At 41.8% G+C, this 72,089-nt stretch overlaps 1 protein-coding gene across 2 annotated transcripts; it reads left to right on the forward strand.

Annotated features, from left to right (window-relative positions):
- The first annotated feature begins 12,744 nt into the window (after positions 1 to 12,744).
- Positions 12,745 to 50,972, forward strand: LOC149455647 (cytochrome P450 2K1-like). Of its 2 annotated transcripts, XM_089686039.1 has the most exons (10): positions 12,745 to 12,869; positions 18,215 to 18,407; positions 19,461 to 19,623; positions 23,564 to 23,713; positions 27,615 to 27,775; positions 31,137 to 31,313; positions 32,638 to 32,779; positions 41,409 to 41,593; positions 45,205 to 45,346; positions 50,041 to 50,972. In XM_089686039.1, exons 2-10 carry the CDS (start codon positions 18,234 to 18,236, stop codon positions 50,217 to 50,219), a joined length of 1,473 nt encoding a protein of 490 aa, XP_089542165.1. In that variant the 5' UTR covers positions 12,745 to 12,869; positions 18,215 to 18,233; the 3' UTR covers positions 50,220 to 50,972. The 2 variants fall into 2 exon arrangements, with proteins under 2 accessions (XP_089542165.1, XP_089542164.1); XM_089686038.1 differs by lacking the exon at positions 12,745 to 12,869 and having other exon boundaries at positions 18,203 to 18,407.
- The last annotated feature ends 21,117 nt before the right edge of the window (positions 50,973 to 72,089 follow it).

Consider the following 72,089-nt stretch of genomic DNA (forward strand, 5'->3'; position numbering starts at 1 on the left):
CCGAGCTACACTATGGAATACCGCAGGGAGGTTAATACATTTTAAAACTTTCTTTCTTATTAATAAGAGAAATCTTGCCAAAACGTACACCCAGTCTACTATCAATTATTACAAAATGTACCATTTCAGTAACATATTATAGCCCAGTTCAGATTAATTCTTTAAATATGAAATATTGCATATACATATTTTTTATTTTCATAAACGGCCAACTTTTAACTGCTTTTCACATTTTATCATTGCTCAATAGTTCAAGCTGAAATTAAAGGGTATGTAGAGCCCAAACCATTCTTTTTAGTTTTGTATAGAGTAGCCCAGTCAGTTAACCCTAGTCAGGTTGTTTTTCGCTGTCTGTTTCCCATTGAGGAGATTTGTCTTCACTTCCTGACTTGGAAATACAACCGACAGTAAGAGGAACTCTCTACAATGTGAGGGGAATTCCTGTAGACATTTGTCACCACTTGGAAGATTTCTCTAAACTCCAGTTCTGGTGACTGTATAATTTTGTGTAACGATGACTCCATAAAGGAGCCTCTGGAAATAATTGGGTTGCCCTACCCATCCCATAGTTACCTGTCTTATATATAGGTCCAACAATGGTGTAACAATTGCCATAGTAGCCCACACACCCGCTATGTGGCCTGGGGATGGAGTTAGGACCCTTGGGGGGGGGGGGGGCTGTTAAAGCAATTTGTTTGTAGAAAATCTGTTTGCAAGTAAAGATAACTCATAGCTGTTGATACTGACCATGTACCCCCTATTACATTTCCAGTCAAGAAGAATGGACTTCAGACTTACAGGAGGAAACTACAGAATCATTGCTAATAGTCAAAAATCCTCTTTTCAGACTGTGCAGAAAATTTTTTTAGCTGTCTTAATAGTGTAGATTTATGGCTCTCAGAGCTTTTGGTCACCCTGGCCAGTCCTGAAAGTAACTCAGTTTTTCTTAGATGGTAAAAATCCCAGCATTTCTCTTTAGCTATGAACTGACAGCTGTCTGTAGTTCTGAAAAAAACTCCACAATTTAAAGAACTTTATATAAGGGTTATAGGGTAATTGTGTGTCATATTATGAAATATTGTGATGGTCTACTACCTTTTTTTTACTGACTGCTACACTACCTCCTTCAGCACTTGCTTACAGAGTTGAGATGACTTAAAATGCATACTGAGGCTCTGAGATCTGAGATGCTTAAAAAAACAGGCTTGGCAGAGAACAGCAACTCCCCATCGGCAGGCTTGGCAGAGAACAGCAGGTCCAAATTGGCAGCCTTGGCAGAGAACAACAGCTCCTCAGTGGAAGGCTTGGCAGAGAACAGCAGCACCCCAGCGGAAGGCTTGGCAGAGAACAACAGCTCTCCAGCGGCAGGCTTGGCTGAGAACAGCAGCTCCCCAGTGGCAGGCTTGGCAGAGAACAGCAGCTCCCCAGTGGCAGGCTTGGCAGAGAACAGCAGCTCCCCGGTGTCAGGCTTGGCAGAGAACAGCAGCTCCCCAGTGTCAGGCTTGGCAGAGAACAGCAGCTTCCCAGTGGCAGGCTTGGCAGAGAACAGCAGCTCCCCAGCGGCAGGCTTAGCAGAGAACAGCAGCTCCCCAGAGGCAGATTTGGCAGAGAACAGCAACTCCCCAGCGGCAGACTTGGCAGAGAACAGCAGCTCCCCAGCGGCAGATGTGGCAGAGAACAGCAGCTCCCCAGTGGCAGGCTTGGCAGAGAACAGCAACTCCCCAATAGCAGGCTTGGAAGAGAACAGCAACTCCCCAGCAGCAGGCTGGACCCCATCAGTAGGCATAGAGGCAGGCTGGACCCCATCAGCAGGCAACTTGGAGAAGGAATGGACCCCATCGGCAGGCAACTTGGAGAAGGAATGGACCCCATCTGCAAGCAACTTGAAGGAATGGAATTCATCAGCAGGCAACATGGAATCTGGAACTGACTGGATAACAGTTGAGGCAGCAGTGGATAGTGGCAGGATTTAATGAGCAGGAGAAAACCTCTTTTTGGTTTGGATACTGGAGTCCTGCAAGCAGTTGCATGGTGCTGACCAGCGTGTATTGTTGATAGAAAAATAGGATTACATGCAGGGAAAGTGTGGTTACTGATAGCAAAGTACTGATCTACAGGAGATAAAGAACACTCACCAGCAGCTGTGGTTGCCAAGGGTAACAAAGAAAGTGATTCTTGATGATTAGCAGACCTGATTTTGTGTGAATCATATGAGAGAAGGAGAAGAAGCGCCTCTAAGTGCAGCATGACACTTTATTGTAGTTTAAAAGTAGGAACACTCACATTTAAGTGGTTAAATACAGGCATGTAATAGTAGTAGTAAGGTGTAACATCGGAAAGGAATGGCTGTCATTGGTTGCCACTGCGTCCGCGTCCTGCTGGAGCAGCGTGGTGGCTGGAGGGAGACAGCTATGGAGCCGCCGGCGTGCACGTACTCCTCAATGCCAGTTGGAATGCACGCTGGATGTCCAGTTTCCAATGGGAACCCTGCCCAAGGACCCCAACAACCACTCGCCCAGGTTTTGAGGAAGAGGCCCTCGAGTGCTTTGCCATGGAGGCACCTCCCCATGTTGCAGGAATGTGCCTTAGTATGCACCCTTCCCTTTCCTAACCAGCCAGATTGAATGCTTGCACTAAGGGTCTGGTATGAATTTTTAGGGGGACCTCATACCTAAAGACTCCAGACCCGAATCACCCCTTCAAGGAAAGAATCAGGGCATGTTCTTTAAAGGAATTGGGCATTTTTAATGTGTCACTACAAGCAAAATCACCACCCCTAGCCTAGTGGAATTTATTTTTTTTATATATTTTTTTTTTGCATTGGTACACATTGCCCAGGGCAGTGAGCACCCCCTCCCCCACTCACCATGCTACTTTTTACACCCCTTTTCCTGTTAGCCCAGAAAATTGACATTTTTAATTTGGAAGATTCAGCTCCCATTAATTTCAAGGGGTTCAGCATCTAAACTTCTTTGAACCCAGTGCAGTTTGGCTCAACTATATTCAGACATAAGTTAAACAAAAAAATAACAATATAAATAAATAGAAACAATGGGACAGACATGATGGACCATTCAATCTTTTTTCTAATTTTAGATGAAATTAATTGTCTAACCATAGGAGACCACTAATTTATTACCTGAGATGGCTCTAATCCTTTCCCACTCTATTCAGAATTAAATTTTAAAAAAATGTTCAAGGTGGAAATACACCTTAACCCGCATGATTACAGATCATAGATGCCTAGATGTCCAGGCCTAATTTAGCAGCGTCCATGTACATTGAATAACTTGAGATCATAGGAATATGGGAACTGGGAAAGAAATAGTCCTTTACTAGCAAAAAATTGTATGAATAGTAGTAAAACAAAAAAAGAGCAGCATACAGGTTTTGGAAATGTGATAGTTTGTCAGAATTGTTTTCTTAACTGTATGTATACCTTTTCAGAACAGAATAGGTCACTGGATCTGTGCTGCAACCAAGTTGCAGGCTGGAGCCAAACACTTGGCTCACAGTTTCGGCACATTAGTTCCATTTTAAATCGCCATTCAGCAACAAAATAAAGCAAAAATAAAAAGGCAACTGCTGTGAATGAATTCTGGAATTACATTTTCCTGGCATTTGCCATCTAACCGAGGGTTGTAAGATGCACAGGGCATGTGCAGCAGGTAGGGTAAAGCAGGTCATACACTCAATTTTTATTTACATTTTTTTCATTTTAGGAATGTTTGTTCATTTTCTAATCATAATAGGGTCAAACTAATGTTTGTTTGAGACCACAGTATGGAGAAAATTTGAAGGCGGATGAAAACATTTTCATTCAGTAAAATTACACTCACTCCAAAATTGAATGTTAAAAGCAAACATAATTTTGAAGTACTTTTCCAAAGACATTTGTAAAGTAATCAAATGTACCATGAATTTTCATACAAATGTTCACATGAATATTTGTATGAACATTTGTTCAAAAATCTATTTGTGTTTGGTCAGCTTTAGCTTAAAAACGATAGATATACAGGTAAAGCAGGGTTTTTTAAGGTGGGGAGATTCAGTTCTGCCTTAGGATTGCCAGCCTAATTAATCCACACATTGTGTGTTGGGTCAGGTTGGTCCTTGCACAATATAACTGTTTTGACTAGATTTGACTAGAAGGTTGAGCTTATCACACGTGCACCTGAGTTCAGAGATCCTTGTGACACGCAGAAAGTGTTGACCTGCTTTCCCGTTTGAGGAAAAAATTGGCAAATAAAACCCATTGCAAAATTCAGTTTTTGAACCAGTTCAGACCCTTACAGAAGAAAATAAGGGCTAGAAAGATCTGAAGATACGAGAGGATAGGTGAACAGCCCCATTGGGTAGGACTTTTAGGGATCGTTCATACCAGAAGGTGCATCTGAGCTGCACAGTTTTTTGCAACAACTTCAACAGGCTGCCGTATGTACGTGAAATGCACAAAAAGGTGCTGGCATGATTTTTAAAATCACGCTGCACCAAAATGCATAGTTCTAGAGGACCGTGTCTGTTTTGCTGGGTGCAAACACTTGTATTTGCTAGCTACATGAGGGTGCCCTTAGAAATGAATGGCACCTGCATAAGACAGCACCTTATTGTGGGGTATGGGAAAACTCACAACTAGTGTGTCCCCAGGGAGCATGTATATGTGAAGGGACAATCTCCAAGAGAATATGAAGAAACAGAAACCCAATTTAGACTTGAAAACTATTTAAGTGGTTATGCACCAATGTGAATGTTTGTTATCTTATAGGGAACACCTAGATATGTTATTTATGCCTAAGCAATATACTGAAAAGTGTACCTTTTTGTTCTGAAAAATAGCAGAGTAGTTCTTGGTATGTGAGCGTGCCTAGAGTCTCATAGCTGTATATCTATAGTGCGAGATTTAAGGCACTGCTGCATTCACAAAGCCGGGAACACAGCACTGTTCCTTCCATATTCCTCTTCACTACACCACAATAGTGTACAGCCAATATCCCTCTTCCTGGGATCAAAGTGAAAAGTGATACACGTGATGGCACACAGCTTTTCTTCCAATACCACTTCATTAAAGATCTGTCTTGAACAAAGTAACAACTGGATCATTAATAAAGGGATATTGGTTGAAGTGCTGTGTATTGGCATTTGTATTGTTTAAAGCCTTACTGCCTCTGACTGCTAACCTCTTAAGATCTGAATTGAGATTCGGTGCTGTCACAACTATTGCTGTTCACTGTTCTCCTTGCTGGAGAGGAAGCTGTACCTGAAGACCTACAGTGCAAGGATCTCCCTGCTTCTGTTTTTGATCTTTGCTTCATCCACCTCTCCTGCTTTTTCTTGATCATTACTTCAGTCATGATATTACCAGTCCTCAGGGTAGTTGCTCTGACATGAGGAAGCTCTGTAATCATTAATACAAAATTATATGTATTTTGTATGAAATACAGTCAGTCTAATTACCTAAATTTGCTTTGGCTTTAGCCTCTTGCAGTATAAAGCAGAGCTCAGAGAAGGAAAGGGAAATGCAGCATAAGGTGTGCTGTAATGCAAAGTGACTGCTGATAGGAGGAGAAATCAGAGTGATACCGACATGTGCTCCTCATTCTGCTGCTTCTCCTTTCACTATCCAGTCACAGGTTTGGAGAGGGGAAAGTATCTTTAAATAAAAGGGAAACTGTAGAAGAGAAAGATTAGATTCCCTTTCCTAAGAGGCTGGGCTATGCTGTATGGCAGAGATGTACACATATGTACAAACCAAACTAAGACTCTGATGAACAAAAATAAAACTCTACTATAAGGCTCCAAGTACAGTAGTGGTTTTTTAAAGCTCCTAGAAACTATTATCAGCATGTTATTTTTTTCTGCTCCTAGAAGTGTCTAGAAGCAGAAAAAAAAATGTTTTTGTAGAGTTTTTTGGAGTGTTTTTCAAGCAGAAAAAAATAAACGCTAAATGCTACTAAAATGCTCCTAACAGCTTTTTTCTAGCTTCTATCCTACCCACTACATGTAGTGTAAGAACACTAATAAAACACTAATGCTCCTAAACACTTCTAAAATGCTACGAAAACAGTATTATTATTACCAGTGTTTTTTGAGTTTAAAAAAAACGCTTGGAGCCAAAGGGAAACAATTCTTCATGAAATTCTTCAGGGAATGCCTATACAGTTGTTAGGCATGCTTCAGCTGAACTCCAGTGTTACTACCCCAACCACCCTCCCCAATGAGTTCCATTTATTGCTATAGTATTCTAAATCTCCCCCACCCCCACCCTTGGAACTGCTTGCTGTGCAGTCAGGTTTTTTTTTGTTGTTGTTTTGATTTTTTTTTTATAATTGGTTTACCAAAGCTGGAGGGTACAAAATTAGGTGCAGTTGTGCATAGAAACCAATCAGCGTCCAGGTTTTGTCAGGTCCTAATTGAACAAGCTGATTGGCTACCATGCACAGCTGCACCAGATTTTGCACTCTCCAGTTTTAGTAAATGAATCTCAATGTGTTATTAGCAAAGAACACACCTTTCCTCCAGGAAAGACACCCTCCCATTATTTTATTAGCTGCAATAATGGTTTCACCTTTCCTCTAGACAATGACATGGGCTTATCTTTTCCCTGATAGCTTACTCCAAGTCTCCACCTTCAAAACTCATTTCACCCATCCTCGCCCTATCTCTTGTATACAATGATACATTTCTGCTGAGCTGTGGATTCTTCTCACCACTTAACCAGTTAACTCCCCAGAAAGAGGTAGAGAGGAAATTAATAGAAAACTCATTTTAAAAGAGTCAGTATAGCTTATAATAGGTTTGCCAGTTTGTTTAAAAAGGTTGTGTTATCCCAGCATTTTATATTTCTAAAATCTGCATGTTGTACTATGTACTTGTGTTCAAAAGTATCCGGTACTCTTTGAATTTCTTCCTGTGTGCGAAAGAAATACCTGGTGTTCCTACTAGTCCCTCTGCTTACCTATTTCAAACTGACCAAGCTAGGCAAGAGAAGCACATCTTTCCCAGAGAGGTCAGTTTTCTGGCTGTGCTGGAAGAACAGTCTGCCTGTCCTCCAATGACTAGACTGTTGATATGTCCTCCTACACAGCAATTCATACCTCCCAACTTTTGAACTTCAGAATGAGGGACACTTGAGGGAGGAAGTGACCTACGGTATGTGTAGTGCGCCCTGACAAAAATGGGTGTGACCAGATGAATACCAAATGAGTGAAGCTGAGCAGGACCTGCAGCAGTGTGAACATCTAGCACAGTCAGGGATTGGCAAACAAGCCGGCAGGGGTACGGCTGCAATTAGAGAGAGTGCAGCTGTCAAGTCCAACCTGTGATGTAGGAGATGTGTGGGGCAGATATGCATTTCAGAGGCTCCTCCCCTTTTAAAAACAACCCTCTCATAGGGAAACACCTGGCACTCATACAGTGCCAATCGGGAAAAAGTTAGAAAGGGGCACGACCAATTGGAACTACTGCATGTGCACCCGCAGCGGTGTACAATTCAGGTTTATTATACACCACTGTGGGTGCACATGCAGTAGTTCCTATTGGTCCTACCCCTTGTCACTGTCTTCCCTGGCCAACACTGTATAAATTCTGGCTGTTTGTCTATACACTGCCTGCATTATAAAGGAGGCAGAGCCCCTGAAACGTATATTGACCCTACCCATCCCTTACATTATAGGTTGGAGTTGACAGCTGCATGCTCTCTCATTGCTGCTGCAAGCCCTGACTGGCTTGCCCACCAATCTCTGGCTGTGCTAGATGTTCACACTTGTCACACTGCTGCAGGTCCTGCTTGGCTGGAAGTTAGTATATAAAGCAGGCCTTGAAATTTCCACTCGCCAGCTCGCATTGGCGTGTGGAAATTATGGTGGGGGCGAGTGTGTCCCCCAGGGCCGTCTTGCTCAGCAGGCTCGGAACTCAGGGCCGGATCTGTCACTTTCACTGGGAGCCGTCAGACTGCTCAATAGTTGAGCAAAGTGAAAGCAAAGGAAGGAGTGTGTGCTGTACTCTCTACCTCCCCCTAGAGTGCAGTACCCGGCTCTGTGAGTGAACGTAACGAAGTACTGCAACTTTTTATAGGGCTCTGCGTGTGTGTGTGTATTTGTATGTGTCTGTGTGTACATGTGTGTGTGTGTGTGCATTTGTGGGTGTGTGTATTTGTATGTGTGTGTGTGTACATACAGTCATGGCCGAAATTGTTGGCACCCTTGATATTTTTCCTGAAAATCAAGTATTTCACACAAAAAAGGTATTGCATTAACACATGTTTTGCTATACACATGTTTATTCCCTTTGTATGTATTGGAACAAATATAAAACAGAGGCAGAAAAGCAAATATGACATAATGTCACACAAAACCCCAAAAATGGGCTGGACAAAAGTATTGGCACCCTTAACTTAATATTTGGTTGCACACCCTTTGGAAAACATAACTGAAATCAGTCGCTTCCTATAACCATCAATAAGCTTCTGACACCTCTCACCCGGAATTTTGGACCACTCTTCCTTTGCAAACAGCTCCAGGTCTCTCTTATTGGAAGGACACCTTTTCCCAACAGCAATTTTAAGATCTCTCCACAGGTGTTCAATGGGATTTAGATCTGGGCTCATTGCTGGCCACTTCAGAACTCTCCAGCGCTTCTTTGCCATCCATTTCTGAGTGCTTTTTGACGTATGTTTGGGGTCATTGTCCTGCTGGAAGACCCAGGATCTTGGACGCAAACCCAGCTTTCTGACACTGGGCCCTACAGTGCGACCCAAAATCCTTTGGTAATCCTCAGATTTCATGATGCCTTGCACACAGTCAAGGCACCCAGTGCCAGAGGCAGCAAAACAACCCCAAAACATCATTGAACCTCCACCATATTTTACCGTAGGTACTGTGTTTTGTTCTTTGTAGGCCTCATTCCGTTTTCGGTAAACAGTAGAATGATGTGCTTTACCGAAAAGCTCTATCTTGGTCTCATCTGTCCACAAGACGTTTTCCCAGAAGGCTTTTGGCTTACTCAAGTACATTTTGGCAAACTGTAGTCTTGCTTTTTTATGTCTCTGTGTCAGCAGTGGGGTCCTCCTGGGTCTCCTGCCATAGCGTTTCATTTCATTTAAATGTCGACGGATAGTTCGCGCTGACACTGATGCTCCCTGAGCCTGCAGGACAGCTTGAATGTCTTTGGAACATGTTTGGGGCTGCTTATCCACCATCCGGACTATTCTGCGTTGCAATCTTTCATCAATTTTCCTCATCCGTCCACGACCAGGGAGATTAGCTACAGTGCCATGGGTTGCAAACTTCTTGATAATGTTGCGCACTGTGGACAAAGGCAAATCTAGTTCTCTGGAGATGGACTTGTAACCTTGAGATTGTTGATATTTTGCCACAATTTTGGTTCTCAGGTCCTCAGACAGTTCTCGTCTCCTCTTTCTGTTGTCCATGCTTAGTGTGGCACAGACAGACACACAATGCAAAGGTTAAGTGAACGTCTCTCCTTTTTATCTGCTTTCAGGTGTGATTTCTATATTGCCCACACCTGTTACTTGCCCCAGGTGAGTTTACAGGAGCATCACATGCTTGTAACATTCTTATTTATCCGCAGTTGTGAAAGGGTGCCAATACTTTTGTCCAGCCCATTTTTGGAGGTTTGTGTGACATTATGTCGAATTTGCTTTCTTTCCTCCCTTTTTTTGTTTTGTCCCAATACACACAAAGGGAATAAACATGTGTATAGCAAAACATGTGTTAATGCAATACGTTTCGTGAGAAATACATGATTTCCTGGAGAAATATCAAGGGTGCCAACAATTTCGGCCATGACTGTATGTGTGTGTGTGTACATGTATCTGTGTGTCTGTGTATGCATGTACATGTGTCTGTGTGTATGTACATGTGTGTATCTGTACATGTGTTTGCGTGTATGTACATGTGTGTGTATGTAGCTACACACGGGCTTACCATGCGGCGCTGCATAGGGAGTCCATGCAGAGCTTACCTTGTCCTGCACTCCTGCGATGTGTCCCCTGCAGCGTCCCCGGCCATCTCCTCCGGCTGATGCCGGCATCCGGCTCCTGTGTTCCGGTCCCTGTGACGTCGGGACGTACGGGCGCCGGCGGCGGCGGGAAATTTGAAAATTTAAAAAAAATTTTCATTTTTTTCAAAACGATTTTACATAGTAAAACATTGCTGTTTCAACCCATTTCACATACATTTTGTCCCTAGTGCTCTGTCCTGTCCCCTGTCTGCATTTTGACTGTTCTTTCTGCCTGGAAACTTAGAAAAGTCCATGGAGTCCAAAAAGTGTCCCTTTAGGTCAAAATCGGGTTTAGACCAGCTAGAGAACAGCAATAGTAAATTAGAACCACTTGCAGAAATGAGTGATAATGATTCGTGGAGAAATTCGTCTTAAGACACTGAAAACAATTTTGCGACTTTGCTCAGCGATGTGCGAACTTGGCGCTATATTTCAAATTTCAGTGTTTTTGGTTTGATTATTTTATTGAATTAAATGTATTATTATTATATTATTGTTTTTTATGATTATTTATTAAATAATAATTTATGATTTTGTGTTTCAAATTTTATCCTACCCGGGATGGTTAATAGGCTCTTGTTCGGACAGATTTCAGTGAGTTATTCCAAAATATTACAGCCTACAATAAAAAAACTACATATTTCCATGCAAAATAATGGTACCGCTTTCAGCACCAAAAATCTGAAATAATCATACCGCCAGGGAGGTTAAGTAAGGATACATTTCCTTTTTAAGCAGAGGAGGACTTTGTTTTATATAAATGTGTAGCACTACCCTCTTGAAGACCACTGACTATTTGGGTCCCCCTAAGCTCTGCACAGCCAGGCAACACGCATTATCCACACTTACATCCAAAGTCAGTAATCAGTCCATGAGCTTGTTTTTGTTGTTGTTTTAATAAGGGGTTAGCAACCTGGATGGGGTCTAGGGGTACATGGGATACCCAATGGTACTGAAACAACTTGGATGACAACTTCCTATGTACAAAAAAGGTAAGAATTCAGAAAAAACACCTGGACTCTCTACTCCTTCAGGAGTGGCTCTTGTCTTTTGAAGAATCAGCACATAGTCTCTACTAGGACAACTTAGTCCCCTTAAATGAGTCTCTTCAGACCCCAGATGAAAATCTCCTCATCCACGCAGCTGTCATGAAGAATATACCAGGGCAAGGGATTCCTAAACACATGGGAATGATGTCCCAGGGAGAACTAGTTGGGTATTGTACCTGACTGTCCTCTCCCTTGTAGGCCCAGGGGGTGTAGAGGTACTCACACTGTCCTTTTCCTGTAGCTTTAAAAGGTGAAGCTGCTTTCAGGCCTTACGCTGGGCTGGCTTCTCCCCCTGCTGACAGGCTGTCCTTGGCAGTCCTGTGGACTGTAGTACAGTAGATGTCACTCTTTCCAGCACCCAGCCTGTAGGTAGACCCCCCTCCTCTGGCTCCTCCCAGACTCCACTTCGTCACTCCATCTCCCACCCGACTCCCTTGCTGACCAGGCTCTCTCATATTTAAGGGCTGGCCTAGCCACCATGCCAGGCCTCCTGCCTGTGGATTGGCCAGGCTCTCCTAAATATGCAGATCAGCCCCTCCTGGCTTCTAGAAAGGTCTTCAAGTCTCAAGGCAGGGGGAGGTATCAGAGAACTGACCTGTAGAGCCCTCCAACCCTAAGCTAAAGTAATCTTGCTGACTAGTACCCAGGCTGACTCGTACCCACACTTCTAACAAGCCTTTAACACAAAAAAAAACTATCTACACTGGAGGGTGTTAAATCTACATTACCTGCAGAGGCCATGCCACAGCACCTCAGTATATTGCAGTCTTAACTCAATACATTTTGAGACTCTCCACAGTTGGAGCACACATACTGTACATGCATATATGCCCACACCCTTTTCCTGCGGGAAAAGCGGGCACAGCAGCTATTCAAATGAATGGGCTGTTGTGCCCGAGCAAATGAGGGCCGCATGGTCCGCAATAGTGTGAACCAACGTGTGAACATTATGTGTCAACAAAAATCCCCTCCCTCCCCCCAAAAAAATTCTAGCACAATAGGGAAGCAATAGGATTGCAGTGTCAATGCCCTGCACTAGAGATGCCACTGGCTGTCAGATTGTCACTGTGCAGTGTTTGCTTACCCGCCCCCTATCCATATTCTTTGCTGGGAGGAGATGAGGGAGGATAAACAAACACTGGAGAGTGGAGATCCTGTAGTCAACTAGAACTGTAGTGGCAGGAGGAGAAGCTGGAAAGAGAGAACAACCTGTCCTTCCTCCCAGCTCTTTCCTCCATCTCATGATACCACCAAGGGTAGCCGGTCCTGGTGTCCTGGACCTGGTGTGAACCTAGGCTTATAGATTGGGGTGGTTGCCATTTGTTTATACACTAGAACTAGTGTCCCCACCGGAAAATGTCCCCTCTATTACTTTTCTTGGGACAACCTATTTTTTATTTTTTTTACATTCACTTACAATGATAATTGTAATCAGGAAAAATTGAGAGGGAGAATCTCCCTAATGGGGGCACAGATTGCACTAAAAACTTCACAGATCCATCGATATCGAAAACTAAAAAACGTTTTGCCTTTGGTTATACTTTAACATTTACAGTTTAAAATAATAGGCAAATATACAATAAAAGATAAATAGAACATTAACCAAAATTCTGCATGGTCATCACCCTGTGCAGCACGGTGTGTTTATTACAGAAGGGGAGGAGAGGAGGTGTAGCCTTGGACTTTGTGGAGTCAAATATCAACAGAATATAAACCTCCGCACATTGGCGTACAAAGCAAGATAACAGAGAGGAGCATATAAGGAGAGACCAACCTGTTTCCAGAACACCAACAGCGAAGGTTAGGATATCTAAAATTGTTGCTTTTATTCATGAATGCGTGTCTTTTCTATTCAACATGGACATGTAATATTGTCAGATGCATATGCATTACGACTATCTTCAACGAAAAGATAGCTGTAATCTGTAACTACTGTGTATTACAGATGAATGTTTGGCTAACGTGTTGTTTGCTGTAGTTTTTTAACTTCTATTTTACTATGTTATCTAGTACTGGAAATGTGTAATGTGGCAAACGAGGGGGAGATGGAAGGTAAAACCGGTCATGCAGGCACAGCCTGTAGCACTGAAGGCTTTACAGGACATACATTGTATAAGGAAAATACAAGCTGTAACTGGACATTGCAATAACTATTTAATAACAGTCTTTGCCAGTAGCCTCTGGACCAAAAGCACCTCCTATGGTCTGGATGTGAGATTCAAGAAATGTATTATCCTTCTATGATAAAAATCATAAAATGAAATACATATGTAGTCCCATCCAGCATCCTACATAAAAACATCCAATCATACATATAAAAACAAACATAACTATATAAAACATGCACAGAATAATTAGGATCCACAGCCTACTCAGTCTAAGTTTGTGCAGTTCATTCTGCATTCTTGTGACCAGGGGCGGACTGACAACTCATGGGGCCCCCGGGCAATAGGGGATCATGGGGCCCCTGTGTCCTTGCCCAAACTCAAAAAAGCCTATGAAAATGGTACCAGGGGCATCTTATGGGGCCCCCTACTGACCCCGGGCCCTCGGGCAGTGCCTGAGTTTCCAAATGGTCACTCCGCCCCTGCTTGTGACCCATTTTCAGCTGATAGCGGGCTGAAGCCTGCTGGCGGCTGATGTCACTCAGCTGGTCCAGGCTGTGGAAAGATCCCGACTTTAAAGACGTGATCCACCCCAGAGTCTGGAGCGGCACCTGACTCAGCTTGTCAGTGATCTGCTGAGCGCCTGAGCCAGCCGCTCTCTCCCCTTCCACAGCCCAGTGCTCCAGTGAGCCCAAGGGGGGGTGGCGAGCAGACTGACAATTACCGCTCTCTGCACAGAGCGGCTGTGAGAACTCAGCAATCAGTGGTCATGTGATCTCTGAGTTTTCACACTTACAGCCAGCGGGGGAAAGAAGCAGCATCACACCAATGCTGCATCCACCTAGGTAGGTATAATTGGGGGGAAAAACAAACCCCTACTTCTGTTTTAAATGCCCACCCCCTCGACCTAAAATTCAAAAGCCGTACAACCCTGGAATAAAAACTATTATGAAGCCTGGTGGTAATGAAAACACACATTATAGAATATGGGTCTCTCCAGATAAAGGATTTTAGCAAATATTTTGTAAATTCTTACCTCTATTCCAAATAAATTGCTAATTGATCTACCACAGCCTTTTAAAACCTTTTGAACCTGGAGAAACTTTTGAAATTGTTTTCCAGTCTCAGGGAACCCCTGCTATTAATTCATATATTTACAGGTCACTGTAGGACTTGTAATCCCATCCAGTTTTGGCTTGATAGGAGACATCTCTGTCTCTCATAGTTCCAAAGATCCTCCCAGTAGTCTTTTTCCTCTCCCAGGCTACAGAACAGAGAGCATCATGTATTGGGACTATATTAGTGTGATAATCAATAAGAAGGATGCTGTATGTGTTCAGTAAGAATGGTTACTTGGTGTCACCAGGAACGTATTTGAAAGGCATAAATTGTTCTTTGCTCAAGGAACCCCTAGCAACCTCTGGTGGAATCCTAGTGTTCTATAGAACCCTGGTTGAAAAAGTTGACCTACCATGTCCAATTTGTAAATGAGGACCTTCCTTCATCATATTATCTTGAGTAATCTCTGTGTTGTAATGATAAAATTGTCTCTAAATACTTTTTGTTAAAGACAAGCTTTATTACTTAAAAAAAGATAAAATGAATTGGACACTTGACATTTTACCAGCAAAAGCTGAGCATGATGGGTTTTGTTAGTGCATGTCATGTGAAACAGCTGTTGGCCATTAGCAAAGAGAGAATTTTTATGCAAGGGAGGACTGAGAGCCTTTGGCTTGAAGGTCAAATACATTCAATTGGCCAGTTCATGACAAGGAACAATTGCTGTGGGCTAAAGAACGTGCAACACACAAAATGTTCCATGGTGCCTCAGTGATTCATGGCTATGGTAAAAGGTAGGTGTTCCTAAAGGAGTATGGTGACATTTCATTTCATATCCTCTTGCATCAGCTTCAACTGTGACTTTGGGCATTTGGTCACATGACATGTGCTGAAAAGGAAGTCAATGCTGAAAGACATCCTCATGCCATATGTTGGAATACCATGTCTGAATGGGCAGGTATCTACTGTATATAATGCCCAGCTAGTGTAATTGACTGCAGGACCCCATCTGATCGATGTCTGAATTGTCTCCACTAAGGACCACCAGCCAAATATATCTTATTAGTACTGGCCTAGAAGGAAAATGCCTACTTTTCCCAGCCCATTCTTCATCTATACATTTGGATATACAGTTGCAACAATAGAAGAACACAGTCTGCTGAACATAATACTACACAAACATTAGATGTTGCCATGGTTTAATTGCACATAACATGTAAACATTCACAGTGCAGGGAGGAAAAAGTATGTGAACCTTTGGACTTAATAACTGATTTTCCTCCCCTTTGGCAGCAATAAGCTCAACCAAACATTTCCTGTAGTTGCAGATCAGACCTGCACAACGATCTGGAGTAATTTTGGACCACTCCTCTTCACAAAACTGTTTCAGTGTAGCAATATTCTTGGGATGTCTGGTGTAAATCGCTCTCTTAAGGTCATGCCACAGCATTTCAATCGGGTTGAGGTCAGGACTCTGACTGGGCCACTCCAGAAGGCATATTCTGTGCTGTTGCAGCCATTGTTTTGTTGAATTACTTGTATGCTTTGGGTCATTGTCCTGTTGCATCACCCATCCTCATGCGGAGCTTCAGTTGGAGGACAGATGGTTGTACGTTTTCCTGCAAAATGTCTTGATAAACTCTGGAATTCATTTTCCCATCAATGACAACAATCCGTCCAGGCCCAGAGGCAGCAAAGCAGCCATGATGCTCCCTCCGCCATGTTTTACAGTGGGGATGAGGTTTTGATGTTGGTGTGCTGTGCTTTTTTTTCTCCACACATAGTGTTGTGTGTTCTTCCCAAACAACTCAATCTTGGTTTCATCTGTCCACAGTATATTTTGCCAGAAGTGCTGTGGAACATCCAGGTTGGTGGAAAGCAATGGCTTCCTCCATGGTGTCCTCCCATGTACTCCATTCTTGTTTAATGTTTTCCTTATTGTAGATGTGTCAACAAAAATGTTAGCATGTGCCAGAGATTTCTGTAGGTCTTTAGCTGACACTCTGGGATTCTTCTTTACCTTATGCATCATTCTGCGCTGTGCTCTTGCAGTCATTTTTACAGGATGACCATGCCTAGGGAGAGTAGCAACAGTGCTAAACTTTCTCCATTTGTAGACAGTCTGTCTTACCATGGACACATGAACATCAAGGCTTTTGGAGATACTTTTGTAACCCTTTCCAGCTTCATGCAAGTCAACAATTCTTGATCGTAGGTCTTCTGAGAGCTCTTTTCTGCGAGGCATGGTTCACATCAGACAGTGCTTCTTGAAACCAGTAAACCCAAAACAGGTGTGTGTTTTTTAAGGGCAGGACAGCTGTCAGCAAAAACATCCAATATCATCACACTGATTGGAGTCAAGTTGGCTCACTCCTGGCTCCAATTAGCTCTGGGAGAAGTCATTAAGCTAGGGCCTCACATACTTTTTCCTCCCTGCACTGTGAATGTTTACATGTTATGTGCAATTAAACCATGGCAACATCTAATGTTTGTGTAGTATTATGTTCAGCAGACTGTGTTCTTCTATTGTTGTGACTTAGATGACGTTCAGAGCACATTTTATGCCCAATTCACGCAAAACTCCACGTAATCCCAAGGGGTTCACATACTTTTTCTAGCAACTGTATTGCTATAAAAGGCTAAGACTAAAGTTGAGCTTTGGTTTGATCCAAATGGGGCCATGTGGCCATACTAAGTCAATGATGTCCACCAGCACCCCTTCTTCTCTGCTCTGGCTGCAGCTGATTGGGTGACAGTGGGCGGGAGTCACAGTCTCCTTCAGGTTTGGTCTGTACCAAAGTTTGGACCTAACCTGAACTTATTCTTAGGTAAGAACCTTTCAGCTATTTATTTTTATCAGGCATGAAATGTTAGTTTCTACCCATAAAAATATTTATTCACGTATAATCGACTCCAAAAACATGTGTATGCTAACTACCACAGTTCAAGCAGATGGAACCAAAGAACTAACCCTTTTTTACCGCCCTATGCAACAACAGACACTTTAACCAGGAGTCAAATGTTAAAGCTTAAGATGGGAAAAACCTAAAGCCTCTGGAAAATTTTTATTGCCACCTTTTTCAGCACTTGGGAGATTTCTCCTCACTTCCTGTCTATTGGTTAGCTGTTGGAAAGAACAGGAAGTGATAGAAAACCCTCTAATATGGACACAGGTATTAATAAAATTTTTTAGCAGATTGCAGAAGGGTTAGAACCAGGGACAGACTGACCATTCGAGCACTCAGGTGCTGCCCGAGGGCCCGGGGTCAGTATAGGGCCCCATGAAATGCCCCTGGTCCTTTTTATAGTCTTTTTTGGGTGTGCTTTGAGTGTGGGCAAGGATACAGTGGTCCCATGATCCCCTACTGCCCGGGGGCCCCATGAGTTGTCAGTTTGCCCCTGGTTAGAACCCTTGTCTGTGTTCCCTTTAGGCAGATTTTACCTCACTTCTGTCCAGGTGACTGGTGTCAGACAGAAAATAAAATTAGGTGTATTAGGGTAAATTACCTCAATGTGGATACAGACAACTCCATTTAGGATTTTAGTGACACCTGTGCAAGAAATGGGGGTGCAGTTGTCATCTTGACAAGTCAGCACAGACATCAATAAAATGATTGTGAGAAGTTCTGACCCTTTCTCACTTTATGTTTTTTTTTATTTTTGTCTGTATTCCAATTGGATATTTTCTATCACTATCTCTCCTGACAGTAACAAAATCTGGATAAAGGCAGTAAATCTTCCCTGTGCTATCCAAAGCAAACATTTTAGCTGGAGTTTACCTTCGTATCTAGGCAGAAGAATCTCTTCAATAGGACACAGACAGCATTGAAAATATAAAAGGATTGTAAGTTTTCACTGTATCCTAACCAGAAAAAATGTTCTAGGTTAGAACGGGCCTAAACAAACATGCAAACTGTTTTGTCTATTACAATGTACAATGCTTACAATGTTAACTGTTTATGTTTTCCCCATTCCCTTTAGATTTGAAGACACATCTGCCATGGATCCTGTGACAATTCTTCTATCCATCGTAGTTATTTTGTTTTTAGTCAAAACCTATAGTGATCAAAAACAACAAAAATACAAAAACTACCCTCCAGGGCCAAGGCCTCTACCATTCATTGGGAATTTGTATATGATTGAATCACAAAAACCCCATTATGCCCTTATGAAGGTAATAAAGCACCTGTTCTGCTGTTTTTGTAAAAATTATGGAGCATGGTAGAAGCAAGTGACAATACAAGAACTTACTATCAAACTAGTTGAATTTTCATCCAGATCAGTGGTGTTGAACAGGTAGTACTATGGCCATTGTACAGAAAATGGCACAATAGATCAGTCACCAAAGTTCCATTAGAAGGACTATAGTACCATTATAAGGACTGTGGTATAAAAAGTAAACAACACAGGTAGACATTATCTAGTGGAAAGCTAAACATTGAAATGGCAAAATGGTGTCTAAACTGGATCATCCTACTGAACACCAACACTTGCAGTGGGAGAACCACGTGCAATCAAATCACTACTAAGTGGTTTGATTGCACCAGGTCTTCCAACTTGAAGAACCTCATGTCTAGCCTATTATTTTGGGTGCAAAGTCCAAATGAACTACAATTCTTTCCTAACCTTCACCACCTGCTACAAAAATAGGACATGGAAGAGGGTTGGGGATCAATGTTGTTCAGTATTAGGCAGGATGCACACAGAAACCTTGGTCCTTAGGCGTTGTTTTACTTGCAAGAATACTACATATAAATGGCCAAATGCTTTATGAAAGTCACTTAGAGAGTACCGATTGTTATATTAGGAGGTGCTTCTTAATGGTCAGAACAGACCAGTAAATAACCAATCTTTGTGCCCATGTGAATCCATTCATTGAGGACAGGCAGCATCAGTCTCTGCTGCTGTTGTCTTACTTTTGTTGCCAGTTCGGTATCCTTTCTTATCTTCTACTCTGTAAAGTAGAAGAAGTTGGGAGCAGGCATCAGCCACTGAGGAGCTGCATGGGGCATAAGAATGCTTTATAAAAATATACATTTTCTTTAGACAATAAGAGTTGACATGCAAATGACTTTAATATGGCCTAGAGCCAACTGTGTATACAAAGTCCACGGTGTAGAGTACAGATAAGCCAAAAATTATATTGACATCCATCCAACTTGCGCATGTCAACGTTTCCATTATATTTCTTAATGTATAATTAATTTTTGTTGCTTTGTTTTTGTAGCTGTCTGAGAAGTACGGCTCTGTGTTTAGCATCCAGCTGGCCATGGAGAAGATGGTTGTATTATGTGGTTATGACACTATTAAAGATGCACTTGTCAACCATGCCGAGGAATTTTATGAAAGACCACATAATGCATTCATTGCTAGAACATCAAATGGAAATGGTAAATCACAGAATGTTCTATAAAAAAGCCCTGCAGTTTTCAAATAGACAGATGAACTGTACATGTTAAATATCTCCATTCAGAATAGAAAATATCCAGAAAAGTTACATTATATTACATAGTTATTTAAAGTTCAGCTGATGAGAAAACTTTTCATTTCATTTTGGATAACATTGGGATAGGTTTGAGTTTGAGCCTTTGTTAGGTTTTTATTGCTGTATGGCACACACTCCACTGGGAAAATTGCCCTTAACAAATCCCTGCACAGTATCTCACAGGCTCCAGAATCCGTTAAGCCTGATTAGTTCTTCGAGGCCCATTGGATTTGGACTAAAACTTTATGACGTTTTAAGACAGGCCAGGCTGGCACTGTGAAGTAGCAGAAAATAAGTGAGCTGTGGGAAAAAAAATTGATAACATTGGTTTGCTTTCCAACATGTTTAAAAATTTTGTGAGAGTAAACATTTGAATTGATTTACTAAAGGCAAATGAACTGTTCTTTTTGCAGCGGAAGTTGCATTTTCAAGAGAATTTTCCCTAGAGCTTAGTGAATAAAATGACGTTCTGCTGATTTCCATCATCCAGTCATATGCAAGCAAAATTGGATAGATTGGATATTTTTTGCAGAGAACTGGAATGTCATAGGAAAAAAGCTCAATGGCGCAAACAGTGAAAAAATTCTTAGGGTCCCAAAGAGACGTCCAGAGTGTGAACAGTCACTAATACAGAGGCTGCAGCACTTTGACAGAGTATTGGATGGTCTCAGTGCACTAAATGAACAAAAAAAAAAAACAGAAGGTGCACCATCTAAGTGTATCAATTTAATTAACCATCAGATAAAACAAAAGGTTAAAAACACTCACAAAACCAGATGAATTACAGGCACGTCAAAGGTAGGCAGGCCCATTGTGGGTTCTAGTGGAAAGGACCACCAGGAGGCTAGAGGAGTGTCACTTGTGCGCAGCTGTACAGGATAAAACTGGAAAGAGGTGCAGAGCCTGGAGAAGCCAGATGGAGTGGACAGGGCTGATGCCGTAACCACGCTGGAACGCAAGTCTCTAAAGGATGTCCAAGGTCGTGACGTCAATGGAGAATGGGTGGTCACATGTTTGGAAATATAGTCTCCTCCTTTGTCAAACCATAAAGAGAGGAGAGCAAGAAGGATGTGCCTAGTTTATATTTGTGGCCTGGAAGGGGAGGGGGAAGTTGTTAAAGGGGACTGGATACTCACTAATACAAATCTAAAGGCAGTATAAACAAATTATTTTGTTATGAGTATATATATGAGTATTGATGGAGATTCTATCTTAAATTAGACCTATATATCCTTATATACACACATATATACATACAACCTTTTAAATATATATATATATATATATATATATATATATATATACACATACATATATGTATGACAAAGATATATTTTTTATATACAAGAATATAAACAAAGGGGGATTTTAAATGATATACTTTCAAAATTCTTAAAAGGGAGACTCTACACTTATAAGGAAGTGTATAGAAAATAATAATTAAAATAATAAAATATAATAATTAGAAATGATAATAAAAAATAATAAAAATATATAATATATCAGGTATATTGGAAAAAGGAAATCTGGACATTATACAGGTGTATACAATGAATATCAATATATTATAATGATTGTATATATTAGATGAAAGATAATGGTATGAAAATAGAATAATGTAAAGTGGCTGGAATCAAAGGTTGCAGGAAAGAAGTTCACTCTATGTCTATGGCCTGCCTTAGTTCTGCTTTAGGGTGGAGTACAGATGGAGGAAGAGCTTACAGTCTACTACGGTATATTGCGGTAATACATAAGAAGGGAGAGTTTACACTTTATTATGGTACAAGCAAGTAATACAGAAGGTGGAACAGCTCACAGCCTATTCTGGTAAAAGAGAGGATACAGAAGTTGGAAGAGATTACAATCTATTATGGTATAAGGGAGGATACAGAAGGAGAGATATATTGCAGTTCATTAGGATATAAGGGAATAATACAGCAGGTGGAACATTTTAGTCTATTAGGGTATAAGGCAGTCATCAAGAAGGTGATGGAGCTTACCATCTATTATAATACAAGGCAGTTATAAAGAATGTGGAACGCTCGCAATCTATTAGCATATAAGGGAGCAATACATGAGGTGGATTACCTGCAGTCTTTTAGGATATATGGCATTAAAAATTATTAACCTAAGAGCAATCATTTAATATATTGCACCTAACCAGTTCTTAGATGTGGTGGTTGCATCAGTTTTCTTTTCATAGGCTTAGTATATTTTCTTCAAATACAAAAAAATACCTGCTAGAAACTCAATGCCCTTGTAACTTGTGTACTTAATTGAAATCCCAAGCAGGGGCAGACTAACCATTTGGAAACTTGGGCACTGCCCGAGGGCCCGGGGTCAGTAGGGGGCCCCATGAGATGCCCCTGGTACCTTTTTCATAGGCTTTTTGGAGTTTAGGCAAGGACAAAGGGGCCCCATGATCCCCTATTGCCTGGGGGCCCCATGAATTGTCAGTCCGCCCCTGATCCCAAGCAATGTTATTACCCTTCCCAGGACTCTTTTGTAGGTGACAATGCCTCCCTGCCATAGATACCATACTGTGAGTGAGCATTTTCACCCCATTACAGGAAGCGTGTTACTGGCAGGTTCACCAATTGAACATAAAGGGAAAAAAAAAGAGCATGATAAAGAAAACTTATGCAGCCACCAAATCTAAGCACTGGTAAGCTGAAAAATATAACATTCTTGTTCTTAAGTTTAGATGTGCTTTTTATATAAAGTGGAATATCTATACAGTATACAAAAGGGGAAAAACATACAGTCCTAGAGCAAACAGTATATTAGGTTATTATCATGTACCTGTATGCAGAGCCTGTGATGATGAGGGTGGCCTCTTGCACAATTTGAGCACCCCTAGACATTGAGACACGGTCCACAAGGTCATTACCATTTCACATATCCTTGCATATATTGTGTTTATTAAGATGCCCATAAAAAAGTTTTTTTTTATTATTGACACTCCCCCACTGACACCACTAATTGTGGAAGGGAGTTCCACATCCTTACCACTCTAACAAGAAACAACCTCTTATGCATTTTTTTGTTTTCAATTCCTTCTTTTAAAGGGTTTGTATCACAACAAACAATGATGTGTTGACCAATTGTGGTCATATTACAAATATACATGCCTAGATCAATAGTTAACATAAAATAGGCACATAGGTGTTACATGAAGAGAAATAAAATTAGGCATTATGCAGTTTCATTAAATATGACCTTACGCAGTTTGAAATTAAACACATTTTCATACAACTTTATTGAGTGGCCAGGTTTCTCAAAACTGAAAAGTTTTCACTATTTAGCGATTTGTATGTCGCTATCATATCCCCTAAATTAGAGCCAGGAACAGGCAGAAGTCGGCAACAATTTGGCAGCGAGGTACAGATTCATTAGGCAAAAGTGTGGTCAGTAGTCCAAGCCATGGTCAGTAGCAGAGGCAGACATTGAACACAAGCAGACAAGGATAATACAAGAGCAAGGTCAAATGGGATGCTGGGTCAGTGACAGGATCAGTATGCTTACCAGGAACTGGATAATAGGAACAAGACAGAAGATCATTCAGCAAATGCTAGTGTAGAGTTCAGGTTTAAATAGCCCACTTGCCCGAAGTGGAAGTGCACGCATGTCCGTGTGCACATGCTCGTATGTATAAGCTATAATGAAGCTGCGGTCCATCTTCTTAGTTAGACAGCATGCATATTTATGTTCCCAAACATTAACCTGACAGGTATATGGAGTTGAAATAAAGATTAATTGAAAGTAATTGAGTAATGAGAAAAGTTGCTTAATAGTTAAAAGTTGCTTAACCTAGATAAATCACTAAAAATGTAAATTCTTTTCAGGTATAATAGGTGCCCATGGAGAAAACTGGAAGGTAATGAGAAGATTTACACTTTCAACATTACGGGATTTTGGAATGGGAAAGAAATCTATAGAAAACAAAATTCAAGAGGAAGCACAATGTTTATTGCAAGAGTTCAAATCCTTCAAAGGTGAGTTTGTACTAGTGTATGGGTTCCTTGTAATCATAATGAATCTCTTCTACTAATCTCCAATAAAGAAAGAGCATCCAAGAGGTGCAGGGAGATCATACAAAGCAGTAAGTGGACTAAAACAATTGAAGAGGTCACTGGCTTAGGTTAGACCTCTCAGAACAGACAAGGCTACCCTCCATTGGGTACCCCAGCACGTTACCAGAAAAGAACATGCACTAAAGGGAGGAGCAGCAGACCAAAGGATAAAAGAAACCAAATTAATTTATTTGTTTATACTAAAAAACATCCATTGCCTTTTGGGGGGACAGAGAAAACTCCTCTTTCATCAGGGCTTCAGTTAAAATAAGAACCTACACTGCTCAAAAAAAATAAAGGAACACTTTGAAAAATATCATGCTGGATACCTACAGTTGCAAGAAAAAGTATGTGAACCCCTTGGGATTACATGGAGTTTTGCATGAATTGGGCATAAAATGTGCTCTGAACGTCATCTAAGTCACAACAATAGAAGAACACAGTGTGCTGAACATAATACTACACAAACATTAGATGTTGCCATGGTTTAATTGCACATAACATGTAAACATTCACAGTGCAGGGAGGAAAAAGTATGTGAACCTTTGGACTTAATAACTGGTTTTCCTCCCCTTTGGCAGCAATAAGCTCAACCAAACGTTTCCTGTAGTTGCAGATCAGACCTGCACAACGATCTGGAGTAATTTTGGACCACTCCTCTTCACAAAACTGTTTCAGTGTAGCAATATTCTTGGGATGTCTGGTGTGAATCGCTCTCTTAAGGTCATGCCACAGCATTTCAATCGGGTTGAGGTCAGGACTCTGACTAGGTCACTCCAGAAGGCGTATTCTGTGCTGTTGCAGCCATTGTTTTGTTGAATTACTTGTATGCTTTGGGTCATTGTCCTGTTGCATCATCCATCCTCTGCAGAGCTTCAGTTGGCAGACAGATGGTCATACGTTTTCCTGCAAAATGTCTTGATAAACTCTGGAATTCATTTTCCCATCAATGACAACAATCCCTCCAGGCCCTGAGGCAGCAAAGCAGCCCCAAACCATGATGCTCCCTCCGCCATGTTTTACAGTGGGGATGAGGTTTTGATGTTGGTGTGCTGTGCCTTTTTTTCTCCACACATAGTGTTGTGTGTTCTTCCCAAACAACTCGATCTTGGTTCCATCTGTCCACAGTATATTTTGCCAGTAGTGCTGTGGAACATCCAGGTGCTCTTTTGCAAACTTCAAACGTGCTGCAATATTCTTTTTGGACAGCAATGGCTTCCTCCGTGGTGTCCTCCCATGTACTCCATTCTTGTTTAATGTTTTCCTTATTGTAGATGTGTCAACAAAAATGTTAGCATGTGCCAGAGATTTCTGTAGGTCTTTAGCTGACACTCTGGGATTCTTCTTTACCTCATGCAGCATTCTGCGCTGTGCTCTTGCAGTCATTTTTACAGGACGACCACACCTAGGGAGAGTAGCAACAGTGCTAATCTTTCTCCATTTGTAGACAGTCTGTCTTACTGGGGACACATGAACATCAAGGCTTTTGGAGATACTTTTGTAACCCTTTCCAGCTTCATGCAAGTCAACAATTCTTGATCGTAGGTCTTCTAAGAGCTCTTTTCTGCGAGGCATGGTTCACATCAGACAGTGCTTCTTGAAACCAGTAAACCCAAAACAGGTGTGTGTTTTTAAGGGCAGGACAGCTGTCAGCAATGCATCCAATATCATCACACTAATTGGAGTCAAGGTTGGCTCACTCCTGGCTCCAATTAGCTCTGGGAGAAGTCATTAAGTTAGGGCCTCACATACTTTTTCTTCCCTGCACTGTGAATGTTTACATGTTATGTGCAATTAAACCATGGCAACATCTAATGTTTGTGTAGTATTATGTTCAGCAGACTGTGTTCTTCTATTGCTGTGACTTAGATGACTTTCAGAGCACATTTTATGCCCAATTCATGCAAAACTCCACATAATCCCAAGGGTTTCACATACTTTTTCTTGCAACTGTATACTGATATGGACTGGGTAATATGTTAGGAACGTAAGGATGCCCCATTGTTTGTTGGAAATTAAAATTATCAACCTACAGAGGACTGAATTCATGGACACCCAGCAGCAGCAGGCTAGTCCATTTTGCTGACATTTCATTGCAGCAACTCAAAATGGTACTCCATTGCTCCTAATGAGACAATGGATGGTGTCCTGGGGTATTTCCTCCCAGATCTGGACCAGGGCATCACTGAGGACCTGGACAGTCTGAGGTGCAACCTCGTGGCATCAGATGGACCAAAACATGATACCCCAGAGGTGTTCTGTTGGATTTAGCTAAGGTGAGCGTGAGGGCCATTAATTGGTATCAATTCCTTCATCCTCCAGGAACTGCTTGCATACCCAGGACCCACTGCACCAGCGTAGGGCCTGACAATGGGTCCAAGGATTTCATCCAGTCAGAATGCCATTATCTATCCTGTAGAGGTCTGTGTATCCCTCCATGGATAAACCTCCCCAGACCATCACTGATCCACCACCAAAACGATCATGCTGAATGATGTTACAGGCAGCATAATGTTCTCCACAGCTTCTCCAGACCCTTTCACGTCTGTCACGTGTGCTCAGGGTGAACCTGCTCTCATCTGTGAAAAACACAAGGCACCAGTGGTGGATCTGCCAATTCTGGTGTTCAATGGCAAATGTTAATTGAGCTCTATGGTGCAAGACAGTGATTACAGGGCCCACTCGAGGACATCAGCCCCTCAGGCCACCCTTATGAAGTCTGTTTATGATTGTTTGGTCAGAGACATTCACACCAGTGACCTGCTGGAGGTCATTTTGCTGGACTCTGCCAGTGCTCATCTTGTTCCTCCTTGCACAAAGGAGCAGATACAAGTACTGCAGATGGGTTAAGGACCTTCTACAGTCCTGTCTAGCTCTCCTAGAGTAAATGCCTGTCTCCTGGAATCTCCTCACTCTTGACACTGTGCTGGGAGACACAGCAAACCTTCCGGAAATGGCACGTATTGAAGCGCCATTCTGGAGTTGGATTGCCTGTGCAACTTCTGTAGGGTCCAGGTATCGCCTCATGCTATCAGTGTTGACACTGACCCTAGCCAAATGCAAAACTAGTGAAAAACAACCAGAAAAGATCTGTAGGGAATAAATGTCAGTGGTCTCAACCTGTAAAACCATTCCTGTTGTTTGGGTCATCTCATTGTTGCCCATTAAGTGCACCTGTTGTTAATTTCATTAACACCAAAGCAGCTGAAACTGATTAACAACCCCCTCTGCTACTTAACTGACCAGATCAATATCCCAGGAGTTTCATTGACTTGATGCTATACTCTGAGTAAAAAGTGTTTCTTAAATTTTTTTGAGCAGTGTAGAATTGACTCAGAATAGATAGGTTTCCTGTTTGAAGCTATATAGGGAAATTAAGTGCTGGATGAGGAGAGTTACTGGCCAGCAGTATCTATATGAGCAAACCAGGTTCCCAACTTTGCTGCATTTATTTGTGTCTTTTATATCTGTCTGGATTTCAGCTTTAAGTCCCTAATTTGTTAAATGGCTACTATACAAAACCATTAGTATAGAAATCACCAGTAAACTGATAAAGTATCAGTTTGCTTTTACTTGTTTTCTACATACCTATAGCTCAGTAAAATTTTGTAAACCAAGAGAAAGAAATGGTTGAAAGGAACCTATGTTTGATGAAGCCACAGAAAATGGTTTTGTCAGTCAATTCCTTCCACAAGTGTGAAGGTCAATCAGTCAGGTTGTTTTTTTTTTTACCATTACTCCAATACAATGCTGTTGGTTTAAAAATTAGTTGTCTAGATTTGTCATGAATCTAGTTTTTTCAAATCTTTGGTTTTTTTTTAAGGGGAACCCTTTGAAACTATGACCATCATCAACGCTGCTGTAGCCAATATAATCGTGTCTATATTATTGGGTGAAAGATTTGAATATGGTGATTCAAGCATACTGAAGCTCATGCGCATAATTAATGAAAACATCAGAAGCATTGGAGGTATTATGATGAGAGTAAGTGCAACCATCAGTTGAAAGGTCTAAGCCTTACCTCTTCCGTTCAGATGTTCCTGTATTAAAGGCAGAGCTTTTTTTTTCATGACAAACCATGAAGCCATGTGAGACAGAATCTTGCAGGATAAGTTCACCTTTGGAACATGCTACATGTTCCACCCATTTTTAAGGCGGAACATGTATCATGCTCCCATAGCTGCAGCCACGCCCGCGCCCCCCTCCCCCCGACAGATAATACAGGGAGAAGTTTCCCTGTACTATCTGCCAGGTTTGAAAACAGCGTGGTCACCCACATGGCTGCATCGCTCATTCACAGTGTTCTGTGAATAAGTGCCTACAAGTCCCGAGAGCCTTAGCACTTGTGAGCTTGTAGCATCGTAGTAGTTCATTGAAGTTTCCTGTCAGTATTTCTGCTTACTCGTACATCCTGTACGGCAAGCAGTTATTCTGACCAGTCTGCAGGAGACCTGCATGGCACCACAATGCTTTACAGGCTCCTTTGGACAAAAATAATAAATGCACATTTTTTTACCTGCAAAAAAAATGTGCATTTATTATTTTTGTCCAAAAGGTGAACTTATCCTTTAAATGATTAGCATACCTACTGTATAAATACCAGAGTGCAGTCTGAAGTGTTGGGACCAGTATCTCAGTATCCTTTGGGGCACATAATATTAACGTTCAGCTTGTCTTTTCAGAGGCAGCAGTTGGTACAATTGGTACAGTTTGTTCCTGGGTAGGTAATTACTTCAGCTCCTAGCTATAATGGGGTTCAATTAATGAAAACTGTTGAATAGATAAACATAATGTTGTAAACTTTGACAAATCAACTTTTTTCAATAACATCAAAAGTAAAACCTTATTGGATGCTATTGGGAACAACTTTGGGAATATTATTGACACAGCCCCAAATGATCCACATAGGCTCAAAATGTAAATGGTTCTGAAGCATTTAGACAAAGTAAAGGTGAATAAAGCATTCTGGACCAGATGGCAGACACCCACACCCACAATGACCAATGTGGTGCCAATATTTAAAAACAGATCAAAGTATTTACCCTGTAATTACAGACTAGTTGGTTTAATTTATATAGTTGGGAATATGCTTGAGATAGTTTAATAAAAGATCACATAGTGGAGCTGTTGCTAGAAAACAATATTTTAGGCAATAGTGAGCATGGATTCACAAAAAAAACACAAACTTGTCAAGAAAATCGAATTTCTTTTTACGAGGAGGTAAGCAAAAATATAGACAAAGGAGTGGCTGTGGACAGAGTATACTTGGATTTTGCCAAAGTGTTTGACACACTATACCAAACACGGCTAATGTGTAAGTTAGTAAGTCTACAAGCCTAGAAAATTCAGCGTGCAGAAGGATGAAAACTGACTAAAAGCCCTGATGATCTGTGCCCTGCAGTGCCGCCCAGCAGAGCTACCCACCAGTGCCACCCACCAGTGCCCAGAAGTGCCTCCCACCACTAACCATCAGTGCCCAGCAGTGCCTCCCACCAGTTCCCATCAGTGCCCAACAGTGCCACTCATCTGTGCCCAACAGTGCCACCCATCAGTGCCCCCCAGCAGTGCCACCCATCATCCTGCCCAGCAATTGTGCTCATCAGTGCCACCCATCAGTGCCACTCATCAGTGCCATCAGTCAGTGCTGCCAGTCAGTGCTGTCAATCATTGCCATCAGTCAGCACTTCCCATCAATGTCTCCCATCAGTGCCGCCTATCAGTGCCCATCTTTGCTGCATCATCAGCTACATAGTTAGTCTGGCTGAAAAAAGACAAAGTCCATCCAGTTCAACCTTAAAAAAAAAAGTTATTATCCTAAAAAGTTAAGTTAAAATCCAGCAAAGAATGATCCCATTTGCTCCTGCAGGGAAACAAATTCCTTCCTGATCCCACAAGAGGCAATTGGATATTCCCTGGATCAACTTTACCTATAAATGTTAGTATCCAGTTATATTCTGTGTATCTAAGGAACAATCCAGGCCTTTTGTGAAGCAATCCACTGAGCTGGCCAGAACCAACTTTTGAGGGAGTCTATTCTACATTTTCACAGCTCTCACTGTGAAGAAACCTTTCTGTGTTTGGTGATTAAATTTTGTTTCCTCTAGACATATAGAGTGACCCCTTGTCCTGTTTGATGACCTCAGGGTGAATAACTCTACACCGAGTTCACTATATGAACCACTGATGTATTTATACATGTTGATCATATCCCCCCTTAATCTCCTCTTCTCAAGAGAGAATACATTCAGTTCCTCTAATCTTTCCTCATAGCTGATCTCCTCCATGCCTCTTATCAGTTTGGTTGCCCTTCTCTGTACTTAAAACCTCTAAACACGCAGTCAGCAATGTCACTCTGATAGATAGAATTTTAGAGCTTTAATCAAGATTGTATAGCTATTTGTGTACCCTGAAGTGATTCTTGCTCTAAAATTTGATTTTATGATGATTATCACTGGGAAAGAGAGTTTTAGGAAATTCAACATTTTTCAGTTGCCACCTTAAAAAGAGTAGAAAGGAAATATCCAAATGAGTCCATTTGTTAGAGTGACAACTGTTTAAGAGGGCTCTTTTGGATTATTTTTCCTCTGCTCTTGTTTTTTTTATATATAAATTCCTTCCTGATGCCCAGAGAGGCAGTCGGATATTCCCTGGATCAACATTACCTATAAATGTTAGTATCCAGTTATATTATGTGTATCCAAGAAAGAATCAGTACCTCCTCATCAATGCCCACCAGTGCCGCCTCACCAGTGCCACGTCATCATTGCAGCCTCATCAGTGCCCATCAGTGCTGCCTATCCTTGCCACCTCATCAGTGCCCATCAGTACTGCCTATCAGTGTCCATCGGTGCTGCCTATCAGTGCAGCCTCATCAACGTACATCAGTGAAGGAGAAAAATTACCTGTTTGCAAAAGTTTATAATAGAAACAAAGAAAAACTTTTTTTTCAAATTTTTTGCTCTCTTTTTGTTTATAGTGCAAAAAATCAAAAAAACCAGTGGCAATTAAATACCACAGAAAGAAAGTTTTCTTTGTGTGAAAAAAATTATAACAATTTCATATGGGTACAATGTTGCATGACCTCGCAATTGTCATTAAAAGTGCAACAGTGCTGAAAGCTGAAAATTGGCCAGGGCACAAAGTGGTATAAGTGGCCAGTAGGCAAGTGGTTAAATTACTTTGTTTATGCTTCTTATCAAAGGCTGCTGTGGCCCTTTGTAAACCCATGTAATGGAGTCATTGTAATTATTTAAAGGTGAAAAGAAAGAACTTGAACTGACCAATCCTTTAGTTATGTTCTTGTAATAGTATATATTTCATGAAAAAATGTGTTTTTTTTCTTAAGCTTTACAACATGTTTCCAAGACTAATAGGCCTACTCCCTGGCAGCCATCAGAAAATCTTTAAAAACTTTGGAGAAATGCAAGCTTTTATAAGGGAGGAATTTACAAAACAGAAGAAAACATTGGACGTAAATGACCAAAGGAACCTTATCGATGCATTTCTGGCAAAACAGCAAGAGGTACAAGTTCTGCTTAATCAATTACTGTTGATTGCCATGTAATTAACAAATAGATCCATCTAATATGTGGATTTGTTTATCCATTTGATGAATGGGGGGGGGGTCATTGATATTTAGATATCAGGCTAAATTTAGTATCCATATGTGTTGGTTAACTTGAATAAAACCATATGACTAGTTGTCCTAAAAAAATGTCACTGTATTTTAATGATATTTATGTCTTTGGTTTGCCAAGTTGTTTTAATAAACAAAATACTAATTTTTCTTATTATAAACTGACAATTTGGCATAAATGAAAAAAAATAATATTTGACTACAACACCTTGTTTTAATTATTTTACTTGTTATAATTTTCTTTTTTACTGTCCACCTTTAACTGTAGAAGCTAAAGTCTTTTACCAGAGTACCTATCTCTATGAGGCACAGTAGTCATCACATGACTGAGGACCATGGTGTTTGGCTCTCAATGGCTGTATCTGACTGCACATCACTGGAGCAGAACTAGCAGCCAGCACAGGTGCTGGCTACCAGTTCTCAGTGGAATGTAACCTTAGCATAGGTTTATTTATGGATGACAGTCAGAAGGGGGTTATATAAATCTCTGGTCTTGAAAGTTAATTTTTGATGGTCACCTAAAATAAAGCTTAATAAATGGGTTCATTTTGCCAGTGCTGTAAAAATCTGTAAAACATTATTGCTCTCATCATTCACTGCACCTCTTTTCCCTTCCCTTTTCTCTACCTGAACTAAATGACGAATGTTTAGAGGTGGACAAAAGATGGAACAAAAAGAGTCATCATAATTATGTAAGTTTTGGCTTTTTTGATGTGTCCCCTAACCCTACCACTCTAGGCACTGGTCAATGAGGACTTTATGATAACTATAGCCTTGACTATGGCAATGAGATGTGAAAAGATAGGATATTGATTTTCCATTTCTATTCCATCCCTGGCTCTGTTGTGCAGTGAAAGCCAGAATCTACTTTGCACTTCCACAATGATAGCATGACAGCGTTCTGGTGAGTCAGGATAGAGGACACATCTTCCAAAAGGGACACTTCAATGGTATCAAGCCAAAATATTTTCTTTTTAATGGAATGGTAAGGAGTTAGAACCTCAGTTAGGATTTTATGTCTGTCTCCACTAGGGAAATCTCCCTGTATTTTCTGCTAGGATATTTTATATGATGAACATTTTTCCTTCTCTTCAGCTCATTCTTCATATATCCTGCAATAGATATGTAGACATGGAACTGTTGTGGGAGAACTGCTACTCCATTGCATCTACAATAAATGTCCCAATACCATCTATCTCCATTTCTCTAGGGGAAGCCAGAATCTACTCTGTATTACCACGATAACAATTTATTAGTACTGGTCGGCAACTTGTTTGCTGCTGGAATGGAAACGACATCCACAACTTTGCGATGGGGCCTCCTTCTAATGATGAAATACCCAGAGATACAAAGTAAGATAAAAGAATTCAAGATGTGCCAAATTACAACCCATAAAATGGTTTGGATTGTATAAAGTTTTTGTCTCTAGTGACATTACCTTTACATGTTGCACTGATTTTACAATCCTGGGGGTTAAAGAAGATTATGTATTGGGAATATTATAGAGGCAACGATCCCTAGACGTTCTTTTTAAAATTACTTTGGGACGTTGATGCTTTTCTGACACTCATTTAAAACATGCATGCTTCAGACCTGTGAATCAAAAACTGATGCAAGGCACAGCCTGCAGTTTTGGGAAGATAGCCATTATTGGCAGCTTCAATCCTTCTCTCACTTTAACCCTTTCACTGCTGCCACTCTAACTATTGTGTCAGCTGTTACAGCCTGTAAATAAACTCATGGCCACTATAGCAGCAAAGAGTATGTGTACGTGTATGTTTTTACTTTGCTGACACTTTTCTTGTAGAAGTGATTCAGTAAGCTGTAAAGCTGCCTGTATACTTCCACATGTATGGAAATGTGCCATTGCCCCCAAGTCTCTATGCCAACTGTAAGAATAGAGAGCAGAGAGAAACCATCAAAGTTTTGTTTGCTAAACCTCCCTTTAAATTATGAATCAGGAAGCGCATTCAGTTGTAGATCATTTCCAGTTTCAGAGCTGTCAAACATCAGAGGTTGAAGCAGCAGATCAAGCACAGTCTGTGATCATTCAGCTTCAGCAAGGTGCAAGGGTGACATTAGGTGTCCAAAAGATGTCTCCTTAAATCTCAACTCTGGGAGACTTGAAAACTGCCCTCACTGCAAGGGTTATTGCTCGTTTAGGTCTAGGGGATTTGTTAATGTAGATTTACTTACCAGATTCTACACTCTTACACACTGCTAGATTGGTCCCTGCAGTGTCTTCTTCCCTTCACTTCAGCTATCTAAATTACTGATGTTGTCAAGGTCAATATAAGGTCCATAGTCCTGCATAGATCATGATGACACCAACAGACAGTCCACCAATAGCGCGTGGAGAAACTGTTGGAGTGGAGGATCAGGTAAGTTAACAAGCATTTACTTTCCCCTAGACTAGATGAGCAATTAAGCCTTTCTTTTCAAATCTTTTTTATTAGAATTTTGTGTAAAAAGTACAAGAATACAAGGTTCAAGTTAGAAATTGGGTACACACATTCCTTGCTCAACACAGTATACCAAATACAGCCTTAATGTTGCTATAGCAGATATAAGAAGGCCACGGCCATGAACAAAATATACATCAACTATAAATTGCAATAGATGGAGGTTACACTTCCAATCCAAATGGTTACACATATAACATACTGTACTTGCATAGAAGTTTACTTAACATTAATCATAGTAAATTCGGATGCACGAGCCCATCTGTACCAAACCTCTTGAGAATATTAGTATAGAAAACAAGAAGGAAAAGAGATGAACCAAACAAAGAAAGTACCAGGAGGTAAGAGAAAAAGGAAGAAAGTGAGAACCAAAGCAATCCTAAGGGAGAAAAGATAACAGAGCTTGCACCTTAATATCTAGGACCATCTCTCACTCAACTCTAAACAATACAGTTATTAGACGAGAATGTCAGGGATCCAACCGCGGTAGCCTCTAGCACTCCACAGACCGGATTACCCCAAGGCGCAGAATCTAAGCTCTGACCTGCTTGTTCACCAGGGCCCCGATGGTGGGAATGGACTTGGAGCAGGCCGAGACCAGGTCGCGGCCCCTGGGTTCACCCAGCTGTGGTAGAAGCACCGTTGGAGGTGTATAGCAGGTGAGAGTCTGATGTAAGGAGGTAAAAGGAGCAGCGTCGGGCAAGCCGGGTCGGTAACAGAGGTGGCGGCGTAGTACAAAATCAGCAGGCAGAGGGATAAACAGGTCACAAGCTGGGTTCGTTAACAGATCAGAACGTACAGGGTTAAGCAGGAGAATGGTTAGACAAGCCAGGGATCAGAGCAGGAGACAGAATGCAAATCAGGGTCAGGTAGGGTCGGCAACAAAACAATCTACAATCAGGAACTTCAGGAAAACAGGTAAGACCATACGGCACTTGAGCATTGCACGAGCCGGGTTTAAATAGCCCACCCGACTTCTGACAGGCGCTCCTGGGTCTTAGTGCTTTCCCGGCGCTGTCATTGGTGACAGGCACGCCTGGGTCCTAGTGCCCGCCTGCCTGTACGTTTTGTCAGGATTCTACGCATGTGCAGATTCGATCGCCGTGGCGATCTTCCCATTCCCTGACAGAGAATATCTTGTTCCATCGGGACCACTTTGTTTCAAATTTCCCCATAGATTGATGGGTAACTGCTAAGGCTCTCTCACATACATAATGTGTCTGTACTCTGTGAGTCACTTCTAAGATGGAAGGAATATTGGTTGATTTCCATTTAGTGGTGATAGCCAGTCTAGCGGATATGACCTATTATGGTTCTATAATTACCCATGAAAAGGTTCAAAGTGATATTAAGTAAGGCTAAGCCTGGTATTGGGATGAATGTTACGCCCGATACCCTGGAAATAATAGCAAAGACCTCTTGCCAAAACAGCTGTAGGCGAGGACACTTCCACATAATATGGAGAATGTTCCCTTCACCGCCACAATTCCTCCAACACAGTGGAGAAACGTTGGGGTACATTTTCGATAACTTATATGGAGTAAAGTAGCTGTAATGCAGAAATTTCAGGGAACATTCGCAGTGGTTGGTACAGTTTTTTTTTTTTTTTTTTAAAGTCCGCAAACGTGCAACTATATCGAAAAAACCCGTAAGTGTCCGCAAAAAAGTGCAAGTGCAAAACACCACACGAAAAACGTGCACTTAGGGGTGTGTTTGTCCTACCCCCGAAAGGGTTGGACCGTTCGCCTGATCCCCCGGGGCACGAAGCTCCTGACAGGGACAAGGTTCCCATTTGGTCCTCCTGGCCAAAAGGCCTGGTGGACCACCGTTCCTTATGCCCAGCCGAAGCCGGACATCCAGTACTAGGCGAGGGGGTTCTCCCGAAGAGAAAACCCCCTAGGGATCAGGGGAGGAAGGAACCGTATGGCCACACATCCTCCCCCTAGACTTCAGGTTAGGCCCGAGGACCCACACCCTCCATCCGTGAAAACACACACATAAGGCAAAGAAAAAGTGACAAACGTGGGAGTGATAATAAATAAATAAATAAGAAAAGTAAGAAAATAAAAAAAATGGTACCGTGCCGAAATGTGCACAGACCAGGCCCTGAGGTTGGTACAGTTAGTAATGCTCAAATTGCTACCCATGGCATTCTCCCATTCATCTCGTGTGAAGGATCTTTGAAGATCCCTTTCCCACTTTCCTATACAACTTAGTGTGGATAGGTCATTATCATAATGTAGAATTTTATAGAACCAGGAGATTCCTTTTTTCAGTCTAATAGGATTATTAATAGTATGCCATATCTTAGAGTCTATTTCTAGCCACGTCTTCAGACCAGTGCCAAGAAATCCTTTGATCTGCAAAAAAGGGTGTAGGCCTTTACTTGGGACCAAATTTCCTATATCGGCAAAAGTGTTGTAACCAAGATCTCTTAGGGGTTTAGTGTTAAGATTTGGAATTAAATATTCGTATGCAGAGAGGGGGATATGAATTTGAATTTTGGGGGATAAGTCCGATAATTTATTTATCCCTATTATCCAGGCTTCCAATGTTGCTGTGATAGACGGTAAGGAAATAGTTAAGATCTTGGAGGTAACTGATCTAGCCAAAAGAAGTGCCCGTAGGTCTTTATTAGGAATTACATTCCGTTCTATCTGTACCCATAATTTATCTGAAGGGGCAAACTATGCTGGAAGTTGGTCTAAAATAGTCCCATTCCACCCTTGGATTTATGTTTGGTCAGTGACCTATACGGAATACGTGGCTTCTTCCCTTTCTAAATGAATCTTTTTATGGCCACCTCTAGTTTATGGAAATAGTTCCAAGGGATGAGAATTGGGATAGTTCTAAAGTGATATAATATTTTGGGAAATATTAACATCTTGAATGCAGCTATTCTACCAACCCATGGGATTTCAAATTTATCGATTCTTTGCATATCCAACATAGTAGACTGGTACAATTTTTCAAAATTATTTTTAAAGGTATAAGCAGATGGAACAGATACCCAAATATTCCAATTTCTTGGTGGTCCAATGGTAGGGGAATTTGTCCTTAAGGGAACTCAAGGAACTCTTTCTTATAGCAATGGGAGAGCACAAGATTTCATGATATTAAGTTTGTAATAAGATACTTCGCTATAAGACTGCAGGGAAGATGAGATTGCTGTAAGGGAGTTCACTGGGTCAGTGATGGTTAAGATGACATCGTCAGCAAACAGACCAATTTTGTGAGATGTGGACGCTACCTGGATACCCGAGATCCGTGGGTTATTTCTAATCTTGGTTGCTAGGGGTTCCATCACCAATGAAAAAATGATAGGGGATAGAGGGCAACCCTGTCTTGTGCCATTAGTGATATTAAAGGGAGCGGACAAGGCATTTGATGTAATTACCTGAGCCGAGGGGACTGTATATAATGCCATAATAGCAGATTTTATGAAGCCATTGATACCAAATTTAGTTAGAGTAGCATCTAGGTATTGCCAATGGACTCTGTCAAACGCCTAGTCAGCATCTAGTGCCAAGAACACCGCCTGATGTCTCCTTGACTCAACCAAATGTGTCAAATTAAGAATCCTACGGGTCACATCCGCAGCCTGACGGCCTTTTACAAAACCTACTTGGTCAGCCTGAATAAGAAGAGGAGTAATATTTAATAAACGAGTTGCTAAGATTTTGACATAGATTTTAAGATCTGTATTTAGTAGGGAGATGGGTCTAAAATTTTGAGGACAGTCAGGCGCTTTTCCCAGTTTGGGTAGAGTAACTATAATAGCCCGCAGCATTTCAGGTGGAAATGTGGATGAAGACACCGCTTCATCATAAGTTCTTTTAAGGTGAGGAACTAAAATAGATTGGAATTCCTTGTAATATTCTGCGGTAAAGCCATCCACCCCCGGGGATTTCCCTTTAGGCAAGACGTTAATAGCCGCACTTATCTTGCTTTCTAAAATGGGTTGATTAAGCCCTTCCAATTTTTGCTGTGTTAATTTAGATAATGGAAGATTGTGTAGAAATTTATGGATCAGCTCTGGGGTAGGTTGCTGAGTAGTAGGATCCTCCTTTAAATTATATAATTGGGAGTAGTAGGATCTAAACGCAGCCGCTATTTTGTTGGTGTGATAAGTGGGTTTATTCGATCCAGGATTGATGCTAATTTGGATTTAAATTGTCTAATAGTGAGATATCTCGCAAACATTTTACCCGCTTTATTCCCTTGCGTATAAAAAGCTGTCTTGGCTTTTTTTAGATTTAAGGCATGTCGCCATGCCATAATGGTCCTAAGCTCAAGTCTAGCCATTTGGAGGTCCTGCATTACAGTGGGAGATAAGGATTGTTTATGGAGTCATTCTAATCTAGCTATCCTATTGACCATGTCTAAAAATTATTTGTTTCTGTCCCGCCTCGCTTGAGAAGCCATTTTTAAGAGTAAAACTCTACAAAATTCTTTATGAGCGCACCATGTACTAAATACATTTGTCGTAGGAGCTGAGCTAATATCAAAATATTCTTGTAAAGCTGTAGTAAGAGTGGAACGAAAATCAGGATTATAATACATAGCGATATCATTACGACATAAAAAAACTGGAGAAAATTTTAAGGACTCCTCAATGCTTAGTGAGATAGGTGCATGATCTCACCACGTCATAGGGTGGATTTCAGCACTGGAGACATTTTGTAATAACTGAATGTCCGTCAAGAAAAGATCTATTCTCGAATAAGATTTGTGGGGAGCAGAATAATGCTTAAGTCTCTTTCAGATGCATGTAGACATCTCCAAGGGTCGTACAAGTTGGCTTCAGATAGTACATTGGTTAGAGAGTGTCTCAGGCTGCGAGAGGGATGGGAAACATCTAAGGAATTATTTACAATAGCGTTGAAGTCTCCACAAAATAATAAGAAGCACTTCTGAATCTTATTTACTTTTTTCCGCAGAGAATTAAGAAAATGGATCTGGTGCATATTAGGAGCATAGAGGTTAACTATGGTGTAGGTAATATTAGTTAATTTCGCACAAAATAATTAGGTATCTACCATTGTTGTCAGACACTTGGGACAGCAATGAGAACGTAACGGAATTGCGAACTACTATAAGAACGCCACACTTTCCCAGGACCATTGGACATAAAAATATGTGGAAACATATGGTGTGAGCAATGTGGTGTTTTAGTGGATGCAAAATGAGTTTCCTGGACACAGACCATATCTCCAGCCAACCGTTGTGCTTCTCTCCACATAGAGTGGCATTTAAACAGGCTGTTAAGGCCATGGGCGTTCATAGATATTATTTTCAAGACCATGACGATTTTAGGAAAAAGTATGACAGGTTTCCCTCATGTGGTGAAGAAATGAAGTGCATGGTAGTATAAATGATCCAAATATTTAAGCTTACATGGTCCAAGGTATTCCAGCAGGGAGATAAAGATGACGACCAATTAGGGTGAGAGGAAGTCAAGGCATGTATATGCCATATCTTGCTGATCAGGGTGCTCTGTAAAAAAAAGGTTAGCAAAAAGGAGAGAAAAACTTGGAAAAAGGCAAACAGAACAGTTAACATGAAACTTTGTGTGAAATCAATCACTATAACAGGGGGGGGGGGGGGATATGCAGAGACACACAGCCCAAATCTGTACTGTCCAGAGCACAAAAAGGAGAGGGGAAAAAACCAGAACGCACGAAAGATTGAATTTGAAAATCCATCATCCGGCCGTTTGATCCCAGTCGGAGGAGACCTTCCTAGGGGAAGCTTTAGTAGTTGCAGAATCTTCTTCCTCAGGTATAAGACCCCATTTTCTGGCCAGCTGGAAGCCTTCTTCCTCAGAGGTAATCTTGATTGTATGATTATCTTTAGCAACAAGCAATTTAGTAGGGAAACCCCATTGGTATTTAATATTATGGTTGCGCAACAACTTCGTGAGGGAGATTAATTTTTTTTGTGCCAATATCGTATGCTGCGAGAGATCAGTAAACAGCGAGATCCCAGTATAGGGTGCAGGAAGCGGATTATTCTTTCGTGCAAATAACGTCAATTCTTCTTTAACATGATAGAAATGAATTTGTGCAATTATATCCCGCAGGATATGATCCTGAAGAAAGGAGGGCTTTGGCAGTCTATGTTCCCTATCCACCACCACCTCCCTATTGGGGGTATACAGCAGAAGGGTAGAAATCATTTGTTGGATGTACTTGCGAAGGTCCGCTACAGGGACCTTTTCGCTGACTCCTCTGAATTTTATATTATTTCTGCGGGAGCGATCCTCCAGATCTGCCATCTTTACTTTTAATGCTTTTAGGTCATCCTCTACGTCGTTGTGAACGTCAACTAATTCGTTATGAGCTGAAGCGAATTTGCCCATTTTAGTTTCCATATGTGACACCTGCTCACCTAGACTTTCAACTTCTTTATTAATTTGTGACACAAAGCTCATCATATCTTTATGTAGGGACCCCTTAAGCGTAACTAACATATCTTTCATAACTGCAGCTGTGAGCTGTATGGACTCAGCAGGATAGTCCTCCAGATGTTCTATAAATTATCTTGTGTTATTGTGTGAAAAAGAATCAGAGGAATGCTCACCCACTTGGAGTACTGTAGAAGAACAGCTCTGCTTGTGTTCTGTGGGCTGTTAGTTGGGGACTGCACTGTAGAGCCAGGTGTCACTGCTGGGCTGGAGGTGTGCAGGGGAGATCTGTGACCGTCTCCCTCCACGTGCCCCTGCAGGGCTGGAGAGAAGCAGGAATCAGCGCCATCTTGGGAGGAGGGAGCACCCGCCAGAGTGAAGAACTCTGTTAGATTTCGGGGCCCCTCCTTTATTTTACATTTCCCCATCTCCACTAATCGATGCCCCACATCACCCTGAGGCAAGTGTCAGTGGATATCCCCGCTGTCACCCGTCGCTGTCAGTCGCTCCAAGAGCTCTCCCTCTATGCGGCCATCTCCGTCCACGGCCGGCCTCGCCCCCCCTCAATTAAGCCTTTCAATGAGGGCGCTGCCCCACTTGAAGGGATCATGTTCAAGTTTTCCAAAGTTGGGTTACTAGGAGTTGGCAGTGTAAAAGCTGAAGGCTTTTCTTTTTGTCAATTAGGTCTCCAGTATGCATGTGATCACAATGTCACAGCTCACATAGTGGGCACAGGACCGGGAATAGGTCCCCATCTATCAGCAAAAGCTGGAATTAGGAGCCAGAATCTGCATTAAGTGTTGGCTGCTTGCCCTCAAATGGAGGAGGTATCCTTTTAATAGATTATGGTATCCTTGCCACTGGGAATTGTGCTGGGGAATTAACAGTTTGCAGACAAGCAGAGGTTAAATAGATCCTCTTGCTTTGCTCTGTGCAGTTTGCAAACAAGATGTGTTTTTAGTTTCCTGATTTGTATTCTTTATGTATCTTACTGATTTTTTTTTGGGGGGGGGGTCACAGTTACAGTATAAAATAATGGTGTCTCTGAACTTCATATTTTTTTTTTATTTAAATATATGCAGTTGCTTTCATTGCTAATTATTTTTCGGACAGAGAAAGTTCAAAATGAAATTGACAGAGTGATTGGATCAGCTGAACCCCAAACTGAGCACAGAAAACAGATGCCATACACTGATGCTGTCATTCATGAAATCCAAAGGTTTGGTGATATTGTACCTATGAATGTGCCACATGCAACTGCTACAGATGTCACATTTAGAGGGTACAACATTCCAAAGGTGAGTATATTACTGAAATTGTACCAAAAAGGCATGGGACTTAGTGTCCAGGAAAGTGAATTGTTGTCCCAATTTAGTACCCCACCAGAGATACAGCCAGTACACAAAAGCATTACAGGAAAGCATGTTAGTAGGATAAAGTGGAGCTTCAACCATAGATTGACCAAAATCCAGATGATTAACAGAAATCTCAAAAATGTCCCTTGTGAATACTTTGGTAATTGCAATGCCCAGTTCCTGGCAACACACCCGAAGAAAAAATCTGGCAACACAACCAATCTCAACTGTACCACTGCCTGCAAATGACAACTCTCCAGTCTTTCATCAGCTATATGAGGAAAGGGTGGGGATGGTGGTGACAACATTGCAATAGGGGGCAATGTGGCCATATTTATGCAATGATGTAACCCACTAATTTCTGCTCATTTGCTTATGTGGCCAGAGATTTTCATCCATGTAAGTGAATGACACCAATGATTGGGAAGGATGAGGTGGATGCAAGCACCCATAAATTACTTAGCAACCAGTGACAGCAGGAAGCTGTCACATATGTCTACACCAAAGCCTTAAGCATTCATATTTTGGACAAATGTCTAAACAACCAATGTTTGGTTCAAAATTAAGTTTGGACCAAACACTGAACTCATTTCTACTCCTAGATTTAAAAAATATGAAAGTGAGACTGCACACAATATTTTTAGGACTTAAAGGATAAGTTCACCTTCAGGAACATGTTGCATGTTCCTCCTGTTTTTAGGATGGAACAGGTAACATGTTCCCATCCCTGCAGCTCTCCACCCAATTCCCCCTCCTCCCTGTGTCAGCAGGCCGGGGATCTTCTCTCTGCACCCACTGTCACAATTTGAAAAAAGAGTGGCCTTACGGGGCTCCACCCACTTGGTTGCATCATTCATTCACTGTTCTGTGAATGAAAAGACTACAAGTGCCGACAGCCTTTGCATCTTACAGCTTGTAGTTCTTAATGAACTACGAGGGTGCCAGTGAGAAGTTCTTTAATTTTTCCTGGACTGAAGTAATTGTCTGCCCATATTGGAGATGTGAATAGACAGGTAAAATGAGTCTGCAGGAGCTTGACATTGCACCCTCAATCTGCTTATCGTGGGTGCAATGCTATACAGGTTCCTAAAAAAACAACAGTAAATGCACATTTTTTTTTTCTGCAAAAAAATGTATTATTTTTTTAAAGTTTAAACTATCCTTTATTTAAGCGGTAATTATTGCTTTTTGTTTTTATTAAAACAGATTTCATAGCACAGTAGTGGTGTAAAGGCAAAAAAGCCATTTAAATCATCAGACTAAGCCCCAAAATATTGCTGCTTGAAGAGTTGTTTATTAATTACATTACTAATATGCTGTGAACTTTGCTTTTTATACAGTATATTTTTGAATTATGAAGAGCAATAATTGTAGTCCTCTGTACAGATCTTTTGGTGAACTGTAAAAAGTAAGTACACACTGTGATGTCTAACTCCTAGGTTTTAAACCTGAATCCCAGGTGCTACTGACAGGTAAAGCTCTGGAAATTTCAGGTAGTACGCCTCTACCACCCCTCTCACCCCCTACACATTATTATTGACCCATTGCTATGATGGGCTGCTTCACTGGCCAACAGAATTGAACAGGAGACAGGAATTGTCTGAGCTTTTCCTGTCAGAGCAGCCCAGAATATCATTGTAGGAGCAATAATTTGGAGGCTCTTGCATGTGCCTCATATTAGGTACCCATATACAGGTGAAACTCGAAAAATTAGAATATTGTGCAAAAGTTCATTTATTTCAGTAATACAACTTAAAAGGTGAAACTAATATATGAGATAGACTCATTACATGCAAAGCAAGATAGTTCAAGCCGTGAGTTGTCATAAGTGTGATGATTATGGCTCTAAGTTGCATTACTGAAATAAATGAACTTTTGCACAATATTCTAATTTTTTGAGTTTCACCTGTATTAGGTGTTCATACTTTAAATGTGCAATAGTTTAAATTTGCATTCTTATCTTTGTAAGACCATCCTTTTGTATAGGTACTTTGTTCTTATCCATTGAAGTAAAAGAACATGAAAGCATATCCTAAACCAAACACACAAATGTAATCTAATGGAGCTTACCAAGCCTGGATGTGGTAGCTGTGTTAGTTTTCTGTTTAGGATTGTTTCCTTTATTTTCATCTGGTGACCCTGCCAGTAATGCACTCTCTGTCCCATGGTGGTCATACGGACAATCATTTCACTGCATTTGTGGAGAAGCAGCATTATCACCGTAGACTGCTTTCTTTTACTACAAACACCCCACTTTTCTTTCCTCGATAACAAGGGGAACAGGGGAGGGGGGTATCTGTAGTCCTTAGAGATACTGTAGCTAGATATAACAAGATATAACAAAACACTCTAAAAGGTAATTTTAACAGACAAAAATGGACCAAAAAAGAAATTTAATATCAGGGTTCAGATACCCTTGAAGCTTACATAGTTAATCTGGCTGAAAAAAAGACAAGCGTCCAACCAGTTCAACCATTAAATTAAAAAAAAAAAATTTAAACATCATAATTCTATACCCACAATTGATCCAGAGGAAGGCAACCCCCCCCCCCCCCCCAAAGCATGATTCAATTTGCTCCTGCAGGGAAAAAAATTCCTTCCTGATCCCCCGAGAGACAATCAGATATTCCCTGGATCAACTTTACCTATAAATGTTAGTATCCAGTTATATTCTGTGTATCTATGAAAGAATCCAGGACTTCTTTAAAGCAATCCACTGAGCTGGCCAGAACCAACTCTTGAGGGAGTCTATTCCACATTTTCCAAGCTCTCACTGTGAAGAAACCTTTCCATGTTTGGAAATTAAATCTCTTTTCCTCCAGACATAAAGAGTGCTCCCTTGTCCTCTGTGATGACCTCAGGGTGAATAGCTCTACACCGAGTTCACTATATGAACCACTGATGTATTTATACATGTTGATCATATCCCCCCTTAATCTCCTCTTCTCAAGCGAGAATAAATTCAGTTCCTCTAATCTTTCCTCATAGCTGAGCTCCTCCATGCCTCGTATAAGTTTGGTTCCCCCTCTCTGTACTTAAAGCCTCTAAACACTCAGTCAGCAATGTCCCTCTGATACATAGACGTTTAGAGCTTTAATCAAGATTGTATAGCTATTTATGTACACTGAAGTGATTCTTGCTCTAAATTTTGTTTTTATGATGATTATCACTGGAAAAGAGAGTTATAGGAAATTCAATATTTTTCAGCTGCCACCTTAGCAAGAGTAAAAAGGAAATATCCAAATAAGGCCACTTATTAGAGTGACAACTGTTTAAGAGGTCTCTTTTGGATTATTTTTCCTCTGCTCTTTTTGTTTATATATATATTTAGGTTTTTGTTTTTTTGCTGTTTGTGTCCTGCTGTGGATTTTAACCATTCCCTGCTGTACCCAAAACTGAAAAGAGTTTAGCTATATTTACACTTGAAAAATAATGTGCTATCAGTACAAAGTATGAGAAGCATGGAAAACAGTTTTCCATAATAAAATATTTAGCATCATACTTATACTCAAACAAAAACACTTAGCAATGATATTATTGTGTTTTTTCTACAGGGAACCACTGTCATTCCATTGCTGACCTCTGCCCTAAGAGATAAAGCTTACTTTGAAAAACCAGAGGAGTTTTATCCTGAACATTTCCTTGATTCAGATGGAAGTTTAAAGAAGAACGAAGCATTCATACCATTCTCACTAGGTAATGTTCTTTGGGAGCAGGTGTTTGTTGATGTTGTATCATTTCAGGAAACAATAAGTGTAATGGTATATCGTAATGGGCTCACCAATAGCTGTATGCGGCGGCCATGTTGTTCAGGTCTCCGTTCCCCATGCCATCTTTTTCGAATAAGAGACATAGCTGCAAAGACCTCCCTCCCCCCTCCAGTATATGAACTCAACAACTCTTAGTTGAAGACTAGAATATCCTTATCAGTTCCTTGAGGGAGCACAGGCAGACCCTCTCCAGTTTTAAAACTGTCAAATATGCAAGCTTGAGCAATCCAAAATGCATAAAACAAGAATTGCGCTAATTGGTAAAAATATACTGTAAATGTGCTAAACATAAAAAATGTGTATCAAACAATAAATGCCCAAATCTGCAAGTGCAAAACAAAATGTATTCTAAAGTCCCAAAGGCTGGAATAGTGATGGATAGTATTCCACTCCAAATGACAGCTGTAGGATGGGAGCATCTCCCAGGAAAGTTGAAGGGTCCTCCAGAAGGTAACGCCATGCAAGGCTTACCAGAAATGTATGATCTTCTGGTTAAAGATAGGTCAACATGTGTATTATTCACAGATCTTAGTAGTGGTAATCAAAGGGTGAAAAACACCATATTCATCTCAGAAGATGCTTGAGAAAGGATCCTTGATTCCGTGTCCATCCAAATATTGACATATCAAAGATAAAACAAGAAGCTCCACATAGTATGTTCTATTCAATTTACCCATTTATTTATAAATGAAAACCACTCACATTTAAATGAAGTAAAAGCACTTATAAAACATTGGCGGGTAACATCAAAATGGCTTCCCGCAGATTTCCGTTTGCGCAATGATGTCACAACAAGCTCCTCCTGATGCATTTCGTTACACCTGACATCCTGTGGGGCACGGTTGCCATGCTGGACTGCTGCGACTTATGTAGGAAGAGGGACGTCAAGCCTCACTTTGGATTCCATTGTGTTCTACACCTCATTTCCGTGTGACGCTGAAAAGGAACCAAGCCTTATTTCCCTATCAACATGACGTTGAAAGGGAGCCAAGCCTTGATGGTGATTAGACCCAGGAAAAAAATCACACCAGGAAGTAAATGGCCACAAAAATAATATAGATATTTTGGGCCTGGTTCACTCGGATTACTACATCATTGAAAAATTGGTTTAGAAAAAATCTCCTAGAACAAAAACTATAGCAAAAAAAAGTTTAATTAGTAAAGGTGATTAAGAAAATATATAGGTCACTAAAATGTATATAATATTGGATCAAAGGCTGCCCCTTCACCTGGCATCCTTTAATGGTCAAAAACAAATAAATAAAAATAATGAACTAATATGCAAAGAAAAACATTTTTTGAAGAAAAAAAAAGCTAGAAATAATTAAAAATTATATAGAAAAATTAAATGTGAAAAAATAATAATAGAAACCTCTACTATACTCACTAGACAAAAACCCAATAAAATACATATAATACAATTAAAAAAGAAACAAAAATATAATAAAAAAATATATCGAGGAATCCAAGGAACTCCAAATTGAGGTTCAAAATCTCTATAGTATAATTAAAATATAACAAATATATAAATAAATTAAAATTAAGCAGACTTGATTTCAATAAACCTAAATATAGTGTTTAAAGTCCCAAATAAAAGTCCCAAAAAGATAATCTTTGCCGGTGATTTCACAATTCTTCGTGTCTCCAAACAATAATAGTGGTATAGTCCAAAAAAAAAACCTCAAAGAAAAAATACTGAACATAGTGTGTTATCCCAAATATTATCATAAAGTGCCACACGTGTTACATGCAAGCAGACTAAAGTGCCACAGCAACTGTGAAATAACAAAAAACTTCTATGCCTTAATTATCAATCCACTGCACACAAATATCAGGAGTGCATAATTACCCTAAAGATAGTATCATAGGATTCATCATATAGATGAGATTATTTCCAGCCTTTTTCCATCAACCTTTCCAGCCACTTCCCACAGACCTCATAAACAAAACCAGGGATCAGTGTATATAATAGATAATAATTACACTTTATTGTAGCAACTTACATTAAAATATGATGAGATCAGCTTCCATACAGTGAAAATGGTTCCACAATAACACCCCTCCTCAGTGGCACCTAGGTATCATCACCATACCACTCTGGAGGAGAGACAAATCAACGGTGGAGGATTCCAACACAAACACAACCGCATGTAGAGGATTCCAGGACAAACACAACCGCGTGTTCCAGGATCTAAGATGGCTGCCACGGCACTTCCGGAAGAGCGTCACTACGTCACCACGTCACGTGCCCCGGACACGTTTCGTCACATCCGGACTTTTTCAACAGGGATACGGACGTGTCTCCTCACTCTCTTTAAATATCACTGGCTAGGGAGGCAAAGCCACAGCCGCGGCCATCTTACATTCTGGAAACCCGGGTATCCATACCAATGCAGTCAGGGTGCACCCGGGCCAGCAAAGAAAGGGATAACAATCCCATACTAGCCACCTTGTACACCCCGGACCCACAAACATATTTGCAGTTATAAACCCATCCACCAAAAACACATAACAAGCCAGTACCGGCCATTTATAACAAAGGAAGACTCCATACAAATATATTATAAAATTACACTAAAACGAACAGAAAAAATAGGGATCAGAGTTATCCTACATATTATTACTACACCCCCTCTATTGGAATACAGTATACCAATACTAAATACCCTATTCAAATCAGACCCCTATCAAAAACCTAAAATTATAAAAATTACCCAAATTCTATAACAATTAAATACATTAAAGACCACAGCTCTTAAATATCTTTTATGTGACCATAGAGGTGAAGGAATCAATCCTCCTATTGCTACATTTATTTGACAAATGGAACATTTCCTGCATGGATAATAACCAGACATCAAACCAAATTGCCCTCCCCCATTGTAAAACCTTAGCTATAGTCTTTAGCAATACACATTGATTGCTATCTTTCGTCCCTGGTAAAATTAAGAAATTTAGTGTATTTCATAACTCATGAGATGGTAACAGTACAGTCAGAAAAAGGCCAAACATCCATATGTTAGATGATATGGGGAGTCAACAGGATATATTAATCCTCCTAGGTGAAGTAGATATCCGATCTCCGCATATTAATATCCATTCAAAAGGTAATTCAATGCTGGACAATAATATGCAGGTTAGCTGACTGTAAGAGGTAGGTATTCAAAGATATTAATACCTATAAAAAACTGGATCTGTGGCATCATCGTAAACACAAGGACATCCCATGACCCCTCCTCAGCTGCTTAATTGGTCAGATCATTTCTGTGAACAACCCCTCTCAAGGACACCAAAAGAGTGGCTACCCTGTAGTTGACAGCTCTTGGTTTGCCATCAAAAAAGAAAATATTTGTGAAGACTTGAGAGCCACTTTTCCACCTTGCTCATTACTGGGACTCTGCTGAATGTACAGAACCAGGACGTTGTTAAGTATTTTCACCCTCAAATCTTTTTTATTTCTGTTGGCTTGTTGTCTATTTGCTTCTTTGTAATATGCTTTTTATGTCAATAAATTATTTGCACCATTTTTATCTTTTCATTATTAAACAATATTTTGAAAAGTGTTAAAATTGTCTCTAATGCACTAATGCAGGACTTATAGGACATATTCGTCTTTGATGACAGTGTGTGTACAGATGTTTATTTAGATTCATAATTGTCATCCTTGTTATTGTGAAGAGTTGATAGGCCCAAAGCTATGTGGTGGCAGTTTGGGGTTTAAAGGGTTAATTGCTTAGTTAACTACACCCAGGGACAATTTCTCACAGTCTGTTGGCACTTTGATAGTAGTTCTGCAAGCTGGGAAATCTTTGTGCAGGGTGAGGCTGAGAGTGTCATTGTTGCAAAACAGTGACAGCACAGTGTGAGGTTGACCAGCCAGTTGTCACAAGTTGGTGAAAATGTCAATGGTGACCCACGTTTGTCACAGTAAAGTACATTCACATAGATCAGAGAAGGCTCATAGTGTTTCAGGATATTCCCAGTGTGGTAGGAAGTGTTCCTGTAAGGAGTGTAATCACATTCAACCAAATTGTTCTGTGATGTTGAAGATTTTTCTAACTTATTCAAGCCACTTCTCAAGTTCCAATGAGTGTTAGGAACATAGCATAGAATTAGAGACATAGAAGACAATTGGTTTGAAAGAGGCCATTGGGGGTGGGGGCCTTCATTGCCATCTGTCTTCCACATATAATGCTGTTTTGACATCTTTGCCCTGACAATTCAACCCTTCAACCATGTATATGAAATGATTAGCATGTGTCCAGATTTCCCTACACATGGGATTATGTAACTAGACCAGGGTGGATCCACAAGTTTCACACCTTCCATCCTGTTTTTGAACAATCAGCATCTCTCTTGACAGACTGGATATTAAGTGCTCTGGTAGTCTTTTAACCCTTTTACCTTCACCATTGTAAAGGTTATGAGATGAGATCAGTAAGCTTCCATCATGGTTCTCATCTGTACTGCTCGAATCAGGAATGGCTCCATTTTGCAAACTTGGGGCCAGCATGACTTACATCATTTCAGATGGGTGTATAACACTGGTAGCTTGAATTTTAATAGCATTCAGAAATGTTATCATTGAGCTAAGTTTTACTGTTTTCTTTTTGTCACCAGGTAAGAGAAGCTGTGCTGGAGAAAACTTGGCAAAGATGGAGCTGTTCTTGTTTTTTACAACACTGCTGCAAAACTTCACCTTCCAGACCCCTCCAGGTGCTAAGTTGGACCTAACCCCTGCAATGGGTTTCACCAATGCCCCCTTACCACATAAGATCTGTGCTATTCCTCGCAGCTAGGACATAGCCAAGTCAATCTACAATCATGATTGACCCACATGAAAAAAAAAAACTTTAATTTTGTAAAAAAAAAGTTTTGTTAAAAAAGTTAATTACTTCCATTACATGGATGTTTGGAAAAGTAATTCTTTCCTGCTTGCTCTGATGTTGTGTGGACTATATTTTATTCAACTTCATCTGCAACAGATTCATATATTGGAAATCTGATTTAAAATACTTTTATACATGAGGCTGTCTGTGGTTTGTAGGTCCTTATTATTATGATTTGTGTGTCAATCTGCGTTTCTCAAGTGCCATTCAGTAAAGTTGGGATGTAACATTTTGTTGCCACCAACACCTGACACCTGCAAGACACTTAGCAGAAAAGTAAATTAAAGTACATTATTTATAAAGTGGCTCATCCAGTTTTTGGATTAACCTTCCAGTTACAATTTAAATATTTCACCTTTTTAAAAAGAGTAACATAAATATTTTTTAAAGAATTTATTTGCACTTTTACCAGTGTGTTCCAAGAATGAGCAGGATTGTACATTACAATACATAGAATATACCAGAAAATAAGCAGACCATTTAAAAAATATTTTTTTTTAAATAGATTACAGAACATAGTAAAAATGTATACATCTGGTCATTGTTTCTTATTATTACATGTAAAATATTTTAATTATTTCTAAATGTACAGGTTGATTGTAATTTCTGTAACAGATTATAAAACTGTGTCGTATAAATAAAGAGAAATATTTCCAAAAAGTACACCCAGCTTGATATCAATCCTTATGTTACATTTCATTGACATACTATGGACTGGAAAAACATAAATTTCTTTACAATTGTCAAGGTCCTACCTTTTCCCTGAGGTTATGTTACTCCATGTGCTGGCGTCCATCTTGGATTTCTGCTGTGCATGGTGGGAATCCTTTTATGCCTTCAGGTCTCTGAGGTCCATCCCCCAGAGGGGTGTGGCTGATGACATATAAGCCAGTGGTCCGCACATGCTCTTTGCACTTGTGTCTTGTGTCTTTGTGTTGCTATTACTCTGTTCCGACTCTCGTGACTCTCCTGGTATCTGATTCGGCTTGTGACTCGACTATTCTTTGTATTCTCCTTTGATCTGACCCTCTGTTGCTGAACCTGGCTCGTGACCTGTGATTCTCGTCTGCTGTCCTGTACTGTTTTGTCCTGTTGTTGTTGACCCGGCCTGTCTGACTACTCTTTTGTCTCTTGCACCAGCTACACGCCATTGGCGGCGGCCATTACCGCAGCTGAGGTGTTTCGGGGGCCGCGACCTGGTTCCTGGCTGCGTCAAGTCCATCCCCACCATCAGGGGCCCTGGTGAAGGACAGCCTGGGACTTAGACTCCGCGCCCTGAGGGACTTCGGTCTGTGGGTGGTGGTTGTCGTCAGCCAGTGCGTTACATTGTTAGGCCTGCCTGTCCGTTCCTCGGCTCCTGCCCTGACAACAATGTATTATTTCTGTTACAATTATTTGTAATAATAATAGAAATAATACATTTTTACATTATTATTACAATGTATTATTGTTGCCACAAGTTTTTAGAAAAAACAAGGTTTTTCAAAACCTTGTGACAAAAAAAATAAGATCTGCAATCTCACCATACTCACCATGCCTCTTATCAATTACCTTGGAGTGTCTACTTTTCAAAAAGGGGTAATTTGGGGGGTGTTTGTACTATCCTGGTATTTTAGAGCCTCTGAAACTTTAATAGGTAGTCAGAAAATCAAATGAGCAAGATACACCCTTTGAAAGTCTTAAGGTGCTCATTGGATCTTGGGCCCCTGTATGCAGCTAAACTCCATAAAAGTCTCACACGTGGTATTCCCATACTCAAATGCTTGTGGCAAATAATTAGATCTTCCAAAGACTCAATTTACCTCTCAGAAAATCCAAAAGCATCATGATCCAAAGCAGCATGGCTTTACTGAGCGCAGATCATGTCAGACTAATATGACTGGAGTTTTGGACTATATTACCAATATTTTGGACCAGGGTGGTGCTGTGGACATAGCATATCTTTATTTTAGCAAGGCATTTGATACAGTATTGATCTAATACAAAAGTTGTACAAGATAGGACTTAGCCCTTGGGTGGTTCAGCAGATATGCAGCTGGCTAAAGGATATATACGAGAATGTGGTTGTAAATGGGGTTCACTCGGAAAAGAACCCAGTCACTAGTGGTGTACCACAAGGCTCTGTACTAGGTCCTGTTCTATTTAATCTATATGTAAGTGATATAACTAAAGGTTTGTTGAGTAAGGTATGTCTGATGACATGAAAGGTGTGCAATAGGGTTGATATCCTGGAGGTGTATGTAATATGGAACATGATTTGGCGTTGCTGGAATTTTGGTAAAAAAAGTGGAAATTGTAGTTCAATATTTCTAAATGTAAAATAATGCACCTCTAGGTAAAAAGAATCCCTTGAAAGAGTACAACATTGGGGGTACATTGGGGCCAGCAACACAGAGGAAAAGGATTTGGGGGTACTCATTTAAGGCAATTGCAAAATGAGTAAACAGTATGTCCAGGCAGTGGGGACAGCAAATAGCATTCTTGGATGCATCACTAGAGGGGTAACCAGCAGGAGGAGGAAGGTCCTAATTCCCCTATATAGATCTTTATATCACGAAAGGGGTCACCAGCAGGAGGAGGGAGGTCCTAATTCCCCTATATAGATCTTAAGTTAGACCTCATTTAGAATACTGTGTTCAGTTATGGAGACCTCACGTACAAAAAGATATTGATAAGATAGAACGAGTCCAGCGATGGGTAACAAAAATGGTGAAAGGTCTGGGGGATAAAAGATATCAAGAGCGACTTCAGGAACGTAACACATACAGTCTAGAGGAAATAAGGAAAAGGGAGACATGTCTGAAATCTTTAAAAACATCAAGAGGGATGAATAAGGTTCAGGAGGGCAGTATTTTCAACACAAAACCAAAATCAAGGACACGGGCACATGACCTTAAACTAGCTGGAGGAAAGTTCAAAACTAAAGAAAGTACTATTTTACTGAAAGAGTAGTTGATGCTTGGAATAAACTTCCAGCAGAGGTAGTGAGCCAGTCAACAATAAATAGCTTCAAACATGATTGGGACAAGCATAGATCTATACAACCAGCCGTAAAACAAACCAAATTAACCTGTCTAACAGTATGCGTTAAAAACAGGGGTTTAGTTAGCACACATTTGCAAATACATGAGTAAGCTACAGAGCCTTGTCATGGCACCCCGATATTCTGTAGTTCCTAACTCTACAAATTTTGAGAGCCCCCATAGTAGAGATACATGTATTTAATGGATAGACCAAGGGCAGGTGGACCTGAGGGAGCCCACATGGTACCGGCAACGGGGCCGGTACTCAGATCTGTCATCGGCCGTGTCCGAAGTACACGGCCGGTGACAGATCGCGCCGCTGCATGGCTCTGCAGGCATTGTGATTGTGTGAATAAAAAGTGCAGCGCTATAAACGCATGAACATTATAAAAATATTGATGCTATAATCATAAAAATAAAGTATATAAATAAAGTGCAAAAAACATGCAGTTGTGCAACTGAGTGAATCAATGAATGTCCTTTATGACAATATAAATCAAACAGCGAGCAATAAACGCTAATAGTCCTCAAATCAATTGCAATGTATCCAAGTGAGGAAGTGCAAATGTGCAAATATCCGTGAAGGGAATCCACCACCTTGAACGGATGTACAGTCACCAGAAATCAAACATTAATGCGCATGTGTTTATAATCTGTCATATCTGGAGGTGCAGGGGTGTAGAGACAGCTCAGGGTTAATCTTACAGCTCCATCCGTACACAAGTGGGGCAGGTCTCCTTTGTCCTTAACAGCTGACCCATAGAAAATATAGGCCAACATGCGCTCAATATGAATCCCACTGGTTCTTCTGCTTCCACAGGTCTCTCTCCAGGCACTCTCAGGAACAATCCTTTACGTCCCCACTCCGATGGATAGATGCTCAAAAGATAAGGAACTCCTCATAGTGTAGTAAGGCTTTATTACCATAAAAATGTATAAAAAAATGCCACTCACATAGATACAAGGTTCACAGAACCTATTGCAAGCATTTAACGGAAAAACAGGGTGAACACAGATGGTGGCTCCTGCACACGCCAGAGAAGATATCACAAGCTTCCATCCTATGTGTTACGCCATGAGGCACGTGGCTTCTTGATCCCTGAAGAACTTAATTTATATACTTTATTTTTATGATTATAGCATCAATATTTTTATAATGTTCATACGTTTATAGCGGTGCACCTTTTATTCACACGTTTACAATGGGACCGTTACCTATACCCTGAGTGCCAGCAGCTACCTAAATAATTATTTACACCTTTATAATTATTTATAGTTATTTATGTCTATTTTTAATTAGCGCTCGCTTACATATTCTTTTGTATACACTTTTGTGATTAACACACCTGTGTCAGACAGTCCATCCAAATGTGTTGCACCACTTTCATTGTTGAGGAAATGGTTAAAGCGGTAGTAAAATCATCTAAGTAAAGTTTAAAAATGGTCCCCCAGCAGGTTTCAGAAAGTGAGAAGGAGAATGGATAAAATGAATTAATTTTCAGAAAGATAAGTTTCTCTCATGTCAGGTTTCCTTTGAACATGGGACTTATTTTCCACAACATTTGCTGTTTGGTGTGGCCTGTTGGTATTTATGGACTATAAGAAATCTCACCTCGCACTGGTTAAGTGTTCCCAAAGTGTCCTTTCTACTGACCCCACCCCTCCCCCTTAGCTCAGCCTGAGTCTCTTCCCCTGCATGTGCTGCACCCCTTCTCTCCTTGGGTTCCTCTCAGGTGGCTGCTGGTGCCAGTTGAGTAGTGTGTTTCCTTCTCACTGACAATGTGTCCTGCCTTGAGCAGGGCTCCACCACCCCCCACCTCTGATAGCTTTCCCTGAGTGTCTCAGCTGGCTCTCCACCCTTAATAGCCTCCCCCTGCCTCTCCACCATCAACAATAACCCCCACCTGGCTCTCCATCCTCAACAATTACCTCCACCTGGCTCTCTACCCTTAACAATAGACTCCACCTGCCTCTCCATGCTCAACAATAATCTCCACCCTCAACAATAGCCTCCACCTAAATAAAATGAATATAGGCGAGCGCACAAATCACAAATGAGCTGCTAGCATAAAGGATAAAACCCCTTAATCCTTAAATATGCAGTAAAACAAATATGCAGCGCTATACAATCAAGTGAAAAAAAAGCAAAATATCTGCGTGGGAAGAGCCTTGCCGTGCTGACGTCACGCCGCCAAGGCCACATGTTGGTCCGGCGGCCATCTTTAACACTGTCTATGTAAGCCTGATAACCACAGGTCAGGTGCAATGCTTTGGCCAATCACAGTGCATGATGTCATAACAGGGTGGGGGTGACTTGTGACATCATCACAGTATTTAAGAACTGTCATCCTGGCGCAGCTGTCAGACAATAATCAAGACACTAAAGAGTGTTTTTAGTAGCTGTGCAGTATCTTGCCACATATTGTGATGTGGTAAGATACCGCTTAGTGAATTGCCCCCTCTGTTCAAAGTTCAATGTCAAACTTTTATTATGTTCGAATGTTCAACCTCAAACCAAACTGAGGGGTGTTCTGCCCATCATTAGTGGTGAGGAGACCAGCGCTGTGCATGGCTACATCTCCTCTCCCCTCTCTTCCTCTTCACACAAGGACTCCAACAACAACTGGAGCCATTGGCTCTCACTGCTATCGATCAGGTGCTGTGAATAGGAAGTGGGAGGGCGGGGCTAAGTCCAGCTGTGTGTGTCTCTATGGAGAATGGCTCCGTAGACACACAAGTTGGAAGCGAGCATGCAGCATTTTTCCCCATAGCAAACGGCTTGCTATGGGGGCCTACAAAGAAAGGAGGAGAGCCAGGATCGCTGGCAGGGGACCCAAGAAGAGAAGGATCAGGGCCACTTTGCACACCATGCAATACCACTGCACAGAGCAGGTGAGTATAACATGTTAGGTATTTTAATTTAAAAAAAATTGTTTGCCTTTAGTAACACTTTAGGCTGTCCATATATATATCAAATTGCATTCAATCCCTCCTGAACTGGCCAAAATTCATTCTGTGGGTGACCCTGTAGGCACAATCCATTTAATTCAGACTCATCTGTGTGTTGCTCTAAATGGCTTTACAACAGTCAATTGCCATATGCATTAAGGTCAGTTAAATTCTGCTGGAGGTTTAATGGCGTAGCAAATTTACAGTGGCGCTTATTATAGCTATTAGTATTCTGGCATGCCAGACTTCTGCTAATTGGTTTAATAATACTAGGCCTGTACCTTGTCAAAGATGGTGTGCCTGGAACATTCTAAGGTGAATTATGATGGCCTCTGTCATGTACCTGGTTGGAGACTGAAATGACGAGGTCGGCCTCACTTGAGTCACTAGCCCTGACCCCATTGGAAGTGGAACAGTGGGTGTCTAGGGACCAGGGGGGACAAGAGTGCCAGCAGTTGTTGTTTGCAGCTCTTGCAGCTGGAGTCCTTGAAAGACTGATGAACCACCGATTCAGGAACAGAGCTGGCATGGTAGGTCACCAGGTGTGCACCAGAGTAAGATAGGAAGCTGGAATGGGGGACAAGAGCAATGTCACAGGAATAGCCGGGGTCATCAATGAGCGAACAGCGAGGTACCAAATCATAAGCAAGCCAAAGTCAGGAGCAGAGCCGAGGTCAGGAACGAGTATCAAGCAGAGGAGGAAACAAGAGTCAAGTCAGGAACAAGCTGAGTCAGCAACAAGGGAATCACACAGGAACAAGCAGGACACGAGGACAGCTGAAGACCAGTCAGCACATAACATAGGCAGAGGCATCCTTTAAATAGTCCGTCTGGCGTCAATATTCACCGTGCGTGTGCACGATTGCGCATTTCTTATCACTCTTCTCCAGACATTTCTGTGCGCATGCGCATTTCTATTCGCCAACCATCTCACAGGAATTCCCTTACAGCCTCCTTCGTGTCTCAAAATGGTAGTGGTCTAGTGCAGGTTCTATGAGAGGTGTCTCACACACAAGATTTTAAATCTTATCATTTATTGATGACTTGTGTATTTTGGAGAAAAGAGGGCACACAGTGTTCAGTATGACCCCCATTCTCTATATTCAGTTTGGGATTCATATTAGTGTAAGACTTACAGCTATTGCTGATTTTTGCTTTTGTTTTTAGGAAATCCCTTTGATAATTTGACCATCGTCAACACAGCTGTAGCCAACATAATTGTGTCTATATTACTTGGTAAGAGATTTGAATATGATGATCCAATCATACTAAAGCTCATGCGCATGATTTAATGAAAATATCAGGACTTTTGGAAGCACTATGGTCAGAGTAAGTATCAACATCAGCAGAGACAGATGAGCTGGATACTCAAAGTTCAGATACTGGTAGATTAAAAGCAGAGCTGCTTTTTAGGGTTGCTTTTTAACTAATCCTTAATCCCTGAAGTTTCCATTAACTATGATTTGCATGCAGTTTGCAGTCTCTAAACCATTAGGCTGGCTGCCAGGAGTGTAGCGTTTGGCTCCTGACCATTTAGAGTGCCAAAGACACACAGATAAAGATCCCCAGCACACCCCTATCCCAAATATACTTGCGCCCATCCTACACTCTTGTTCTGTTAGGTCATACTGTATAAATGATAGTTAAATATTAAACCTAAACCACAATTTTTGTAGTTCGTAGAAATAAAATGAATTGGCTATAAAAGCCAGTCAGATATTTATACTGTATACAATGTGTTGTTTTATGTGACTATTTATGATTTTTGTATTGTTTCATCAAGCTTTACAACAGCTATCCAACACTGATAGGCTTACTCCCTGGCAGCCATCACATTTTTTTTGAAAATTTGGAATTAACACAAAATTTCATGAAGAAGGTATTTACCAAAACAAAAAATGGATCTGGATATAAATGACCAAACTTCATTGATGTCTTCTTGGTAAGACATCCTTTCTTACTATTTAATATCTGTTGTTTCAATAAATAGAGCGATATATATATATATATATATATATATATATATATATATACATATACACATACATACGCACACACTGTATGTTTTGAGTCACCTTGGAAATAAACATTTTAATAGTTGACTTTGAATAATTATAATGAGTGGTATTCAAAGCCAACTATTAAAATGTTTATTTCCAAGGTGACTCAAAACGTACAGTGTGTGCGTATGTATGTGTATGTGTATTATGTGTATGTGTATATATAATTAATCTTCTATTTTAATTGTGCAGGGAAAGCCAGATAATTATCTTTCTATTTTCTGGTAGAAAACACTGCATATTATTAACGTTACTCTTTTATAATAAAAGGCTTAATTCTATATTCCGCTTGTCAACTAAAAAATGTATCTATCTTTAGAAATTTTATTTTACAGTCGTATCCCCTGTGGGACACAGTGCATACAGTACTTTGCCCCATGTTTCTAAATGCTTTTTGTCCCTGGTTATGATTACAAACTTTCCCCCCTTCCCCTACTCTCAAACAGACAGACAATCTAACAACAGATTTGAAGGAGACGCCTGATTCAAAGCTGCAGCTTGTCTCGGTTACACTTTCCCAAGACAAGCAACTGCAAGAGGGATGCAGAGGGAAGTGGACGTGTCAGCCTCTGCAGTCATCTTACCGTTGCTTGTCTTGAACTGCCAACGTGTTTCAGGGGTTATATAATCTAGAGATCATATTCTTCACATATTGTTTTCAACTACTGAAAGACTTGGCTGGCAGGCTTGTGTAGGGTGAATACAAGACCTAAGTTTTTCACCTACACATTATGAGGAGCTCCAGAAAGTTATACGGTGGAACCTCAACCTACGAGCGAACTAACGTGCGAGTTTTCAGCACGCGAGCAGAATTTTAAGATACGAGCTCGAGGCGCACGCAGCTCTAAGTGTATATTTTCGAGGCGCACGCAGCTCAGAGGGTACGAGTCACAGCATCCCATCTCCGGGCCTTTCTCTCTCTCTCACTGTCTACACGTGATTGAAATCCCAACTTCTAACTTTGTTGTAACCATGGCACCAAAGAAAGCAAGTGGTAGTGCGAGTACCGAGAAGAGGAGGATGATGTCCCTCGAAATAAATAAAATAAACTTATATATAAATATATATATAAAATCGAGCGCAGTATGAGGATGTAGATAGGGTAGCTGCTGGCACTGAAAGGCACCTCGTGAACCTCCAGAGTAATGGTAAAATATGAAAGTGCAGCGCTAACTTAAACAATGATTACACATAAGATAGATCCCATATGAATGTGGATCGGCAAAAAAGACGGCGTCAGTTCATCAGATGTGCTAAATACGTATACAGTCTCCAACACTTGAAGAGCCAGGGATAGTAGATATCAGCAATGATAAAGAAAAGCCAAGTAATGCACTGACCAGATAGCGCAAGTTAAAGCGCATGGGACATTTAAGACCTGTCCCTGGTACTCAGCCACTGTATCACTGGAGCAAGGCGGTGTCATCTGTAGGGTGACCACTAGATGTCATCTGTCCGGATGGAAGCTGTGTCCAGCCACTGTGTTGATGGATCAGGTGGGTGTTGTCTGTAGGGTGACCACTAGATGTCATCGGTTCCAGGAGAAGCTGTATCACGGATCCAGGGGCCCCTCTGATGATGTGTACTTACACGATACGCGTTAGGGAAGTGCCAAGCTTTGTTTATCTTATGTACATGTACCTCCGGTCTGGCCGTTTATAAGCAGCTGTACCTTTGCTAAGTAAGTTCTTTTCTGATTGTTCAATTTTAAATAAACGTTATCACACTATTTGAGGCCTTTTTCCACGGGCTCTTTATTTCTGGGGAGCCTGTAAATCCAGTAGGTCCTGGGATTGTGCCTAACAAGAACACATCTGCAGTGACATCCCTGGATCCATGATACAGCTTCTCCTGGAACCGATGACATCTAGTGGTCACCCTACAGACAACACCCACCTGATCCATCAACACAGTGGCTGGACACAGCTTCCATCCGGACAGATGACATCTAGTGGTCACCCTACAGATGACACCGCCTTGCTCCAGTGATACAGTGGCTGAGTACCAGGGACAGGTCTTAAATGTCCCATGCGCTTTAACTTGCGCTATCTGGTCAGTGCATTACTTGGCTTTTCTTTATCATTGCTGATATCTACTATCCCTGGCTCTTCAAGTGTTGGAGATTGTATACGTATTTAGCACATCTGATGAACTGACGCCGTCTTTTTTGCCGATCCACATTCATATGGGATCTATCTTATGTGTAATCATTGTTTAAGTTAGCGCTGCACTTTCATATTTTACCATCCCTCGAAATAAAGCTTGAAATCATCAAGAAGCATGAGCAAGGCATGCGAGTAAAGGAACTGGCCAAGCACTACGACCGTACAACGTCAACGATCTGCACCATCTTAAAGCAGAAGGAGTCCCTAAAGAAAATTAAGCCAGCCAAAGGTATCAAGATTATTTCAAAGCGCCGTACAGATGTGCATGAGAAGATGGAGAATCTGCTGTTGGTGTGGCTGACGGAAAAACAACTTGCCGGAGATACCGTCACCGAGGGAATAATCTGCGAGAAGGCGCGCAGTATTTTTTCAGATTTACAACAGCAAACCCCAGGCACTTCAACGGAGGAGGAATCCTTTAAAGCCAGTCGGGGCTGGTTTGATAATTTTAAGAAAAGGACGGGGATTCACTCCGTTGTTAGGCATGGTGAGGCAGCAAGTGCTGATGTAAAGGCAGCAGAGGAGTTCGTGAAAACTTTCGCAGAATTCGTTGAGGAAGAAGGATACATCCCCCAGCAAATCTTCAACTGTGACGAGACAGGGCTGTTCTGGAAGAAGATGCCGAGGAGAACATACATCACCGAAGAGGAGAAGAGGATGCCAGGACACAAACCTATGAAGGATAGGTTGACCCTCGCTCTGTGTGCCAATGCGAGTGGCGACTGCAAAATAAAGCCGCTACTCGTATACCATTCGGAGAACCCCAGAGCCTTTAAAGCGCACAAGATAATAAAGGAGAAACTCCATGTTATGTGGAGGGCAAACCCTAAGGCGTGGGTCACCAGGCAGTTCTTTATCGACTGGGTAAACCTTGTGTTTGGTCCTTCGGTGAAGAAATATTTGAAGAACAACAACCTGCCCCTGCGAGCCCTTCTCGTCCTCGACAATGCTCCTGCACATCCACCACAGATCGAGGAAGAAATACTCGACGAGTATAATTTTGTGAAGGTTCTCTACCTTCCTCCAAACACCACCCCTATCCTCCAGCCAATGGACCAACAGGTAATATCAAATTTCAAGAAACTCTACACCAAGCACCTGTTTCGCCGTTGCTTTGAGGTGACGGAGAACACAAACCTCACCCTTCGAGAGTTTTGGAAGGAGCATTTTAACATAGCAATAGGCCTCAAAATCATCGATATTGCCTGGCAGGGGGTTACGAAAAGGACCTTGACCTCTGCTTGGAAGAAGCTGTGGCCTGAAAATGTGGCTGAAAGAGATTTTGAAGGGTTTGAGATTGAGGAAGAAGAGGAGCCAGTGGAGGAAGAGATCGTGTCCATTGGCAAGACTATAGGTCTGGAGGTGGATGAAAGAGACATCGAGGAACTCGTTGAGGAGCACTCCGAGGAACTTACGACTGACGAGTTAAAGGAGTTACAAGAGCAACGGCACACAGAAGCATTAACTGAAGCTACTTCGGAGGGAGAGGAGACAGAGCCGGAGACAATCAGTACAAAAGACCTCAAGGATATTTTGGCAATGTGGGAGAGGGTGGCAGGATTTGTTGAAAAGAACCATCCTGAAAAAATTGCAACGAGTCGTGCGACAGAGCTTTTCAATGACACGTGTCTACGTCGTTTCAGAAACATTCTCAAAGGGAGAATGAAACAGACTTCCTTAGACATGTTTCTTAAGAAAAGACCTTCAGCTCGAAGTGAGCAAAGTGTGGCAAAAAGGCCAAGAACTAGTGAAAGTGAAGAGAGTGATGAGAATTAAGCGAAAACAAAAATCATCTCCAAGGTAAGTAAATTGTATACAACCTTATTATATCTTCATATTTTCTTTCTATTTTGTTTTTATATAATATTAGTTATGTAAAAAGCTTTTTTCCTTATGAAATAACAAGAAAAATGACAAATATGAGGTGCCATTTTGAGGGTTGGAACGGATTACGGCCGTTTCCATTATTTCTTATGGGGAAAATTGATTTAACGAGCGAGCATTTTGAGTTACGAGCTCGGCCACGGAACGAATTAAACTCGTAAGTTGAGGTTCCACTGTAGTTAAAAACAATGGCTATGATGAAATAAAAACCTTTTGTTTTTTCATTTCCTGATAAGTTCTGGTCTGGGACCTGGAAGACTTTGTAGAGCTTTGGGTGGGATAAAGCCTCAGGTCTATGTCCACATTTTTACCTGTTAGTCAAACTTAATTAATTAGGCTCAGCTATCCATAGGCCTTCATAGATGACTAAGGCTCAGGACTTTCTCCCTCTGCTCTGTGAAAGTATGCTGCTGGGCAAAAGAGTGGCTACTGACATAAAGCTAAAATGGGCTGTTTGTTTTGGGAAACCAATTAGGGAACACCCCGTTCAGCAGCAATATTGGTATTGGCAGCAGTTCAGGTTTAGTAAATGGCTCAAACAGATGTTTTGTTTGTTTGGTGCTATGGAATTGCTGTACAAAGCCCTCATGCATTGAGTTGTGTTTGTGTATTGTCTTGCTAAATAAAGTTGTAGGACAAACCTACTTGGACTATGTCCCTGTCTCGTGCATGGTTTACTGCTGCCAATACTAGTTGAATCTATCCTCCTTACACATTATACAGTATATAAAATGATTACAAACTACATGACATACTGAAAACTTTTTTTATTGCATCCTACAAAATAGGAAATCTACATATAGGGAACACCAATTAGTCTAAAAAGTCAAAGAGACAAGACTACAAAAACACACCCGAGCAAGAGAAAACAGATGCACAAAAATCACATACTCACAGGGCCAGGACTGTGCTGCATTGGAGTGCCCAATAGTGCAGTTTGCCATCTTTACCCTGGGCACTGGATGACCTTGTCCTGGTACTGCATACCCAGATAAAGTTCAAAAAAGTTCATCAGTGCAGGGTGAAATGGCAAAAAAAATTGGACTCCTACGTAGACCAATCTGCAGGCAAAGAAGTTTATAAACAAACGTCAGCGCTGGTGTTCACAGCACAAATGGCAAGCTTTGCACTATGTGCCCCCCCTAGGGCATGGTATCCAAAATTTCCAGAAAAAAAGTTTTGCCTAGAGTTAGGCATTCATCTTCTATTTTAATTGTGCAGGGAAAGCCAGAATCTACAGGTACCCAAAGAACCCCCAGTGGGACTTTAATGCAGCAATAAAATCATACATATATTGAAAAAGACATTTGGTTAAAAAAGATAATCAACTTTATTACATACACATTTCCATTGTAATGTTAAATACATGATTTCTAAAAAGAATATTGCTCTGACAGTATTCTTACAAGAAAACTCTTAATACAAAAATATGAAATCACACAGAAAAGAGAGACAAAAACCCTGACGTATTTTTATTATTCCATGTTATAGATCTTCCTCAGGGACATGAAAGACAAAGGACTTTCTAATGAATATATAAACAATCATAAATGAATATATCAAAAATAAACAGATAACCCAAAAAAATGTTTTCACATACAGTAACCAAAGGATTTTTTACTTACAAAAGCATATGTCAGAGCAAAAGAAAGGATGACTTCCAGGATGAGAGGCTGGACACCATGTTCCAGTGGGGTGCATCATCCAAGAGGGCAAGAGTGGTCAGATGTGAGTCACCAGACAAGGACTGACAGAGGTGCACCAGAACATTCCCCCAATGGGACTAAAGATGATATGAAAGGCAATATATTAAATTCCAAATAAGGTCAAAGTGATATACCTAATAAAAGAATATGCATTCAAGAATAGTCCATAAAGAGATATATCAAGAGATAAAACTGACCATGGTTTGAGCAGGCCAATGTATGGAACAAATAGAATTTCAATCGGTAATGGATGTAACAACTCAAAGAAAAAGAGGTAAATTTGGGATAATAATTTCTCCAAGGATAAACCATTTACATATGTGGGCGTGGTTACTTATGCCTCATTGCACACGAGCAAGGGGGGATGGGGGCGCTTTAACTTATTTAATTACATTTTTACACTGTCCCCTTAATTTTTTTTCTATCACTTTTCTTCCTATCACAAGGAATTTAAACATCCCTTGTGATAGGAAGAAGACATGACAGGTCCTCTTTATGGAGAGATCTGGGGTCAATAGGACTCCACATATCTGCTCTACAATGGAAAGCATCAGATTAAAAAAAAATAATTTGATCTAATGCTTTAAAAAAAATTGTCCGTGAACTGGAAGTGATGTCATGACATCACTACTGTCCTCTTAGGCCATAGAAATGAGCGGAGGCCATATTTCCCCAGCTCATCTCTATGGTCAGCCATGGATCAGTTCACAATAAGCCAAGTAAGCCTGAGAGCAACCTTGTGGCTAATCAGCTGCTTGGATCACTTTTATCACAAAGAGCAGTGGCTGCAGAAATGTTAATAATTGGTGTTATGATATCTAGCTGCAGCCATAATCCTGGTATTAAACTGCAAAGTAACAATGTATTTATGCAGTTAGGTGGTTGGCAAGTTTAGCCTCTTCACGCCTAAGGGTAAAACAAATCTTAGTGCCTATGCACAATTTTGCATGTGTTCATAAAACCGTACATTTCATCACAACTACTTTGTACAATTGTTTTTTTTTCAGGACAAATTGGGCTTTCATTTGGTGGTAAATGGTAATGGGTATCTCCTGTTTTTGTTATTATCAAAGGAAAACTGGCCGAGAATAGTAAAAAAAAATATTTATTTCTTTAAATTTAACTGTGTTTTTTCTGTTTACTACCATAACCTACCACCAAAGAACCCAAAATACATTTTCCAGCTCTGGACGATTGCAGCAATACCATATATGTGTAGGTTATTTGTACCCGTATTACAGCCCAGAAACAATAGTGAGCATTTTTGTTTTTTGTTTTTTTTTACCTAAAACACACTGACACTAACTGACACTAATACCAATTTAAAAAAGGAAAAAAACCTGACCTTTGACCTTGACCTTTTAACCATGACCTTGACCCAAACACTTACCCTGGCACTGAACTGGATCAAACCTTTTTTTTTCCTCTATTTTTTTTTTTTAATAGTTATTTATTTATTTTACAAACCTTTCTTTCCTTTCCCTCTATGCCAGGAGTTAGAGAGATACAATGAATCTCTATCCTTCATTCATAGAGAGAAAAAAGAAAAAAACAAGGGAGCCGACTGTACAGTGACTGATCACTGTGATTGCCAATCAGAGGCTATCACAGCGATCATGTAACCTGGAATCGGGAGTCCCGATTAGAACAGGACCCGGGGCTCTCAGTGACACCCCAGTCTTTGTGCTGGGAGTGCGCTGTGTGGTGCGCTCCCAGCACAAAGACAGGTACGCAAACATGTAGCCCCATGAAATAAAGTCCAGTTCTGTGATGCAGCATATTTGTGCTACATCGGCGTCAAGGGGTTAAAGTCAAAATTATGCGAGTGCACAATATATGTAAAGCACTGCATAAATTGATGGCACAATATGAGTGCCTGTAATAAAAAAATAAATCAATAAATAAAATACATTTTGCTATAAATTATTATAAAACGGTATATCAAAATTCTGTTTTTAGTTTAAAGCCCTATTTAGCATTAAATGTCAATATAGCGACATTCTCAGCTTCCAATGCGAGGCCCGAAGGGGACAAAGTTGCAGAGTCTCTGCTGCAGAGAATGGAGGTAACAACATGAATAGTCAGCAGGAATGTTTACTGTCTGTGTATTATAGTGAAGATAAAGATAGGACAGAGGTGTTTGTTACTAGAGATAGTGCTGAGTGACATCACAAGAAATAGGGCATAGAGTATATTTAGTTGAACTTTACACACACGTACAAAAGAAAAAAAATAAACAAACAGAAATACCATACTAAAAAGGAATCCAGTTTTAATGTAAACTATGGGAGTTTTATAGTGCATCTTTACAGATTTATTCAGTACAGAATTGTGAAAAAAAAATTTAACATAATTTAACAAATTTGTAAATAAAGAAAAAGTAAAGATCTTTTCATAACAGACTTCTATTATTAGAGACATGCACCTTTCCCCCCAGAAATCCCATGGTATAGTTTTTTCCATAGTTTATTTTTGTTTAAAGTGGAAGCAGGGGCGGACTGACAACTCATGGGGCCCCGGGCAATAGGGGATCATGGGGCCCCTGTGTACTTGCCCAAACTCAAAAAAGCCTATAAAAAGGTACCAGGGGCATTTCATGTCCCCAGTAGTCCCTCTGGCCTCTGTATTGCGGAGAGTTGATATGGTCATGGAACGTATTCAGTACACATTATTGGACAGGATGCATTTATTCAACAGAAAATGGGATGGTTGGAAGACACATTGACACTTAATGTTAGATTACATCTCTGCTGTACCATTATTTGTCTTCATTCTTTGCCAGTTATGCGGTTAATCTGCCTACAATGTTGACTACCTCTTTCATGTACTTGATCTTTAATTTTTTGTGATTATCTATCTTCATTTCACTGTAAACTATTCATGTGCCTTTTTTTCTCACTGTTCATTCTACCTCATGTATGATGTACAGTTTTTGTAGTCTATCTTTCAATAAAAATGCTTGTAAACCAAAAAAAAAAAAAAAGAAGATAAATAGCATCAGTGGGAACTTATATGAGAGGAAGAAAGTTCTCATTGCTCAAGGAACCCCTAGCACCCTCTGGAGGAACCCTAGTTGATAAACCCTGGTCTATACTGTTTAATAACCAGTAATACACATTCTCACCCTGCTCTGCACATGCTCGGTTACTATCTACTTTTCGGCACAGTGCCCAAAATGTAGAGGCTGATCTGTTGACAGCCTAAAGATTTGCTGCTGCTCAGGGGCTATATGCTTCAGCAAAATGGCAGCCTCCAGTAGGAAGAAACAGGAACAATACTGGGGGCAATTTATAGCACACACTAATTTTGGTATCATAATTAGAGATGAGCGAATTATTCAAAAATTTGATTCGGCTGATTCGGCGAATTCGCGGAATAAATTCGATTCGAGTCGAATATATTCGCTGCGAATTTAACTTATAAAAAGGGTGTTTCTAGACTTCAGAGAGCCTTTATATTAGTGCAGAACACTGTACCTTTTATTTAAATGCCCTTGGAGTCCGCTGGGGAAGAAAAATAATACTGTCAGTCAGTATGACATGCAGATGAGTGCCGTCGATCTTAGAATCACCGCACACTTCACTCATTTGGGCAGTCACGGGGCCAAAACCAGAGTGTGGAGCCACAGTGTGGCGGTGGAGGCAGCAGCAATGGGAGGCCATACAGCACCCTATGAAAAAATGGAACCCACCAGCAGTGTGAGGAGACCTGAAAGTGGCACATGGCAGAGTGTGGCGATGGCGACAGCAGCAATGGGAGGCCGTACAGGGACCCATGACACACTCTGGACCTGGCAGCAGCATGAGGAGGCGGTACAGGGGCCCATGACAAATTACGGGCCTGGCAGCAGCATGAGGAGTCGGTACGGGGGCCCATGGCAGATTACGGGCCTGGCAGCAGCAATGGGAGGCCATACAGCACCCTATGACAAAATGGAACCCACCAGCAGTGTGAGGAGACCTGAAAGTGGCACATGGCAGAGTGTGGCGATGGAGACAGCAGCAATGGGAGGCCGTACAGGGACCCATGACACACTCTGGACCTGGCAGCAGCATGAGGAGGCGGTACAGGGGCCCATGACAGATTACGGGCCTGGCAGCAGCATGAGGAGTCGGTACGGGGGCCCATGGCAGATTACGGGCCTGGCAGCAGCAATGGGAGACCGTACAGGGACCCATGACACACTCTGGACCTGGCAGCAGCATGAGGAGGCGGTACAGGGGCCCATGACAGATTACGGGCCTGGCAGCAGCATGAGGAGTCGGTACGGGGGCCCATGGCAGATTACGGGCCTGGCAGCAGCAATGGGAGGCCCGTAATCTGCCAGCACCCTATGACAAAATGGAACCCACCAGCAGTGTGAGGAGACCTGAAAGTGGCACATGGCAGAGTGTGGCGATGGAGACACCAGCAATGGGAGGCCGTACAGGGACCCATGACACACTCTGGACCTGGCAGCAGCAAGAGGAGGCGGTATAGGGGCCCATGGCAGAGTGGCGAAGCGTAAGCAGCTTAAATTGAAGGCCATACAGAGGCCTATGTTAAAAATAATAACATGTTTGGGGCATGATTCATGGCGGATTTAGTCAGTTGTATCAGGAACTGGTGGTTTGAAATCCAGACTAATCCACGCCTGATTCATTTTCACAAACGTGAGTCTCTCCACACTTTGGGTGGACAGTCGTGTCCTCCGCGGAGTTACAATACCTCCTGCCGCACTAAACACGCGCTCCGATGCCACGCTACTGGCCGGGCATGACAGCCTTTCAAGGGCAAATTCAGCTAGTTGGGGCCAAAGGTCAAGTTTCGTTGCCCAGTAGTCAAGGGGATTGTCTACCTCGGTTGGCAGGGTGCTGTCCAAGTAGGCCCAAGCCTGTTGTTTGAGGTCCTGCTCCAGGTCCACCTGATGCTGCTGCTGCTGCGGCTGGTTAGTAGTTTCCTCACTGCGCTGGTGAAGAAAGCTACTCATCATCGACTGCAGACTGAGGCAGCCGCTGCTGGTGGAGCTGCCACTGCTCCTACCACCCCACCCCTCCCCTGCTGCCATGGCAGCGGAACGCGAGCGCACAGGGCCCACAGTGTCTGAGGATGGACGTTGGCGCAGAAAGGCAGAGACCAACTGACTACATAGGTGGTTTTTATAGTACGTTATTTTGGCCTCCCTCTCAGCAGGTGTGAAAAAGGCCACCATTTTTGAATGGTAGCGAGGGTCCAACAAGGTGGACAGCCAAAAGTCATCCCTCTGTCTGATGGTTATTATTCGGCTGTCGCTACGCAAGCAACCGAGCATGCTATGGGCCATTTGTGCCAAGGAATGCGAGGGACTCCCTGCCTCCATCTCCACAGCATACTGCCACGGTGCGTCTGGGTCCTCTGTCTCCTCCTCCTCCTCTACCAGATGCTCCTGCTCCTCCACTCCTGTCCGCTGAGTGGAAAAACCACCCATTTCACTCAATAATTCCTGAGCACCAATGTCCTCCTCTACCTCCTCCTCTTCTTCCTGTCCTGCCCCCACAGGGGTCATGTGGCGTTGAGATCTGTGCGCCACGTCTACCGCACCCTGACCAGCCATTGTTAACAGCATTTGTTCCAGGACGTGCAACAGAGGAATGACGTCGTTCATCCCATAGTCCTGCCGACTCACGAATAGCGTGGCCTCCTCAAAGGGCCTGAGCAAGCGGCAGGTGTCACGCATGAGCTGCCAATGGCTGACATCTAAGTTACACAGGGGAGTACCTTTATCCGCTTGTAACATCAGGAAATCGGTGATGGCCTTTCGCTGTTCGTAAAGGCGGTCTAACATATGTAGGGTTGAATTCCACCTTGTTGCAACGTCGCAGATCAGGCGATGCTGTGGAATTCCGTTCTGCCGCTGCAGCTCAAGGAGGGTGTGCTTTGCGGTGTAGGAATGGCTGAAATGCATGCAAAGTTTACGTGACATTTTAAGGATGTCTTGCAGTGGGATGGTGGATTTTAGGAACCGCTTGACAACCAGATTGAACACGTGAGCCATGCATGGCGCATGGCACAACCTTCCTTGACGCAGAGCAGACACCATGTTCTTTCCGTTGTCGGTCAACATGGTTCCGATTTTCAGTTTGCGCGGAGACAGCCATCTGTCGATTTCTCTGTTCATTACACTCAGAAGTTCCTCCCTTGTGTGACTACGTTCGCCAAGGCATACCAGGTGCAGCACAGCGTGACACCGTTGCGCCCTGCACATGTGATATGTCGGGTAATGGGACTTGGCACGGGGGTGGCGGCTGAGGACACGGCGGAAGAAGAGGTGGTAGAGGCGGATATCTTTGCTGGACCAAGGACGTGCAAACGTGGAGGCAAAAGCGGCGTGACCTGTCCAAGTTGCTGGTGCGGCTGTGTCGGCACCACGTTCACCCAGTGGGCCGTAAATGACATGTACTGTCCCTGACCGTAGTTACAGCTCCACACGTCGGCGCTGCCGTGCACTTTGGCAGAGACCGACATGCTCAAAGACTGGCCCACCATCTCTTCTACATGTGAATGCAGGGCTGGCACTGCCTTTTTGGCGAAGAAATGCCGGCTTGGCACTCTCCACCGCGGCTCGGCACAAGCCATCATTTCTCGGAAAGGTGCTGAGTCCACCACTTGGAAAGGGAGGGACTGCAGGACCAGCAACTTGGACAGGAGGACGTTCAGCTTCTGCACCGTCGGGTGCGTGCTCGCAAACTGTTGTCTCTTGGAAACGGATTCCAAGAAAGACTGCTGACGGAATCCGTGAAGAGGAGTAGCAGGAGAAGGAGCATCTGAACGAGCGGAAGATGCCAACGAGCGACAACTCCCCTCAGCAGAGGTGTTGGAGCCTTGACTGGCTGATAGAGGGCGATTGACGTCGGGTGACGGAGCAAGTAACGGAGCGGGTGATGGAGCGGGGGCTGGGGCAGGCAGAACCGCCGTATCTTTATCACGGTTTTCCCAGGCCACCGAATGGCGACGCTGCATATGCTGACGCAACGCTGTAGTCCCAACATGGGCCCCCTGGCCACGCTTGACTTTCTGGCCACATAGTCGACATACGGCTACGTTTACTTCCTCGGGCGGCTTGACGAAAAATTGCCACACCGCCGAGTAGGAAACTTTGCCCCCGCTACTCCTCACTGGCTGACTGCTACTTCCTCCGTGCATACCGGCACCACTACTGGCCGTTGTGGTAGGCTGCAGTGGAGCTGGTGCTCTACTCCGTGGCCGTTTGCCTCCACTGACACTGCTGCGACCCTGCTGCCTCCTGGGCAACCCACCGACTGTTTTGCTCGCTGCCAAGCTGGCACCCTCTTCTCCTGATGATGCGGAAGCAATAGCCTGATGACGACGAGGCTGCCAAGTGCGATCAGCCTCATCATCATCAATTAGGGTCTCCGCCTCACTACTAGCCCCCTCGGCTGCGTGTGGGTCAGGAGACAGACCTGTCTCTAGACCGGCTACCGAGCCACTCTCCTCGCCACTACTTCTTCGCCTGGCTGCTGAAGAGGCGGCTGTCTCCCCCCGTTCCTGACCGCCTTCTGTTAGCTCTTCCTTACTGTACAGTGGGGCTGAGCCCACAGCATGCGATACTTCGCTTGGTGAGGGAACACCAAAGGACAGGGGCAGGTAGAGGACACGTGATTTCAGTGGGCTTGCTCCCGGGCCATGCCAACTAACGGTTGTGTCTGAAGTACCCACCGACCGTTGGCTGTAGGTGTCAGAGGTGACCTGGGAAGAGGAAGACGACCGAGCCAACCAATCGATGACGGCAGGGTTGTCGGTGGAGACATGACCGCTGGATGACACCGGGAGCACTGGCCTCTGGCTGCGACTAGTGCTGCCTCGACCCCTTCCTCTGCTGCCACGTCTGCTCGCTCCTGAAACATTGCCTCCTCTGCCACTCCTCTGCGTGTTGTCTGACATACTCTTTAATTCAACGATTCTGTGTCCCTGAGTAACGATTCTGTGTCCCTGAGTAACGATTCTGTGTCCCTCA

The sequence above is a fragment of the Staurois parvus genome, unplaced genomic scaffold, assembly GCF_062004578.1.
Source record: "Staurois parvus isolate SC_StPar_1 unplaced genomic scaffold, SC_StPar_1.0 ptg000390l, whole genome shotgun sequence".
NCBI lineage: Eukaryota > Metazoa > Chordata > Amphibia > Anura > Ranidae > Staurois > Staurois parvus.

Coding starts and splice junctions, on each gene's coding strand:
- LOC149455647 (XM_089686039.1), top strand. CDS start 18,234: ATGGATCCTGTGACAATTCTTCTATCCATCGTAGTTATTTTGTTTTTA. Junction 18,408..19,460: donor CCCATTATGCCCTTATGAAG/GTAATAAAGCAC, acceptor TTGTTTTTGTAG/CTGTCTGAGAAGTACGGCTC. Junction 31,314..32,637: donor TTCTGGCAAAACAGCAAGAG/GTACAAGTTCTG, acceptor CCATTTCTCTAG/GGGAAGCCAGAATCTACTCT.